Source organism: Vulpes lagopus, chromosome 4, assembly GCF_018345385.1.
Source record: "Vulpes lagopus strain Blue_001 chromosome 4, ASM1834538v1, whole genome shotgun sequence".
Classification (NCBI taxonomy): Eukaryota; Metazoa; Chordata; class Mammalia; order Carnivora; family Canidae; genus Vulpes; species Vulpes lagopus.
The window spans coordinates 60,703,894-60,764,841 of NC_054827.1; the positions used below are offsets into that span (position 1 = coordinate 60,703,894).

The 60,948-nt window shown below is 46.8% G+C and overlaps 2 protein-coding genes across 2 annotated transcripts; one reads left to right on the plus strand and one right to left on the minus strand.

The window, feature by feature from the left end:
* The first annotated feature begins 24,286 nt into the window (after positions 1–24,286).
* On the plus strand, positions 24,287–52,490 carry LOC121489526 (neuronal regeneration related protein). Its single transcript, XM_041752653.1, has 5 exons — positions 24,287–24,306; positions 24,693–24,730; positions 26,040–26,103; positions 46,808–46,885; positions 50,738–52,490. Exons 3-5 carry the CDS (start codon positions 26,101–26,103, stop codon positions 50,861–50,863), a joined length of 207 nt encoding a protein of 68 aa, XP_041608587.1. The 5' UTR covers positions 24,287–24,306; positions 24,693–24,730; positions 26,040–26,100; the 3' UTR covers positions 50,864–52,490.
* A 44-nt stretch (positions 52,491–52,534) lies between these two features.
* LOC121488779 lies at positions 52,535–60,093 on the minus strand. Its single transcript, XM_041751086.1, has 6 exons — positions 60,004–60,093; positions 59,243–59,297; positions 58,928–59,145; positions 58,555–58,769; positions 55,499–55,556; positions 52,535–52,699 (listed from the first exon to the last, which is right to left on the minus strand). The coding sequence occupies exons 1-6, from the start codon at positions 60,091–60,093 to the stop codon at positions 52,535–52,537; spliced, it is 801 nt and encodes a 266-aa protein (XP_041607020.1).
* Between the last annotated feature and the right edge of the window lie 855 nt (positions 60,094–60,948).

Sequence of the window (60,948 nt, forward strand, 5' to 3'; positions counted from 1 at the left end):
ATGAATGATCTAATTGTGTTTGTTTTACATAGTGCTCAGTAATAAGAAGGAAAGAACTAGTGATGTATCTAACAATATGTTGAATCTCAAAATCATGCAGAGTGAAGGAAGGCAGGCAGAAAAGAGCACATACTCGAGGATTCTATTTAAATGTAATTCTAAAAAGCACAAAATAATCCATAGTGACAGAAAGGAGATCTGTGGTTGTCTGTGGATAGAGACGGAGGGAGGGAAGCCTTAGAAAAGGTCCTAAGTTAGCTTTTAGGGATGATGTAAATGATTGTTATCCTGATTCTGGTGATGACTTCATGGGTCTATCCTTATGTCAAAGTTGTTCGAATTGTACACTTTATGTGCACTTTAATGTACTTCAATTATACCAGGATAAGTTGAAAAAAAAATTAAATGAGAAAAGATTGACTTGACAGTTTTCCACCTGATTCAATCTCGTGCATTTCAAAATTGATTTGTTAGGCTTTGTGAAAAATCTGTTGGAGTTTGTAAACATTGAGACATCTTTTGGGCAAAATTGATTTCACCTCCAACAGACATCTTAACTAATTCTTTGGTTGTATCTACATGGCTGGTAGAGTTAAGGTAAACAATGACAAATTGGTTTGAATATTTGAGCCAAGTAATCTCCTATGGTGTATTTTCCCCAAGTTGAAGAATATATTAAGTGATCTTGGGAAGATTTTCAACCTTTAAAGGAAATTGAAATTTCAAATTATAAAACAATAAAATAGAAATGTACACAGTACCCCTGGGTTACCTCAGGGAGTCAGTGCATTTTCTCTGTTCCATCTCTTAGGGGAACAGTAGGTATGAAGATTTAAGGTGCAGAAGTTATGACCAATTATGTAGTTGGTAAGTGTAGTGAAGCCTCACCTATAGTTTGGGGGGGTGTTTCCTGCTGATCTTATAGAACAATGAGGCCTTCCTACTGTGAGTTCACTCAGAGCCTGGAAAAGGTCTCTATTTTAAAAAAAATACCATGTGCTTCCTTGTTTTCCTACAGTCGCTTAGTTGAATTTCCCACTTATTGTGTATATTATGGAAAATTTTGGTTTTTCTCTGCTTTACTCATCAAAATGTTATTTATAGAGTTAATTTAGAACTATCAGATGCCCAGAGAAGCTATTTTCAGCTCTATTTTTACAGAGGAGTCAAAAGTTTCATATAGTTAAGTGTAAATGGAATTAACTACTCAAAATGTAAGAGTCTAATTTGAAACACAGATCCTCCAAGTTATGAATATGTTCCAAGGTTGGCACGATTTATGATCATATCTCTAAGGATTGCCACTTACACTCCAGCACATGCAGAGATGACTCAATGCCTCTTTAGGCTGGTAGCTAACGAACAAATTGCTTTAGGTTAGGACATGTTGAATGAGTTCAATTCTATCGTGAACTTACTCATCACACTGGTGTCGTACGTTCGATGTACTATGGAACTTTCTGTCCTCTTCGTCCGAAACTCCAGGGACATAGCCGTGGAGAGAGAAAGGCAGGATTTAGTGACGCGGGTGAGCGCGTTAGAATAGTATTCGGAGCTCAGTAATGATTGCGGCTGCTCTTTCTCCAGCCATTACCTGCTCTTAGATGCTGCGCTAGGCACCTTATAACAACCAGTTAGTATTCATAGACTCCTTGTTCTGCACCAGACACTATGCCAAACACTTTACAGGCATTTTCTCTAGTAATCCTCACAATTATAAACACAGATTAGCTGGATTTATAGGTGAAGAAACTGAGACCAAAAAACTAATTTTCTAGTAACGTGGGTAGTAAATAGCTGAAGCTGGGGGGATTAATTCTTTAGTGTGTCAAGCCACTTATTTTCTCCTTGACCGCCTTTGGAGTGTGCTTTTTATTCCTGAAACACCTCCCCTTGGGTCTTAGTATGTTCCAGCTGCTGTAACAAAATACCACCGGTGTGTATAGGCAACAGGAATTTACTTCTCGTGACCCCCGGGGGCTGGAAGGAGAAATCAGGACGCCCGCATGGTTGGGTGAGGGCTCCTTCTGGGTGTCAGACTTCTTGTTGCCACATAGGGCTGAAGGGGCCAGGCTTCTCTCTGGAGCCCTTTGTATGAGGCACTAGCTCCATCGTGAGGGCTCCACCCTCATGACTTTAGCACCTCCCAGTGGCCCCACCTTCTAAAACCATTACCTCTAGGAGTTAGGATTTCAATACATGAATTTTATGGGGAGTCAGACATTCAGACCATCCCTTTTTATGGCCTGATAGCCTTTACCTTTCAGGCTACAAAACTCTTGAAGTGCAAAGACTGGTACTTGAGATCTAGCAGGTGCCATGAAAGCAGATATGATCCAATTCTTTAAGCTTCGAGTAGAATTAGCCTAAATTTCATCACAAAGTTCTCTATTTCTGGGAGTGAGGATATATTATTTATCTAATATAACAAATTTCCCTAAAAGGTAGTGACTTAACACAATAATAGTAATAATTTCTTTGAGTCAGGATACAGCAGAGATGGCTTGCGTCTGCCTCATGCAATGTGTGGGCTTCCAGCTGGAAAACTTGAAGAATGAGAATGGGAATCATCAAAGGTTTGTTTGCCCACATTTTTAGGAGTTGAAGCTGAGGCCATTGGTCAGACTATACACACACGGCCTTTCCATAATGCGTGGGCTTCCTCACACATGGAGGCGTGGGTCCAAGGGCAGGATCCTGGCAGAAAGCAGGAGCCACATGGAAGCCACGTCAGCCTCACTGACCTAGCCTCCCAAGTCCTGCAGCATGACGTCTGCTGATGCATTGGGTAAGGCACTTAGGAGGACCCCCTGGGTTCAGGGAGGATCAGACTATGCTTGGTGGAGATACGTCAGTGTCACATTTTTTTTTTAAGCCTGGGGAATGGAGGAAACACTGTGTGCCTTTTTTTCCCCCAAAGAAAAGTTTCCTACAGGAAGTGACAGCGAGGAATTAAAAAGCTTTCCATCGCTGATGCCCCTGGGCTCCTGCTCTTACCAAGTTAGTTCCATTAGTGCGCTGTTTTACATGCTGCCTCCCAGTTCTCTGCCCCTCGGGAGACTTGACCTCGGCCTCCCTCCGTGGACCCCACACAGGGAAGTAGGCTCCCTGCCCCCCTGCCCCTCTGTGCACCTGTCCAGGTTGGGGCGGCGGCCGTGGGGCCTGCACCGTGGCCGGCGAGTCCCTGGGAATGCCACCCAGTGGAGATGGCTTGTTTGGCCAGCTCCGTGGGCCCTTCTGGGTCCCGGGCTCCCACCCCCCACCCCCCGTGACCCTGTTTCTTGTCGTGTCTCTTCTGTCGGGAGTAAGCACTTTAATTAAATACCTTCCACTTTCCTGTAAGAGCTGATGCGTCTTGGCTGCCCCGGGCCCCACCGCGGCGGCGCTGGGCAGAGGAGGGGGTGCCCTGGGGGCCCCTGGGGGCCCTCCTGAGCCCACCTCGGCCAGGCCCTCGTCCTGCTGCGGCGGGGCCTCTCCCCGCCCCGAGGTCGCTGCACCGGGCCGCCTGCCCTGAGCACCCAAGGCCGCCGTTGCAGGCGTCCAGGGCCTTCGGGGAGGGCTTGGGCCCCGGACGGTGTAAACAAGCTTGGAGGCGCAGGTAGAGAGCTTCCCCGAGCAGGTGCGGTGCAGCGGGAGGGGAGGGGAGCGAGCTGCCCCTCCTCCCCCCGCCCTAAGCGGGCAGATCCCGGAGGATGCTGCTCCCCCGGGGCAGCCAGGGCACAGAGTCCCTGCGCTGCCGGTGCGGCCGCAGCCGCGGTGGCGGCCCTTGCGTCCCAATGGGCCGCGAGGAGGGTGCCTGGGGAGCCCGCACCCCTCACCGCTGGGACGGCTCAGGACAGGGGGGCTCAGGTAGTCTGAGCAAAGCGCCCCAAGCCCCCAGCTGAGGCGGAAGCAGAGACAGAGGCTCAGACGCGATGTGGCCCCTCGGCCCATTTGGGCCGTGGGAGCCAGGGAAGGAAATCCAGGTCCCCGAAGCCCCCCGGGCCCTCTGGAGAGACCCCGAGCCTCGGCGGGCCCTGCGCGGCCCACGGACCCCAACATGGAGAAAAGAGCTCACCCCGCTTTGCCAACTGCTCTGCAACCAGGCAGAGGTTATTCTACATGGAAAGTGACGGGGCAACGCGGACAGGGATTCCGATTTTCACTAATTCACGAACCTCCTATTTCCTGGGCATATGTGCTGCAAGCAGTGCAGAGTCTGAAATCAGGGAGTTTCTACACCGTGAAACTGATGTTTCCCCCGATATTCTCAGGCCCTTAGAAGGATAAGACCTACTTTAACACTGAATGAGACGTCGCCACTGTGAACTTACCGTAGATAATCAAGGAGCTTTCTCAAGAAACACTCTGCCCCTGAAGTGTCTCTGAAGCTATTTTGCATTTATCAACACTTGAACAGGGAGCTTCCTGCAAGGGGGCTCCATCACAGGGCTTTGCAAAATGCTAAAGAATACGCTGCTTGTCAAAAAAATTTTTTTTCAAGAAATCTGTACCTGCTTCTTAGGATGAGCGTCACAGCAAAAGAAACAGGCAGACAAGAACCGTGTAAGGCGTTTCTAAGAAATGTGCGCCCATTTCAAGAAATGGGATCAACCACATTAGCAAACTGAGAAATGCAATGGATTGTGGAAAAAGCCTCAATCGCGATGAAATAATAAAGGTTGGCCTCCGAGTAAAGCTGTGTGTGCGACCCTCTACCCAGGGGTGCAAGGCCCGAGGATGAGCGTGTAGTCCACAGACAGGATGTGGCCCAGAGGAGAGGGAGTGTGCTCACACCCAGCTGCTTGCACGCCCAGAGACCTTTCCTCCTGCAGTAGGAGGACCCCGGCCTCACTCACTGCGGCGGGTGTGCTGAGGGTTTGGCAGTAGGGGTACCACAAGCCCTGGGCCTCGCCCCCACGTGCCCGTAAATCTCCTACCACCTCCTTTAGCCCTTACTCTTTTCTCTGTTATTACAAATGTATCTGGAAATTCTGGTGCAATTTTCCTGGTATATGAGGAGCCTGATGCACTGCCTGGAGACTGGAGCCCAGCTTGTTTCTGCTCACTGAGACCGCTCCAGACTCGGTGTGTGTGTGTGTGTGTGTGTGAGAGAGAGAGAGAGAGAGAGACAGAGACAGAGACAGAGAGAGAGAGAGAGAGATTGGTTTGTACTAAATCCTGTGGTTTCTGCCATCAGGCTTCCATTTCTTTGGCTTTATTAACTTGCCAGCAAAACAGAGAAACTATTTTGCTATCTAACCTTTAAACTTACCAGAAAAACAGATCCCGGGCCCTCCCCTCCCCAACTTACCTCCTTTGTCAGCTATTTCACGTGAGCCATCACACAGGCAATCAGATGACACTTGGGCTCAATGGGACAAAGTGACCCAACCTGCTGTCGTACTTTAATTATGCTCCTGATGAATTTCTTATTTTTCCCCCCACACCTACAACTTCTGGAACTTGGGCAGTCTTAAATCATATACTTGGCATCAAAGTTTTTATTATTTCTTTCTTAGAATTAATAGAATATCTTAGAATTAATATAAACAGCATTTTTTAGAGAGAGGAACAGAGACACAGGCAGAGGGAGAAGCAGGCTCCATGCAGGGAGCCTGACATGGGACTTGATCCCTGGTCTCCAGGATGACACCCTGGGCTGTTGGCGGCGCTAAACCGCTGAGCCCCCCAGGCTGCCCTATAAATAGCATTTTGGATTTAAAAATTGATCCCATAACATTTTTGTTGCAAAGTACTGTTAGCATACATTTCTTAGTTAACATACAACCACACCAAAACCTCACTGTGTTTGTTCCTACATGTCCCAGCTCTCTTACACTCTCGCGCCCTGTCTAGAAATTTGTTGAGTTTCCACTCACATAGTACGCAATTCAAGTTGTACAACTGGTCATCCAGTTAGAAGTGAGCTACCCAGTTCCCTCTCCAGACAATCACTATAAGTTTTTTTGTGATATATGTATTTAATATATTTATTAAATCATTTAATATATTTATTATTTATTTTTAAATAAATTTATTTTAATTTAAATTTTAATTTAATTTAAATTTTAAATAAATTTATTAATATAATTAATATATTTATTAAATTATAATATATTTTATATATTTTTTTATATATTATATATATATTAAATGCAGGAAATGTAGCACATATAAACATTCTAATACAGGATTCCTTGAGAAAGTTAAGCTCTTGTACCTGAAGGTATCCATGGCCTGTAAAAAATGAACGTTTCTACTCAGCATCAGGAACAGTTTTAAGTTACCAAACTTGGAGAATTGAGGAAATAGTTACAAATAATTCTCTGTGCGCTGTGGTTCAGATGAGGAACCCTAGCTGAGAAATGCCTTCACTTAATACTCTAGCCTGCAGGTTACACGCAGGGGTACATGCAGGTCCGCTCTCCTCCTCCTACTCATCCTCATCTTTTTCCTTTTTCTTCCTCTTTTACCTTTTTTATTTAATCAAGGTGAAACATAGTGTGTGGAGTACAACAAGCTTAAGTGTATAAGTGGGAGAATTTTGTGTATGCACATACTCATGTATCCACCATTCAGATCAATATACAGAACATTTCTATCTAGAATGTTCCCCCATGCCACCAAAGGCAACCTCTAGTCAAATGTCTGTAATTCCAGTTAGTTTTGCCTGTTTTGAGACTTTGTATACATGAAACCATATCTGTATCTCTCTTCTTTCCTTCAACGTGTCGGAGAGATTTTCCATGTTGTCGTATTTCTGTTTATTTTTGTTGCTGAATATTATACTATTATACGAATAGATCACTGTTTATTTACTCCTCCTGTCGGTGGACATCCGGATTGTTTTCAGTTTGGGGTTATTTGGGTTACAGCTGCATGGACAGGCTTAGGCATATCTTTTAGTGGGTACAGGTATTCATTTCTCTTGGGTATATATCTAAGTGCTGCCTGGGTCAAAAGAGGTCAGCTTTTGTTTTGCTTTAGGAAACGTTGCCAGTTTTCCCTAACGGTTATGCCAATTTTGCTCATTCTTTTTAACAGCTGCATAGTATTAAGTAGATTTTTCCATGATTTGTTTAACTAGCCCACTAATAATAGAAATGTAAGTTGTTTCCAGACATTTGCTATCACAAAATATGTCCCAACTACTATCCTGTTACAGAGATCGCTTTGTACATATACAAGCTTATCTTTAGGAAAGAGTATAAGAAGTGAAGTTGCTGGACGGAGGGATACGTGCATTGTTAACTTTAGCAGATATGAATAAATGGTCTCCAAAGAGTTTCAACTAGCAGGTGTACTTCCTGGCAATATTTAACACTTTTTCACATCATACCCGTGGCCGTAGGAAATAAGCAAATGTCTTGAACTTGTCTGTCCAATAGGTATAAAGCATGGTTCCTTGTAGTTTTAATTCAAAAGTCTCTTATTACAAGGGATACTGAGTATCCTCTCAAAAATTTGAAAACATTTGTATTTCTTTTTCTGAGATTTCTCTTTTATCATTATGTAATCCATTATTCCATTGAGTTGTTGGTCCTTTATTGATTTAGAGGAGCTCTTTTGATTATAAAGAAATTAGACCTTTGTGATAAGAGAGTATTTTCCCCCAGATTGTTGCTTGTCTTCTATTTCAATAGCCAAGAGAATAATTGGGGATATTTCCTTTATATCAGGTTTCCAAAGTATAGTTTACAAAGCCCTTGCCTATGCTTTCTTCCACCACCCACAAGATGTGTCTTGATCATTATTTATCAATAAAAATAATTTATCCTGTAAATTCACTCTCTGGATTATTAAAAATAATCTTGCCCTAAGGCCTGCTCCAGATAATTAAAAGGAAGCCTCCATATAAAAAAAGTGATTGACAGATACACAGAACCTGTGTATGGTTACAATCTTAGTTTTTTCAAGAAAGCAAAAGGCAAGTTGCATTCCTAGTAATATTCTGTGTTAGAACCATTTGTTCAGCTTTGAAAAGTTTTGTATGTGATAATCAGATGGCTCACACAACCCTGGGGCAGCATACAAGTCACAGAGATTGGCAGGCACCTCACACTGCTCCCAAATACATGGTCAACTTAGAGTACCCTGTAAAATGCCCTCAAAGCTAGGACTGGTATAGGGAGGGACCTAAAGTGATATCACTGATATGCTTGAAACTGTTGATCTCATTCTTCAGGATGATTTCTCCTCTTCCACTGACCTTTCCCATTAAGATCCTAATGTTATAAAATCATAAGAGACTCTTTTTTTAAGATTTATTTATTTATTTATTTATTTATTCATGATAGACACACAGAGAGAGAGGCAGAGACATAGGCAGAGGGAGAAGCAGGCTCCATGCAGGGAGCCCAACGCGGGACTCGATCCCTGGACTCCAGGATTGCGCCCAGGGCCAAAGGCAGGCGCCAAACCACTGAGCCACCCAGGGATCCCCTAAAATCATAAGAGACTCTTAACAATAGAGAACAAGGGTTGGTAAAGGGAGGTGGTGGGGGATGGAATAGATGGGTGATGGGCATTAAGGAGGGCACTTGTCATGACAAGCACTGGGTGTTGTACATAAGCGATGAACCACTGAGTTCTACTCCTAAAACCAACCAAGTAGAATTTAAATAAAGCTTTGGAAAAATTTTTTTAAATTCATAATGTATAGGCTGACATTTACTCACTTTCTCTTCCATCAGATTCTTTGCAGCCAAGGACCATGTATTACTTGTATCAGTTTTCCATTGGTGCCACAACAAATTATCACAAAATTAACAGTTAAAATGACATTTTTTTTTATCTCGAGGTTCTGCAGGTTAGAAGTCCAAGAATCACAGCTCAGCTGAATCTTCTGTGTAGAGTCTTGTAAGACAGAAGTCAGGCCTCCACAGTCTTTGTTCCTTTCTGGAAGCTCTAGGGGTGAATCCATCTGTAAGCTGTTCAGGTTGTTGGCAGATTCACTTCTCTGAGATCATAGAGTTGAGGTCCCTGTTTCCTTGATGGCTGTTACCCACAAGCTTCTCTCAGCGCCTTGAGACCACCTGCGCTCCTGTCTTACTGCCCCATCCTCTTTAAGCCCAATGCAGTGCACTGACATTTTGGATCTCACGATGCCCTGTTCTGTGGCATCTGCTGCAGCCAGAACAGGTTCTCTGCTTTAGCAGGCCCATGTGATTAGGCGGGCACAACTGAAAGATCCAGGGTAGTTGTTCTCTTTTAGGGTCTATAATTGTATCTGCAAAGTCCCTTTAACCACGAAAGGTCGTATATTCAGAGGTTGTGGGGTTAGCACAGAGATGTCCTTGGGGGAGTCATTAATCTGTCTACAGGGTTATTCTTTTCCTTTCTCCCTTTCTTCTTCCCTTCCTCTCTCTCTCTCTCTCTGTCTCTCTCTCTCTGTCTCTGTCTCTCTCTTTAAACCACAGCTCTAGCACAATACTGGACATGTAACTAACTGAATACTGGTTAGTTGATGTTTTTAGAGTTCTTCATTCTGAGGCTTCAGTCTAAATTCTGGGAATATATATTGAACCAAGAATTTGTCAGGTACTTATTAACTCCTGGAAGAACAGAGTAGAAAAAAAAAAAACACAAAAGGCTCTTCATCATCTTTTCCCCACGGCTTGGGGTGAAGGGCCTGCCTGGCCCAGGGGTGTGGTTCTGTGTCTTCTGGTCTAAGCTCACCTTTGGGGTTGCCCTACCCACTTTGAGGTTGGTGTGTATGCAGGGCTCTGTGTGGACAGAAGCCAAATTTGGACTCACAGGGGTTTTTAGAAAAACAGAAAAGAATATTAGACACTGTGGAAAGCAACATATTTTTGAACAAAGAAATATCCCATTGTGGTACAGAAAGAACTTTAGATCATTTGAAGCTTTATCTTTGGTTCTGGGTCTTCTTGGAAGAGAGTAAAGAGACATCTTGTCGTGAGAATTTTGATTACAATCTACCCAGAGGCAAATTCTAATTGATCTTTGTTGGACAACTGAATACAGGTTCTCACCCTTCCCCCCAAAATTTCACTGAATATATTCTCAGTGCTAAATATTCTCAGTGGAATAAATACTCATCTCCACATTTCCTGAGCAAAGAGCTTTTGACTAATACTTTAGCTCCCACTTCTTGATTTCACTGAAGTAAATATAATATATCATTATGAGTTTTTTTTTTTTGCTTTGGTCAAGGACTAACTTCCAAATACCATTTATTACATTTGTTTTAGAGAATTAGATATTTACTAGAGTCTTTATGTGTGTTTATAATTCTGTCTCCCCCAGTAGGCTGCATCTTCCTTGAGCAAAGGATTCATCTTCAATCCAAGAACATAGTACAGTTCTCGGCATATGGTTAGCTCCCTAAATTGTTATTGAAATAAATAAGGCTTAGAGAATCAAGTGAAAGTTATATGCACTGTAACTCGCCCGCTCTACTGTCTGTTACAACCTGCAACTGAGGACATATAGGTGATGTATGAACATAATAGTTAAAAGAAAGTGTGTTTATATATAGTGAAATTATGGAATTATCAATACTGTGTTGATTTAAGTTGCATACAGATGAACATGGAACCTAAAATAGATCATTTGAATATCATCATTCTGCTATTTAAGAGAAACTAAGCAGCAGTAACCATTAGTAACAAGGTAACATTACCTAATCTAAACTGTCATGCTATGAAATTCAGCATCATTTATGTTGTCTTTTTGATTAATAATATGTAATAAGGAAAATTCACAGAAAGGAACATTTCAGGAAAACAACATCTTTCAGGTGCTGAACCTAAGGTGATTCCAGTTATGTTCTTTATGGGAAATGTACTGCCTCCTGGTCAAAGGCTACAGATACAGTTCCCTTGAAGGACCAGGGGCTTCTGTGTTCTCGTACGAAGAGAAGTGGTGAGAAGCTGGAAGAGATGACTTGCTTGCATAATACTGCGGCTTTTCACCTTTTCCTTGATGTGGGGCCAGACTAAGTAGGCTCACCACTGACCAACTAGAGAGTGATTGAAACAATGATTTTCCAACTCAGCACAATTTGAGGGCAACTTAAAGAAATGCATTTAAGCAGGAAACTTCATATGTAAAATTTCACATAAAAATTCCATTCCAAGCTTTAAAGTCATAGGATTTTTACAATGTTAGAACCAGGAGGGATTTGGAAAACCTTCTAGGTCAACTTCCTTGCCTTATAGATCTTGGAATACCTAATAATTCCATTTTCCTCTGAAACATTTCCTAATGATGGCAGTTTACAGTGGCATTCATAACTAAGCATTCATAGCTAAGCATTTATAACTAAGCTATTGTAACAGCAGATAGATATTTTTAAATCATTCTGTAATCATGGTTTTTCATTACTCTTTGCTTCAATTATTTAACTAAAACCGAAGTCATGCAGCATGTTCTTAGGGACTTTGGTATAATTTTTGGTTTACATGAGAAGGATAAGGAAATACTAAATCTTGATGGCACAATAAAACCATGCCTCTAAATTTTCCATTGGCAGAGATTTATAAAGAACATATATGTATCCAGTTGTGTGTGTGTGTGTGTGTGTGTGTAAGAGTATGAAGCTTCTGGTCAGTTAGTCCTACTTTCAAATCTTGTCTCTGTCGTTTAGTAACTGTGTGTGAGCTCAGGCAAATTATTTACTCAGTAATCCCATATCTGTTAAAGTGTATTAAAATCTGTTAAAATGAGTTAAAGAATGTCTAACTCAAAAAATTTGGTGAAGTTTAAGGGGGATTATGCAGGTGGGTGTGCTCAACACCAGCACCCCTAAGATAGAGCTCGGTGGTTGCTCCTCTCATGACTCGTGTTCACCCCTCATGTGACTTTACCTACCCCTTATATGCAGTCTGCATCACTGCATTAATTCTAAATAAGTATCAGTGCTCTTCTCCAAACAGCTAAAGGAAAGGGGGGCGGGGGGAGGACATTAACGCAGTTGAGACTGACGAGTTTGAATAATTTTTGTTCTTAGGTGAAACAAAAATTTTTTGTATTGAAAGTTTCTTTCCTAGGAGAAAAGTGGTTCTGGGCATGAGCTTTAGAAAATGCTTTGAAAGAATTCATTCAGGTCAAGACGTAGTGCTTGTTGCTTTTGCCTGCCCAAGGAGAGGGGATTGGAGATACTTCATTATCTTTCCTTCCTGACATCCAGTCAGATTAGCATCAACTCAATTTCAACTCTGACATTAAATCAAACTTGAGTTTTGGTGTGGCTAAGGATTTAAAAAAATAATTTTAATGCCTCAAATAAATTCTAAGGTGACCTGCCTTCATAAACTGAAGAGAGAAACAATAGTTTGTATCTTTGAAATTGAATATTGATGATTTATTAAACAGTTAGTAAAACTTCACTATCTTGAACTGATTAGCCACTTTATTTTTTTTAAGATTTTATTTTATTTATTCATGACAGACAGAGACAGAGAGGCAGAGACCCAGGCAGAGGGAGAAGCAGGCTCCATGCAGGGCGCCAGACGTGGGACTCGATCCTGTGTCTCTAGGATCACACCCCGGGCTGAAGGCGCTAAACCGCTGGACCATCGGGGCTGCCCTGATTAGCCACTTTACACTCTATTTTGAACCAAAACATGTATTCTTTAATATTCCTTCATTAACCAGATGTTTTACCCACTTAGTGCCAGGCTCTGTGTCCAACATCAGGGGTCTGAAAATCCAAAGTAATGATTCCCAAAGTCTAGCGATACAACAAACACAGTGAAAGGCTTAAAATACAGCATGACATATGCTAAGCTAGAAGAATTCCTGCCTTTCTGCTCTCATCTTCATTACTCTTTTCTGCTGCTCATCACTCTCCAGCCATATTATCTTAATCACACTATTTTTATGCCTTCTTTTTTTGTTGTTCTAGTTTTTATTTAAATTCTAGTTAGTTAACATAGCATGATATTGGTTTCAGGAGATTTAGTGATTCATCACTTTATGTAACACCCAGTACTCATCACAAGTGCCTCCTTAATATCATCACCCATCTAGCCCGTCCCCCAGCCTGCTCCCCCTCCAGTAACCCTCAGTTTGTTCTCTATAGTTAAGAATCTCTTTTGGTTTGTCTCCGTCTCCTTTTTTTTTTTTAAACCCCCTCCTCCTATGTTCATCTGTTTTGTTTCTTAAATTCCACATATGAGTGAAATCATGATATTTGTCTTTCTCTGACTGACATTTCGCTTAGTATAGTACCTTCTAGTTCTATCCACATCATTGCAAATGGAAAGATTTCATTCTTCTTGATGGATGAGAAAGATTCTTGTGTGTGTGTGTGTGTGTGTGTGTGTGTGTGTGTGTGTGTGTATACATACCACATCTTTATCTATTCATCAGTCAATGGGCATCTGGGCTTTTTCCATAATTTGGCTATTGCAGATAATCCTGCTATAAACATGGGGGTGCACATGTCACTTTAAATCAGTATTTTTGCATCCTTTGGATGAATACCCAGTAGAGCAATTGCTGGGTGATGGGTAGCTCTATTTTTAACTTTTTGAGGAACTTCCATACTGTTCTCCAGAGTGGCTGCCCCACTTGCATTCTTACCAGCAGTGTAAGAGGGCTCCCCTTTTGCCACATCCTCTCCAACATCTGTTGTTTGCTGTGTTGTTAATTTTAGCCATTCTGACCTGTATGAGGTGGTATTTCATTGTGGTTTTGATCTGTATTTCCCTGATGAGTGATGATCATCTTTTCATGTGTTGTTGGCCATCTGTATGTCTTCTTTGGAAAAATGTCTATTCATGTCTTGAGCCCATTTCTTAACTGGATTATTTGGTTTTTGGGTGTTGAGTTTGGCAAATTCTTTATAGATTTTGGATACTAGCCCTTTATCAGGTAGGTCATTTGCAAATATCTTCTATTCCTTTGCCTCTCCTATGCCTTTTAGTTTTGTTGATTGTTTCCTTCACCACATAGAAGCTTTTTATCCTGATGAAGTCCCAATAATTCATCTCTGCCTTTGTTTCCTTTACCTCCAAAGACATAGTTTCTTATGCCTTCAGCACTCCATAGATTCATGCCACAGTACCTTTGCAGTTACTTTCCTCCCCTCTGATAGAATGCTTACTCCTCATATCTTTCAGTTGCTGGCTCCATCTCACTGTGCAGGTCTTAACTCAAGTGTCAGCTCAAAGAGGCCTTCACTGAATACCCTTTATACAACCCTACCCCCAGCCATTTATTGCCACATCATTTAAAACAGTTTTTTCTTTATCTTAAAATGCCTTGCTTACTAATTTATTTGTATTGTGAATTGTGATTGTAGAATTAAGTTCCATCAGGACAGTGCCAGGGTCTATCTTGTTCACTGTTCTATTTCTAGCGCTTAGGATTTTCCTCTGTGCATAATAAGCAGATGCTCAACAAATATTTAGTGGGTCAAATGAATGGTGCCATGAGTAATGGGCCATCAGGGAAGCTTCACAAAAGAAGGGATGTTTGACCTGAGGCTTGAGGATGCTGTTTAAGATACCAGATTAAAACCAACCAGAGACGATGAGAGGAGTGAGTTGAGGAGGGTTTCCACCTGATGTGAGTGAGTATGTGGAAGTGTGGCCATTTGTGTAAACAGAGAATGGAAGATATTCCCAGACTTCCAAGAAAACAATAGTTTCAGTTTGGGGTAAGATGAGTTCATGGTGCGACATTCAGGTAGGGGTGTGCCGTGGAGACTTGGTCAAAGGAGATATGTTTGTGTTGTGGTCAAAGGAGATATGTTTGTGTTGAAGACAGAGACTTTTTTCTACGTGTTACATTGCAAAGTCACCAGGAGAGTTGCCCCTGAACAACTCCCAACCATGTGCCCTTCGGGGGCTACTTTATTTAATAAATAAGCTCTTTTTTGTGTGTGATTTATAGCACTTTAAAAAAAAAAGATTTATTTATTTATTTATTTATTTATTTATTCATTTATTCTTGAGACACACAGAGAGAGGCAGAGACACAGGCAGAGGGAGAAGCAGGCTCCTTGCAGGGAGCCCGATGCGGACTCGATCCCGGGACCCTGGGGTCATGCCCTGGGCCGAAGGCAGATGTTCAGCCCCTGAGCCCCCCGGGCATCGCCTTCTAGCACATTTCATGAACGTTACTGAGAATGTACTGAAGCTAGACCCTGAAACATAAAGGTGGACTTTTGAAAGCCTTCAATCTTGTTTATCTTATTTGTCTTGTAAAGTCTTCCTTTCACACATGCTGCAAAAATATGCCCCGTCCCACCTCAGGTTAGCCTAACTCAAATTGAAGCATCAAAATCCTGAGTGCTCCGATTCCCCAGGGTGTGTTTCTGCATCACCAGCTGAGGCTTTGTTCACGTGGGTCCTTAATCCTGACGGGGCAGGGGTGGGGCGGATAAAGTAAATGGCAGTTTTTGAGAAGTGGACAAAATGAATTCAGGACAATTTAAAACTGCAAGACTGTTCATTTGTTGGCAGAAGGAATGAAAAAAGTTGTGGACTCAGAAACCAGTGAAGAATTACCAGGCAGAGGATTTATGGCAGGAAGCTCGTTCTCCCCGTCGGGCTCTTCCAGAAGGAAGTGTTTACCCTCGCCTTTCCTCCCCTTTCCTGGGCCTTTGGCCCAGATCTGCCCTGAACCGGAAGGTCCCAACTCCACAGGGTAGAGGTCAGTGGGCGCTAATTTGAGCTGAGGCTGGGAGGAGGGAGCCTGGAGCTCGGGGTTAGAGGAGGGGGAGGCAGGAAGGCCGCGGCCTTCAGGTGTGTGCCGGGGACTGGGCCGGAGGCGGCGGTAAGAGCCCTGGCCACTCGTGTTCTCGGTGGCCCGCCCGGCCTTGTCCCTCGAGGGGCTGAGGCTGTTTCCCTGCCAGCTGGGCACAGCACGGCGAGGGGCTGCAGCCAGTGCTTTGGGCTCTGACCTCCCGGTGCACAATGAGGCAAGTCCGTGCAAATGGAAACCTGGCAATTATTCTTGGAAGTGTCCGGTGTCAGCTTGTTAAGGGGCACACCTCCGGACGTCGCGTGAGCCCTCCTGGTCAGGGGTCACACTCCCACTGTTGTATCATCATGTCTCAGGATCAACAAAGACAAAACTAAGCTCTTGTGAAGATACGGTGGGGACACGGTTTCCAACCCCAACAAGGTGTCTCCTTTAGGACAAAAGGGTGACATCCGAGGCCAAGGCCCAGGTGAACCTGACCGTGAGCCGTGTGTGCGTGTAAGGAACTGCAGTGACCCGCGTGCAAACAGGCGTGGGCAGGGGAGGAGAACGGGGCTTGGGGAGGCGTTCCCCTCCGTTGCTGCCCGTTTGGTGGAGGAACTGGCACAGGGTGTCCCTCGAAACCGTTTGTAAAATAAATGGGTCCCCCGAGGCTGCAGGCTGGTTGGGGAAAGCAGCGGCGCCGTCTTCACAAACTGCCCTCTGAGGACCATCTCGCCTCCGCATCCGTCGGAATTTGTGGGGTAGAAGGACGCGGGGTGGGAGGAAGTCAGAGAAGAGTAGGGCCAGGGCCAGGGCCAGGGCCAGGGCCGGGCGAGGTCGGGGCAGGAGCGGCCTGTCCCTGGCTCTGGGTGTGTCTAGGCCTCGCCGCGGCTCCAGCGATGCCACCGTCCTGGGCGCCGGCAGGACGGGCTCTCCGTGCCCGGGGGTGGCTCAGGCCATGTGGGTGCCCGAGTGGGTGGGAGCGCTCTGTGAGCCCACAGCCTGCCCACGGGCGATGCTTGCTTCAGGCGCTGTCTTCAGGGATAAGTGCAGTGCGCTGGGCAAGAGCAGTGCAGTCTGGTCGTGATTTAGATGGTCTAAGCTGGGTTCGGGCTGAGCTGGGATCCTAAGTGGCTCCCCTGGTTTGTCTACCTGTTTCCCCATTGTAAATATATACATTTATTTATATGTGTGTGTGTGTGTGTGTGTTTAAAAAGTACAACACACGCGTGCGATAGTTAAACCCAAGCCCCTTCATTACCCTTTACATTTGTATTTCTCTGGACTCCAGGGGAAGGTGGCATCGGAAACTTCTGGCCGCGGCTGGCCTCCTTGGGCAGCCCCACAAGGAGAAGAGGGAAGTCACGCCAAATTTTGCAAAGAAGAAGCTCATCCTAAAGGTGAAGAGTCCTTGCCAGCGGCCTGTTTCCGTTCGGTCAGCCCCTCCTCCCATCCCCGGTGCTGGGGGGAAGGTGCTCCCAGCTGGGCCCCGGGCACCAGGCCTCCAGGCCGGCCTGAGGTCCGCAGAGGCTCCCAGACCGGACAGGACCTCGCTCGGCTCTCAAGGTGAGTTCACCTGAGTTACTTCCTGAGTTAACCTCCAAGTGGTGTGCACAGAGCCCCGTGACCACGACCCAGCGCAGCGGATGTTGAAAGCCCGGGACGTTTTCTGTTATTCCTCCCGCAGGTGAAGGGACAAGCGCTACCCGCGATCCACATGGTGGTGTGGAGTGTGTGCGTCTCTAGGGCACGCTTCTGCGGCTCTCTCGAGTCGTGGAGGACACCCCTGATGACTTTAGTCGACTTTAAAGTTCAGAATTTCCCGTGGAAAAAACCATTCTTTGTTAAGAGTAATTAGCTGACACACACATACACGGGTACACACACAATGGGATTTTAAAATAATTTCCTTTTACTTGTTTTGGAACAGCACTAACCACCAGCATTATTTTTAAAGTTTTGCCTCACTCTTCAGATAACTTTCAAGGCAAACAGAAGGCTAATTTTTAAATGTGTTTCATATGGTCTGTTTTGTGTGATAGAATAATCAGGATAAATCTTCCTTTGAGACATTCCTTCCATTTATCTCTTTGTTTCTGTGTTCTTCACCTCTAGGAGGGCTAACTTGACTTTTCCAGGGATTTCCAATTATTTCCAGATGTTGGACAAAATACAAGACTGAGGGCACTGTGATTTTCAAAAGTTCCTCATCTCTTCTTACATTTGTCCTTTATCTTTTTTTAAAAAAAGATTTTATTTATTTATTCATGAGAGACGCACAGAGAGAGAGAGAGAGAAAGAGACACAGAGGGAGAAGCAGGCTCCATGCAGGGAGCCTGACATGGGACTCGATCCTGGATCTCCAGGATCACGCCCTGGGCCAAAGGCAGGCTGCTGAGCCATCCAGGGATCTCCTATCCTTTATCTTTTCTTTTTTCCTTTTTTTCCCCCTTTATCTTTTTTTTTTTTTTTAATTTTATTTTATTTATGATAGTCACAGAGAGAGAGAGAGAGGCAGAGACACAGGCAGAGGGAGGAGAAGCAGGCTCCATGCACCGGGAGCCCGACATGGGATTCGATCCCGGGTCTCCAGGATCGTGCCCTGGGCCAAAGGCAGGCGCCAAACCGCTGCGCCACCCAGGGATCCCTTTCCCCCTTTATCTTTTAAATGCTGTGTTCATCATTACATTTTATAGACTGACATAGGTTATAAGTCATCCTGGATTCACCTTTACGTTCATAGTTCACATTTTGCCAAATTTACACTTATTTTTCCTCCCTTCATTGCCAATGTCCCCAACATCAGTGGCTCACTTCTCAAAGCTTTGTGTTCCTTCCTGAGATTTACTGAATTCTCACATAGGAAGGCATTTTCTGGACTTATTCTCAGTGTGTTCTAAGTGGTGAAGTGGAGAATCCTTCTCATCTGTGCTGCCTCCACCAGCTGTGTAAATACAGCTGGAAACTTGCAAGGAGATGGGGTTGAAATTGTAAATAGGTTTCTTTATGTGTCTTGGAATACCATCTGAGAACCATGGACCCGAATTTCAGATGAGCCTACACAAATGCAACTTTCATATACATATTTAACGTGACTTTCTAGATTTGGACAGAGCCTTGCCCTTGGAGAATGTATGACTTCTTTAGCTTCAAGGTTTTCCTTGGACTTTCCATTTTACAGTATCCCAAAACTCACATCAAATCAAAATACTACAAACCTTCTATCCTTTTGGGTGTTTGGTGCAAGGAAGGTGCATCAGTTTACGAGGCTGCCATAACAAAGTACTACAGCCTGCATGGCTTAAATGACATGGATTTATTTTGCCCCCGTTCTAGAGACCAAGGTGTCAGCAGGGTTGGTGTCTTTTGAGACAAAGAAACAGGTAGATGGCCATCTTCTTCTCCCTGAGTCTTCACATGGGCATCCCCATGTGTGGCTGTGTCCTAATCACTTTTTACAGGGTCACAAGTCACATTGGATTAGGATCCACTCTCACAACTTCATTTTCTCTCAGTTACCTATTTAAAGTCCCTATCTCCAAACACAGTCACATTCTGAGGTACTGGGGGTTAGGGCTTCAACATACAAATTTTGGAAGGGACACAAGTCAGCCCATCTTAGGAAGGAAGCATGAGGAAGAGGGAGGTGGTGATAAGAGACTTACACAAGTCTTGCTGTTGGAACACTGACTGTACAGCCTCTACACTCACCAGGCATGATGCTGAACTCATCATTGCTCCCTTCTCCTCCCAAATCCACTCCTCTTGCCATATTTTCTGTTTTAGGAAGGGGCATGATCACCTAAGCAGTCACAATGCCAGAAATCTGGGATCATCCTAGACTGTTCTCCAGCTAACCTCTAGTTCTCTATCAAGCCCCCAAGGACTCCTGCAATTCTAACTCCATAATGTAACTCAATTCTTTTCCTCCTTTCCTTTCCCAGGAGCCATTCATGATTCTGCGTCTGGATTACTAATAGTCTCCTAATTGATCTCATCTCTTCAGCTCTTCCCCTTCTCCTGACCCAAATACATCCTCTGAATTGCTCTAATAATAATCTTTCTAGGGGAAAAAAAAATCTGTTCATGTCACTTTCAGATCACATTTCTTCAATAGCTGTATATTGCATGGAATTTAAATTTCTTGGCTCAAGCTTGCAATATAATTCTTTCCTTTCAGTATGATTGGTTGAACATAGATCACATGCTCATCTCTAGCCCATTATTATAGCCAAACAATTTAATACACTGATGGGCTAAAATAAATGGTATCTACTCTTCGGAATCACCTTCCCTGGAATTTAGGGGTTGTTTGGGGGGAAGGATGGAGACTAGCACAAATCAGGGTTTCATTAAGAAAGAGGAGGAGGGAAGAGACAACGGGTGTTAGGCAAGTAACCAGAAATGTCTACTACAGTCTGTTCCTTTCTGGAACTTACAGTCTGGTGGTAACAACAGAAAAATCAGGCCAAAGTTACAGCAGTGTGATAAGGACAGTGATGACCCCTGAGCACAAGGACTTCAAATCAGGCCAGAAGTTCAAAGCAAGTTTCCTAAAAGAAGTGATTCATCACCTACATTATGAAAAAGGAGCAAGAAATACATTGAAGAAAGGGAAGGGACATTCTGGCAGGAAAAGCAAGGGAAAAGGTCCAAGAGTCACTTGTGGGGAGCCAACCATGCATCACTGAGGTGGAGAAGAAAGGGACTAGGGATGAGGCTCAGAGAAAAAATGCTGTACAGGTTTTGTTTTATAAAGCTACACGTATGCCTACGGTGGCCGCACGTGTCACCCAAACAGAGTATGCAGTTTCACAGGAGCCAGCTCTCCGGGCCTGTGGTATAGTCCCAGAGGAACGGTGAAGAAACCCATACTACACGGTTAAATGAGTTTTCCAGGGTCACACAGAGCTGGCTCTGACCACTTTCACATACAGCTTTCTGCCTGGAACTCAAACTCCTAGAACTTGTGACCCCAAGCCATGAATGACACAGACCACAAAGAAAATTGCAAGAGTATATATTTGAGACACATCTGAATATATGAAGATATATTTGAGAATGAAATACTTAAGGGAGGTTGAGGGAAAACTGTGTCTAAAGGATACCCTCGGGGATCAATGGTTGGCTCAGCGGCTTAGCGCCTGCCTTCAGCTGAGGGCATAATCCTAGAGTCCCAGGATCAAGCCCCGAGTCCCACATCAGGCTCCCTGCATGGAGCCTGCTTCTCCCTCTGCCTGTGTCTCTGCCTCTCTCTGTGTCTCTCATGAATAAATAAAATCTTTTTTTTTTTTTAAAGATACCTTCATTATGATCAACTCTTGGGAAGGACTATCCTTTGGCATCCATGGAGGGCCAGAACATGAGGGGCAGCCTCTGACCCAAGATTCCTATATCACCTGGCTGTCACCAGTCACCGCCCAAATTCCTTGGCTTGTGATTTATCCCTGCCTCTACCCAGAATGTCCTATTCCCCCTTCTTCAGTTTGCCAGCTTTTATTCATTCTTGAGAAATTGAGTTTAAGCATCACCTCCTTTAGAAAACCTTCTTTGAATCCCTGGTCTGATGCAGGAAGAGCCTCTGGGCTCACAGTGTGCCCTTTGCAGAGCTCTGAAATCATCCTCATTGCATGGTGCTGCGCTGTGGCTTTGGCTCTGGTGGTTTCTCCACCCCCTCAGCCCAGACTGTAGATTCCACGAAGATAAGGACAGTACCTACTTCTTTTTCTTCTTTCCTAAGAAAACCTTGCTTTTGTTCAGGTCCCCCTCCCTCCTGCACACCGACCACGTGCCTTGGGGGAGGCCCCCTCTCCCATTTCAGCAGATGGAGCGGACTGTTTAAGATAGTGGTTCTCAAGTAGGGACAACTCTGCCCCTTTGAGGAACATCTGACAATGTCCGGACAGACATTTGGTTGTCACACAACCAGGGTTTGCTACCAGCATCCAGTCAGTAGATGCCAGAGATGTCACTAAACATCCTACAAGGAACAGGACATCTACCGTCTTCCACCCCATCCCTTGGCCCCATCAAAAAGTTATTCAGTAGGATCCCTGGGTGGCGCAGCGGTTTAGCACCTGCCTTTGGCCCAGGGCGCGATCCTGGAGACCCGGGATCGAATCCCACGTCGGGCTCCCGGTGCATGGAGCCTGCTTCTCCCTCTGCCTATGTCTCTGCCTCTCTCTCTCTCTCTGTGTGACTATCATAAATAAATAAAAATTAAAAAAAAAAAAGTTATTCAGTGCCAGAAGTCAGTAGCCCCGAGGTGGAGACACTGTGTTTTAAGTCAGTGTTTACGTGACTTTGCTTCCTGAATGGTCTAGGGATACACACGTGCCCTAGGTAAGCCATCAGACTGAATCGAAGGGCTATTATTCTATGACAGGAGAAGAATCGAAGAATCCAATGATAAAGCTAGAAAGTTGGATGGTGGTCATATTGTGGTAAGATTTGTGTGTAATGATTTATCCGGTAATGGGGAGGGGGTACCATGATTAGGAAGGTATTTCAGGCCAGTGGGGCCACCATACACACTGCAGGTGTGGTAGCCAGGAGCCAGGAGCACTGTGAGACAGCTGTCACTACATTTCCCCAGTGAGCAGGTGGGGTGAGGGTTCCTTTATGACCCTAATGATTAGCACAGTCTTCTCTACCCAGGACTCAGGAAGGTTCCTTCCATAGTTGGGTTGTAACCATATTCTGGAACACAGCAAATAGACTATGCTTCTGACCTTATTCTTATTTCTTATTCTTTATTATTTCTTTGAAACAACAGCAACAACAACAAAAAGCTAGGTCACCTGGACGTTTGTGGTCCAGGGAAGAAAAATTAACATCTAATAAATCCCCAATCTCCCTGTGTTTTTAAAGGACATTTTAGGGAAGTTTTGTATAAATACTGAAGTCGGCAGGCATGCATATGTGTTCTTGTAGAAATAGCTTTTGAACACACCTTTCCGGGACAGATTTGTGATTGATGTGGTGCCTTCTTGAATTACTGAGCTTGACTCTGAGGTCAAAGGTCTCAATGTTGAGATGCCCTTCATCAGCCTGCTGGGGCTTCAGGCCTATAGAAGCAGCCCTCTCCCACCACCCAACCCACTCCCCAGACCATGTCCCTGGCAGGTGAACACTGGCCCTGAAGGCATTCAGGAAGTTAGAGGAGTTTTGTGTCTTCCCTTTGTTCCTAGTAATGGCTCCAAAGTCAGTTATTTTGCAGAAAAAATGGGATGCTTTAGATTAATTCAGGGCAGCCCCTAGCTGGTCCCTTAAACATCACATCCACTGACAGTTTTGTAAGTATTGCCGCTGTAGTGGCTTTCGTAGTGTGAAAGATCTACAGTCCTGGCAACAAGTTTACAGATAATTTATTGTTCAGAATTAAGAGTGTAAAATATTGCTTTTTAAGGTTTGCTATTTCTGAACCAAAAAAACCTTAAATGTAAAAAATCAGACCATTTATAGACGTTTTTGTCAATTCTCCCTACTGCGTAACCCCAACGTCTTTTCTGACTGTTGTGATGGCAAAATACCGCTTTCAGTAAAATGTGAATGTAAATTTAGAGGAGGTTATGATCTTTTATATCTTTCTTCTTGGCCAAGCAATTTAATTAGGAAATAATCTTCTCTAACATCTCACATTTACCATAAAATGATATCCTGTTTTGTTGGCAACAAAACCAAGTGGTAGCAAAATTTGGAGCCGTTACATTACTATGAAGACAGTCAGATTTCAAATAGGAACAATTTGGGGGAAAAAAAAATCAGACATGCAAAGCACTTTTTAAAAAAGCAATCTCCCATTTTAAAAAGTAGTAATCTCAGTAGAGCAAAGAGCAGGGTGACCGGGCTAAATCCTTCAAGGAAAAGGGAGCAAGAGGGGAGTGTGTCTCGGGCCGTTCACACCAGGGCGCAGCTCTGGCCTGTCCACGCGCGCGTGTGGCTGTGTGCCCGCGTGTGTGCACAAGCGTGTGCGCGCAGGCACGCGGCCTCCAGGGGCCTTCGGGTTCTCGGGACCCCGGGCTTCCCGCGGGCGGGGGCGCGACCCGGCGGGGCTGCGGGCTGGCCCGGGCCGTGCGCAAACGCGAGCAGCGCTGCTCTTTGTGTGTCGGTTGCTGCTCGGCGGCCGCTCCTTGCGCGTTGGTTGCTGCTCGGCGGCCGCTCTGTGTCGGTTGCAGCTCGGCGGCGGCTCTTTGCGCATCGGTTGCTGCTCGGCGGCCGCTCCTGACGTGCAGGTTGCGGCTCGGCGGCTCGGCGGCTCGGCGGCGCTGCACCTCCTCCCGCCGCGCTCGGGACGGGCTCCTGCCCGGGGAGGCGGCTGCGCCCGGCGGCCCCGTTCCCTCAGATGCCCTCCGCCGCAGGTTTATGGTTACAGTAGGGCCGCCGCCTGTCCCCGCCCGGCGGGCCGAGCAGCGCCCGGGCCGCCCTCCCGCCTGGCGCGCCCCCAAACCGCCCGCTCCGCCTCCTTATTTGTCTGCAAAGCCACCGCACGTCGAGGCGGAGAAGCCCGCGGGGGCGGGAGAGGCGGGGCCGGGGTGCGCCCGGGGCGGGGCGGGGCGGCGGTGCGGGCCCCGGGTCCCCCCGAGCGGCGGGCGCAGTGGGGGCGGCGGGGGGCGCGGGGCGCGGGGCGCGGGGGGCGGGGTGCGCGCCGCCGGTTCCCGCCGAGTAAGCAGTCTGGCCCCGCGGCCACACCGTGGCTGGAGGCTCTTGCTGGCGCCGCGCCCGCCCCACAGAATTAGCTCATTGTTCACCGGCACCCTGGCGGCGGCGGCGGAGGGAGGAGGGAGGGGGGAGGGGGGAGGGGAAGGGAGGGAGAGACTCCGAGAGGAGACACACGCTCCGGGAGAGCGCGAGGCAGGGAGACCCTCCCCCCTCCTCTTTCCACGGCCGCACTTCTTGGAAGTGGAGCCGGTTTGGGTTTTGTCTCCCTCCCCTCCCCTCGCCTCTCCCTCCGCCCCTCCCCTCCCCTCCCCGCCCCCTCCCCCTCCCCTCCCCCTCCCCCCGCCGTCTTTCTAGCATGATGCCCTTTTTCATCCACATTTGTGTTTCAGGTGTAGAGAGGAGACAGTGACCGGAGCGGGCTTTGTCTGTAAGTACGTCCTCCCCCACCGCCGGCCGGGAGCGCTGCTTTCTCTTTTGTGTCGGTTTCTTGCCGTTGCTCTTAGCTGGACCCTCCAAGCCTGCACAGTTCATGCTGCTTCCCTCTCAATTTTAAAGAGCTGAAGCGTGTGCCTTGAAGAAATTCTGGTATTTTGGTCCTGCTGCATTAAGGCTGGAATTTAACTTGGGCTTTTTTTTTTTCTTTCTTTCTTTAATGCACAAGTTTCTTAAGAGGGAGAATTCTTTGGGGAAGGGGTGGGGTTTTTTGCTTGTTGGTGTGGGTGATTTTTATTCTTCTTGCTCATAAAGCATTGTTAGGAACTGTTTTTGCTTCTTTGCATTAGATGCACTTTGGTGCATGCACCCCCCACCCCCTTTATTAAATGAATTTGTGTCCCTCCATCTGTACACTTTATTACTCTCCGCCGCGCTGCCGCCAAGGGTCTTCTCAGGCATTCGATCTTGCAACACTTTTTCTGCATTTTCTCATAAAAGCAGTGGAACTTTGGGGGAGGGCGGGCTTAAAAATAAATGACTGCCTTTTGCTCGGTGTTGATAATAATCTGATTTACATTTCTGTGTATCTATAATAACATTATAGGAAAACTCTAAGAGCTTATGGTACCCTGTTGGAGAACTTTTAGTTTCTCCATTCATCTTAATTTTTGTCATAACTTATGTTAACAAAAGAACCGCGTTCTGCTGATACACAAGCTGAGAGGGAAATCACTGCAGTGTATGCATTAGTGTTGTTTGGTATAGAGAGAAGGGCATAATGGTGTATATTCCTGACTTTTTCCCCCCCAGTGTAGTTTTTTTTTTTTTTTAAGAAAAAAAAACACGGAAGGTTATGTAATGCAGTGCCATTTCCAAAAATATCCACTCCGAGGCATTACACTACACGGTGGAAGGCTGATTCCTGCTCTGCTGTCTTGATTGCAAATATACTGCCAGTAGTATGTCTGGAAACAAAGAGCAGCCAGAAAACAATCTATTTTTATCGCGTGGTTCTACTTTTAAGTTGCTAAACCTTCTGAACTCCTTCAATTTAAAGATGAACCAACTGCTAAGAATAGCCCAGGACTCTGCAGAGCGGGTGCGGGGATTCCTTTGTCCCCAGTGGAAGCCCACAGACCCCTGGAAAGCCCTCGCAGAAGCCCCAGGGGCTACAGTAATTTGCATGTAACTTATCTTAACCACAGAAAATGATTCTTTGTCTGTAATCCCTGAACAGGCTTTTTTCATTTGCTGACCTGTGGTGAGGCCATTTGTCTACTGTATTTAAACATATTTTGCAGGTTGGTCTCCCTGGACTGAAGAGAGGGAGGGTGCAAGGCCAAGACTGTTACGATTCTCAAAATGGTAAGAATGGGTCAACAGAGGAGATTCTCAGTAGATTCTTGTCTGTCTTTATTTCTTATAAATATCAACCACCCGCCTTCATCCTGCCTCAACCCCTTATTGTTCCTACCACATTTGACCTTTAAAAGGGTCTCTCTCCGGCATGTGGAGCCTTGCAGAATAGCAGTTCCTAGGAACTGGATGTGGTGAATCCAGTCTTTTGATTTGCAGTCATTTCGAATAGAAAACTGAAATTCCTCTTCCAGAAATGAAGATTTACTTAACTTGAGCAGCAAAAACCATTCTGTTCTTTAAGGAGAGTGATGTGTTGTGACACGCACGGAAGAGGTGGCAGCAGCAGGGCTCAAACAAAGCAATGGTCCCAGCCTGGAGAGAGCTAGGATGTGGCCTCCCAGCAGGAGACTGTGTCCCACTGGCCCAGAGGCCATAGTGTCTGCCGTCCTTAAGAGCAATATATATGAAGAGCATGGGGTTTGCTATTCATGTAGTCTGTCTGTTGTATCTCAAATAATATTAGCATTGATACTTTTTGTGGATTCATCACTTCTGAGAGGCATCTGCTCAGTTTCAGAAGTCAAGCATGCTACCTGTAAAGGAAAGCGTGACTATTTTGGACAAGCCCTGCAATCCACAGAGAGGGCAGTTCCGTGTGTGATGACTGATTAAAGAGCAAAAGGGATGAAATGCACATTAGAAACCGCTGACTAAGCATATCAATCTTCCATGAAAAATTTCCTCCTTGCAAATAAGGCTGGACTGCAAAAACTAATAGAGATGCCCTGTAACTTTTCAGCTAAGAACAGCGTGTCCTACTGCAGATGTTTATACTCTCTCAGACACCTCTTTGTCGCTTAGAATGTGTGATTTCCAAATTTAGTTTTAGTTTTTTTTTTTTCAAACGAGGGTGGAATTTAGTGAATCAAAATTGAATCTGATATACTTGGTGTTTTCTTTGAGAACAACCCAAGTATAGGCTTCCAAGGAGAAGAATGAATCAGAGCAATTACATGAGTTCAGTTTGAATCCTATTAACAAGTAAGCTCTTTATTTTGTGAGTCTGCCTCACCTGTCAGTTCAACAGGTGGGTGTCAAAGCCTCAAGTAAAATAGCTCTTGCTCTACCTTAGAGCATAGTGGCCAAATTAAGGAACTTGATGTGGAAGGGCAAAAGGGATGAACAGCAAATTAAACTGCTGAGTGCATTTTGTGCAGATGGTTCCTAACTTCATAGTAAGTTTCTAACTGGCCGTTGTCATAGAGTGCTGGGATGGTAATAAAGTGAACTGCCACAACGTATTTTTGTTTCTTTTTTCTTTTTTTTTCTTTCATTTTTTTTTTTTTTAAACGGAGACTGGCCACATCAGCTTGTCTTGTAGATGTTTATCTAGAAGCTTCCCCTCTGTATCACCGTGGGTAGACCACGGAGGTTCATGCATGTTGTTATATGTCAGGTGACCAGTTTGGTTAAATGTAAATTCGACCGCTGACCCTGCCAAAACCAGCCCTATAGGTCAGGCTCGGGGAGTAAATATCATGTTTCTGTATTAGTGAGCAGAATGAGCTTCGTGAAAGGCCAGCGTGTGTGCCAAAGCCGAGAATGAAAGTTGGAATGATTTGAATGCAGAAGAGTAAATCTAAATTATTATTACATGTTGTTAATTTCTAACAGTTGTCCTTTATGTATGGTGGCAGAATGAGAAATCACAGTGTGTTGCTCTTGGAAGGATTTTTACTCATGGAAAAAATTCTTACAACTTTTTGGTGATCCTTTCATCAAGATGTCAGTCCCTTTTGGCACAAGCCCATTGCCTGAAATGAAACCACCGACAGTTATTGTCTGTGGGTGATTCCAAGTAACTTTCTAGCAATTCGCTTATTCTGGGAGGCCTGAGCTAAAAGTCTTTGCGTACGTTAGTTTTTTTTTTTTCTTTTTAGTTTCCATTTTATTCTTTACAAAACTGTTATTAGTGGCATCTTCTGTCTCCTTTTCTCCTTTTTGGCAAAATGAAGTTCTTTTCTTTTCTTGATTGAAACTGGCATTACTTTGCTGATCTTTGTAGCTAGTTTACTTAAAGACTTAGCCAATGTACTATAGAAACTTCTGCTAGGGAGGCACTAGATCTAACACCCGGCCACCTCTGGAAAATATATGGACATCACTTTTCTGTTAAATGTGTATTTCCACTTAGGTAATTTAAAACATTAAAGAGGATCTAATTTCAGTGTATTTAGACTGTTAAGGGCTAATGCCAAATACAAATTTAGGATCAGCTCATTGGAGGGTAAGAAATTGCTGGTAGACCTCAGAATTCCAAACAGAGTGATTCAATATCTAGATATTTTACATACACCAAAATGATGATGTTTCACAATAATTTGAAGAAACTCAAGAATCCTAGAGTGCCTTTGCATTATCAAAAAAATACACTTTGTTAACTCTCCCAGGCACTAATCACATTGTATTCTGTGTAGGGGACTCTCAGAGCACCATGGGGGGGGGGGGAGCACCATTTATATAGATTACAGTGTATTGTGTTGTACAACTCGGTACTGTTAAACGGTGTAATTCTGAGTATAGTTTGTGGTGTCTTCATTGCCCAGAGTCTTCTTTTCAATAACTCATTCCCAAATTTTTTAGGTTATCCAGTAAGCATGCGTTTTTCCAGTTGCCCATTTTTAATTTTAATTTTTTTTTGCAGTTAACAAGATATTGTGAATCTGAAGAGATCTTCTGTATTTAATTTATATTTGGCTTTTAGCTAAATTAGAATTTCTAGGATATATTTTATGTGGGCTTTTGGTATTTAAGTGTTTTATTTGAAAGGCACTTGCTTCAGATATGTCCATGAGAAGAAAACACTTCAGAATGAGCAGATGATCTTAATGAATAGTTTGAAAAAAAATAAATTATTTAATCTAGTGTCAAGGTTAAGTCCTGATTTTAGACATGACTACCCTCTGTGCAGTAAACTTGCCTTTGCATATGTGTGTGCATGGACTCACAGTGGCATCCACATGGACTCATTATGTTTTAATAGAGATCTAGGAATTGGAACAATTTAAGTTTCTGAGGCTGATGCTGAGCTTTTCAAAAAGATGAGTTGACTCTATTGTACCGTTCATAGAGCTCTGCTTTTTGTACAGTCTGTGAAGTGGCATTCATGGGCTTACAAGGGGACTCTTTCAATAATCTCTCCGTTAACATAAGGTTTTCTTGTTTAAAGAGAAAGACAAAGATTGAGGAGGGATGAGGTCCTATTGGTAGCTGGGCCGTTGGGCTTTGGAATGTAAATTTACAGGTTGCTCAGTTGATTGTGGAGATGCTGAAGAGTACCTAGGAGGGTAATTTTATATGGTGCTATTTTACAGGAGGCCTTCCAGCACACTGTGAGGGGGAGATTGGGATTGTTTGGGGAATTAGGACAGAAGAGATTTTCTATCCAGCTTTAACCCCAGTCCAGCTTCCTCCTGAGCTATATAGAGAATTCAGGCAGGAGAAGGCATTTGAGCAGAAATCTTGGAATTAAACAGCCACTCAGAGTGTCACTCTATTTTAATGTGATAGAATTCTTAACGATTTGTATGTGAAGCATATCATAAGTACACTAAAGGAATTCACTTTATCTTAAATCTTAAAATGCATACTTCTAAAGTAGACAAATACACTTCTGAAATGTGAATACTTGAGAAAATCATAAAATGTGAATACTTCACTAAATTAGACGAGGACTGTGTACATAACAAGCATTATACATCATCCACACTGGACTGACTGGGGAGCCTTGGGGTGAAATACTGGCTTCCTTGGTCTGGCACATTTTTTTCTTTAGTGCCATTCATGGCTGAAAAGTCTTTTAAAGTCTTATCCTCACAGCCAAAGTGAAATGGAGCATTGACGTAGTTATCAGAATAATTGTGCTTCAAACAAAACAAAAAAACTTGATTTCATCTGATTCATCTTGGTTATTCAAAATGTTGCTGGAGTGATAGAAGAGTGGGCAGGATTTGCCTGAATGATCTGTGTAATTTCTTTGTTGTACAGGAAAAGACTAGGGATAAGGAAATCTTATCAGCAAATCCAATTTGAATATGCCAGAGGAAAACATATTGAATGTACTTGGACTATGTCATCTTGGTTGATCAAGGTATATTAAAAGATTCCAATTTTAAACTGTGCCTTTGCTTTGAACTGGAAAACAGATTAACCATAAATCTTAGCCCACATCTGTAGAAATCATGGTTGCTAAAAATACTATTCTGGGGTCCTAAATTTATCTGAAATGGATGTTTTGAGACATATTTTGCAGGTAGGGACAGCTTCAGGGATTTCGGTCTCAGTGGTTTAAAAAATAGCAGTGACCCTGAAATTGATCTGCTAGTGCATGACGAGTATTAGCAGCTCTAATGGTTTGGGATTTAAGCATTAACATGGCTCTCAACTAAATTCTAAATATCAATTCAGTTATTAGTAGCAATGACATGGTATTAACCTGGGAGTATCACTAGATTATACTGTCCTGCATTATTTGTTGGTTGGATCATATTCCTTTCTTCCATTGGCCAAATAAATCACAGGCTCCCAAAGGGTTTATAAACTTCATAGGCAGTGCTTAATAAAGTTTTAAATATCCGTTAGAGGCTCAATAAATATGGGGTTGGACTTTTAAAAAAATTCATCCTTAATGGCTTAATCACGTTTAGTTTTGGTGATCTGGAAGTAATTGGTATCCTTACCTTCTTCTAAAGAACTAGGAAGTTGAAGGTAGTATAATTTCAGTTTTCACAGTAAATTATTTTCCATTATTTATTAATAAGAGACAGAATTTGTGGTTAGGCCATAAAGCCACTTGCCAAAAGAGATTGGCTTGCAATTTCTCACATTTACCAGCTTTTAGAGCCACACTGATCAACCTGGTGATATGCTAGGTTGGGCCCAGCTGTGGTACTCAAAGCTCACAGCAACTTTCCCCACAGCCATTAGAATCCCCTCTGGGATCCAGGAGGAGCTTTGATCCCAGTACTGGAACTTTAAAGCCCTCACTTATTTCTAGTACGGTCTGATTCTGTAATATTATGAAAATGACCCTGAGGACACAAAGGTGCCAGGACTGAAAATACTGAAGAGAACGACAAGAGTTGCCGGTGGGATCATGCGTCTGCTCCCATGCCAGTGGAACAAGGGTTTTTGGAGCATTTTATTTGTGCTTAGCTCTTCTGCATGCCCGAGGATGCACACTTGGCCTATGCTCTCGTCAGCTCATACATTAGTTGTGGAAGGAAGACTAACGTGTGACAAACTTAACGTCATGCAATATACCTTAGTTGTGAGTTGTAAGGTGCAGGAGGATGAGATCACTGAGCACTGGAGAAACGGCTATGTTAGGGGGAACATTGTTTTTAAGGGGGTAGAAATTAAGCTAGACCCGAAGATGGCAGGTAGGCATGCCACCGCTCCCTCCTGCGACACTTGTGGCAGACATTGCTAATCATGCTTGATACTCATTATTTATTCAGCCTGGGTTCAACTAATCAGTGACTGGAGTTGGCGCTACGTTTGAAACGTAGAAGTGCACTGTTTGCTCCTTGAGAGCAGGTCCCATACCTTCTTAAGCGTTTCCTCCCCAGGGCTTAACCCTGGTCCTTAATGATTATTAAGTGAATGAAGAATTCAGAGTATTTGGATAGATTTAGATGAGAGAGAAGTGAATTCCAGATAAAGGGAAAGGTTTGCTGGCGGGAGTCAGAACGATGCATTTTTATACAGTAGGGACTGTCCTTCCTATTTAGGGCCTCGGTGCCGTCAAGGACAGACCTCAAGAACTGGAACTAGAAGTCAAGGACTCGATGTGCTAAGCCATAGGAAGCCACCAAGCAGGCATCGCAGAGGTGGCCTGTGGCCCAAGGCTATCACTTGGGTTCCAACCTCCAGGTTCTTTGCCTTTTGTTCATGCCCAACAGAAAAGATCACACAAACTTCCATGTACTTTGGGTTAGATGTAAGCTTATTTTGTCACTGCCCCTCACTGTCCTCGGGCTGGCGTGGAGTGCTGGAGAGGAGGCAGGCCCCTCGCTTTGAGGACTCGGGAAGGAGGAAGCGAGCATGGTTACCCTCTTTCCCTCGAGAAGGTGGCAGCACTTCTTCTGGGAAATTCCAGCAGCTTCATCAGTGCCCATGTGGCCGAAGAGGGCGTTGCTGCTGTGACAGCTGCCTGAAAGGAGCCACACACTTCCCTTCTGGGAGGCTGACTAGTGTAGCCACGTGCTAATCAGTTGCAACCACATGGCCCCCGTGGGTTCCCTCTCTCCACTTCTTCCTGGGTAGCCAGGAAGTGTGTCTGAGCAGTGTGTCTACACTTGCTCAGAATTGAAGCCAACGCTGACATCATCATCATCATCATGACATTTTTATAGTTTGAGGCCTACAGGCTGTTACTAAGTTAGTCAATAGTCTAATGACCATTTGAAGGGAACCTCATCACACGGTAACACAAAAGTGGGGGAGAGCCAAGACTGAGAAGGACTTTTCTGGAATTTCTTCGTCTTCACAGATGCCTAGTCTAGAACACATCTGCTTCAAGCTTTTCAATGTGGAATGATTTCACCAGCCCTTTTAGTCCCTTCCAATGTGGTTGGATTTCCCCGATTCCCTTGGTAAAAGTAACATAGGTAAGCATCGGTAAGCATAAGCATAGGTAGCATAGGTAAGCAAACCTCCTCTCACCTCACACTTCAAAATAATTTATTTTTAAATTTCTGCATGTGGACCTTTATAAATGTAATCTCTGAGACTGGGCAGCCATGCCAAGAACCATGTCGACGCATAAGGTAGATATTTTCCTCGAGGGCCCAGCCACTCGGTTCTCTGAGCATACCCCAGGAGCCCCTCCCGTGTCTTCATGGACTCAGGCCTGGAAAGAATGCTCCTTCTGACAAAGCCATTCTTCCTTTGAAACTGAGCGTAAATGGCAGCTTCTGCAGGAAACCCAGGCGTGCACAGCCAGCGGGGATCTTCTCCTGCTCTCCAGACAGCACCTCGCTTACAACACGCTCCTTGTCGCTGGCTTATTTCAGCCCTCTGTGGCCGTAGACGTGAAACAAGAACACCGGCCCCTGGTAAATGGGGATTGCAGTGCAGGCTGTGATGCCTTGCTGGTTTTTTTCTTCTTCTTTTCCTCTATGGTCAGGATGATGAATTCAGATGTGGAGAAGTTCATCCCAGAGAGGGAACCCTAGAACAGCTGGTGGAGTTGATTGGGTTCTCTTCCCACAAGGTGGCGGGAAGGCCTCGCCTGTGCTGACTGTTCTGATGGGACCTGGAAGGGATCCCACAACGTCTCTGAGCCCATCTGGTGGCTCCTTGGGTTCCTGTCCCGGAGCTGGCACATCCTTAGTGATCAATGAATGTGCGTGAGATAAATGAATGAGTCCATAGTGGTGGACACGTGAAGATCTGTTACTCCTGGGCAGAACCAGGTGACCCACCTTGAGATTTCGAGCCGGTGACAGCCCAGAGCTTCGCAGAAGTGTGACAGCTCAGGTTGTAAGATTTACGCTCGAAAGTGAGAGGAGCAGGACAGATGTGGGATGTCCTGGCGGGGAGCAGCCCCGCGCTAGCTCCACCCAGGAGGCCCTCCGAGCCCCAAGGCTCCCATGGGAGGGTCCCCTTGCTCAGGAAACCCCAGCTGTGGATGGTCCTGGTAAAGTGCGGGCTGCGGGGCTCAGGCTGTCGGTGCTGCCCCCGACCCCCCGCCCGGCTGCAGCCATGTCACCGGCTCTGGTTCCACGAGGTGACGGGACGCACAAGCGAATCCAGTGCCCGCCGCCGCCTGCCAGCGATGTCCGTCCTGAGCGTCGTGCCTGGACAGGCGCCAGGGTGTCCTAGCTGGGGGTTCCCCTGACTCCTGGCCACGAGACCCGTCCTTGCTGGGCCCCGACTCACAGATGCGCACCTGCAGAGGGGAGGTGGCCGGGGTGAGTGGGGTGGGGGGGAAGGGGGGGAGCTGAGCTGAGCAGGGCGAGAGCGGCTGCGGGACAGAGAGCGCTGGGGCTGCCCTCCGGCCCCGCCCGGCCGCTCAGGTCACCATCGAGCGGCCTCCGATTACTGGGGCAGGTGACAGGCTTCCTGTCCGACTTGTGTTGATCCGACTCCAGCAGGGAAAAGTACTGCGGCCCGAGCCTGACGGGGAGGACGCTGCAGGCGCTTGTGCTTGAGGCGGGTCCAGGCCTCAGGAGGACACTCTGCTTGGCTCAAGTCCACACAGGTACAGGACCTGGGGTTGGACGGGAAGGAGGAGAAAGGAGGAGACCCCGCGTGTTGGCAGCCACCGATCACTACTGTCAAGGAAAAGCTAGGACGAGAAGTTAGATGGAGGCCAGGTATGAAGATCCTGACAAACACGACTGAGGGAGTGCTGCTAAGTACTCTTCCAAGAAGTACGGTTACGTGTCCTTCATTAGGTGACCCTAGTGAAAGTTCCCCAGAAGCTTCCCGGGACCGCCCTCCGCAGGTCTGTTCTTATTTTGCAAGGCAGGTGCTGAGTCTTGGTGGGTCAGGGTGCAGGTGGGGCCTCGGTGATCACTGCGATCGCGGCCGGGAGGTTGCAGCCGGAAGGATGAGGGTGCGCAGGGGGTGGAACCACTCTCCGAAACATGGGCTCACAGGGCCTTGCAGTGGTGTGTGCTGCAGAGAACTCAAATTTGAAAAGATGACTTAATTATGAGCCCCCTCCGTTTCTGGATAGACAGCCCAGGATTTGGTGACTTAGTTGTTTAAAAAAAAAAACCAAAAAAAACTTTCTTGAAAAAAACGTTTTTGCTGCTTTGGCACTTCCAGCCTGAACTAACGGGATGTGCTCTTGATAGGACGCTCATTCTATAGGACTGAAGGCTGCTACCAGCTACTCAGGACCTCACAGAAAGTAGGTTCGTGGTACATATTTTTTAATTGGTTGGATAATTGAGATTCTACACCCAACCAATTGAGTTACTCCAGCCTCGGAAGTTCCGCCCAACATCTTCTCTGAGTCCTGCTCCTGTACATGAGTTTGATCCTTAATTACCTGGATTTGACTGTTGGCAAAGCCTCTGCGCCCTGGACCATAACCGGGTCTGCATCTCCTGCTGCCCTGTGGAGACTCGGGTCTAATGGTACATCACGAAATGCCCCCGGCCTTTGGATATTTTGCTCACTTCTTGATAATAGAATCTTAAATTGTTCTGATCTTGTTATCAAGGTCTGGGAGCCAAGTCTCCACATCTTTTTATCTTTATTAAGCATATTCCTTTTCCTTTTTTTTTTAAAATGAAGACTGCTTTTTAAGCTTTAATTTTATTATATGAAGCTTAACCATCTACACTGTCACAATCAATTCAATCAGAAATTCAATTAAGTTCTTTGGCATCACAAAAACAACTCATTTGATTATTAATGTGAATTTTTACTAAATTGATCAGCTACTTTTACATTGTTTAGAGGAAGCCAGAGGAACGCCATATCTTTGAGTGTCGTTGAGCACAGCATTCCGAATGCAATCAGAGGATCAAGTGCTACATACCTTGTTATTTATTATTTAGTACCTTTGTGATGGTAATAACTAATGGTTTGTTAGCCCATCTCTGTCTTCCCTTTTTTGTTGTTGTTCTTTTGTCTTAGAACTATCTGCATTCCTACTACGTTAATTACAAAGTCTCCAAATGGGGTCTGGTTAAATTTGTTTTTCTTTCTGAGTTACCATTCTTGGTAGTTTATACACTGTCTCTCTGGGCTAATGAGTATTTTCTTCCTCACTTAGGGTCACTTTATATTTTTTATGTAGGAGAATTGACCCTTGAACAACACAGGTTTGACCCTCACTGGTCCACTTACATGCAGATTTTTTTTCTGACAAATATAATACTGTCAGTGTATTTTCTTAATAAATTTCCTTCTCTCTAGCGTACTTTACTGTGGGAATACAGCAAACAATACACATGGGTGTGAAGTTTGTGTTAATTGACTATGTTACTGGTAAGGCTTCTGGTCAACCTAGACTATTCTAGTTAAGTGTCGGGGCCGTCAGAAGAAATCATACACAAATTTTTCACTGTTCGGGGCATCGGGGCCCCTAACTCCTGTGTCGTTAAAGGGTCAACTATGTATGGTTTTATACTTGAAGATCATTGATAAAGATAAAACTTTAATTCCTCACTAAGGAGTTTTTTTTTTTTCTTTTTTTTTTTACTAAGGAGTTTTTGAATTGAAATGTTGAAAGGCGGAGCTGTAGTGCCCGTGAGGGTAAACCCATGCGGGAAGGCGAGCGCTTCTGCGTGGGCCTGGCGAGGCGTGGAGGGCGCTGGGGGCTCAGCGGCGGGTCCCACGGAGCAGTTCGCGTTCTCGGCAAATGCGCTTCTAACTGGCTGCGGCGATTGTAGACGTTTGTTTGGTTCTAAATATTTCCTCCCGGGGAAGACGCGAGGAAGACAAGAGGGCGATGACCAGCGTGGCGGGTGTAATGCACGCGAGGTGTCGAGGGAGCCGCGGGGCGCGGTCACGGTGGTGCTCGGGGGCGGCCACGCGGGCGCCGTGTCCCCGTCCCGGGAAGGCCGCAGCCGTCGCCAGGCCGGTGGGGGTGGCACGTCGCCCCGCGTGGGCTCCGCGCGGAGGCGGTGAGGACCACGGCCGCGGCCCGGGGTGTGTGTGCCGGACGGGAGACGGGACGGGATGGGGACGGGACGGGGACGGGACGGGGACGGGAGGGCGATGGGTGCGGGAAGGATGGGGACGGGGACAGGTGCGGGCGAGGGACAGGGACGGGTGCGAGAAGGACGGGGACGGGTGCGAGAGAGAGAGATGGGTGAGGGAGAGAGACAGGGACGGGGATGGGTGCGAGGAACGGACGCTGGGGACGGGGACGGGTGCAGGAGGGACGGGGGTTAGGGACGGGGACGGGTGTGGGAAGGACGGACGCTGGGGACAGCCCGGGAGCTGCGCGGGACCCCGCCGCCTGCCCCGAGGACGGCCCCGCCCTGGCGCCCACGAGAGTCGGGGCGGGCCTCCGCGCTGCCGGCCGTGGACACGCACTGACTCACGCCGGTTCCTCGGTCCCCGCCCGCGACGCTGCGTGAGCTGCGGCCCCTTCCCACAGCCCGCCCGCCTGGCCCCACCACAGAGAAGCTTCCAGAAGCCGAGCGTGCACCGCGCTCCAGGCCCCTGCAGGGCGGCTGGAAATCCAGGCGGTGCACAGGGGCTCATCCATCCTGATCGTAGTCTGTCCCTTTAGTTTTCTGCCAATTTTCATAAAGGGCGGCAGCGCAGGCCCCTTAGTGGCCTCTGTGGGACCCAGGCACTTGGAGCATGTGGGTACAGATCTGGCTATGTTTTTCCTTTTTTTGAAGCCAGGCTTCTCATAAGATACTCAACTAGCACCTGGTTTAAGCCAATTTGATTAGGGTCCCTTGCAGCAGATAGGACCCTCCCTCCGAGTCCCGGATCTGTTACGCGGCTTGTTGTTGAGGACAGAGCGGGCGTTAGGTGATCCAGCAGACTGGTCCAGGCCTGGGGCCCGTAAAATGGTTTCTGCTCAAAGCTCGGCCAGGGGTTTGCGGTGCCCGCAGAGGAGGGCACACCGGTGGAAAGACTGAATGATGTCTTTGGGAATGAGCCCTTTGGGACAAAGCGCGCACCTTCTGGAAAGCTCGGTCTTGAACATGTCAGCATGAGGAATGCTTGGATATGTCCACAGACTCCTCAAAAGCAACCGGCTATTTCATTCTCCCCCAACCAAGAAAAATCCCAAATCCTTACGTCTAGATACAACAAAACACCTTACTATGTGTACACCCCTTTGATTCAGGGGCTTTAACAAAAGAAATTGATATTTGAGGACTTTTTCTTCTATGTTGAAATTTTTCCTAAGCTCTTAATGAGTAGCACATGCTTGTAGGACAAGAGGAAAGAAACAATGGCATTCTGGGTGAGTAGCAATCAGACTTAACAGTTATTTGAAGGTGAAACCTCGCATACCTAAAATTACTTAAACCAGCTAATAAAAGCAAGTCTCTATGTTTCCCATTAACCTTGGAATGTGCTTGGAAGCCGTCCCGCTGACCCCCATGCCGGTGCTAGGGAGCCGGCGGCAGCATGGCCCTGGTCTGTGGGAGACACTGGTTCAGAAGCTCCCAAGCCCGTTGCCGCCAGATGGCTGCCTCCCTTTCTCCCCCTTCCCTTCTCTCACCTCAAGCACAGGAGAAGCCATGGAGAGGTGGTGTTTTAGTTCCTTAATTACAAGTGAAAACCGATCTCTATAAGGGAAGGTGGTCCAGACTTAGAAACGCAACGTGTTAAGTAAATATTTACTCTGGTCCCACTCCGGGGAGGTAAGAGATTTTATTAACATATTTGTTGAGGTCATGGGGGCTAGGAGAAGCTTATGCTGTGCTTAAATGCCTGAGGGGCCTTTTTTTTTTTTTTTTTTTTTTGCTGCTAGTTAACAAAGGCCAGTATTTTTTTTTCTGCTGAAAAGAGCAAGTATCTTGTTTTGTGGCCTTTACTTTCTTATTGTTCATTCACAAACTGCTTAATCTCAAACCAGAGCTTTAAAAAGCCGCTTTATTTTTTTTTCCTCTTTGTTTGGAAAATCTCTTCTTAGATATCCCTTAGGAGATTTGTTTCCAAGCTTTGTTCTTGTACTTTTTCTTCTAGTTTACTTTGGGCTGTTATCAGCCGTTTGTACTTTGTCTCCATCGCCGAAAAGAAAAAATCGTCCGTTAAAAGTCCAGATTTGAAGTGTTCGGCTTAATTCCTTGAGTCCAGTCCACGATTTGGCTCTGCTTCCCGTACCAGGCTGACCTCCAGCCCAGGGGAGGGTGTCTTGGCAGAAATCTGAGAATTCCTCGATCAGTAACTCCCTTTTTTGGATTTATGGAGCCTTTAGGTGGACTGCTGGGCGCTGAGCTAGGCCCTGCTGGCCGCGGGGGCCGGGAGGGGTCCAGAGCCACGGCCCCCCCTCGGGCTGCCGGGCCTGCTCCCCCCAGCTCCACCAAGCCCTGACCACTCCCCCAGCCGTGGCAGGCCAGGGTGAAAGCAAAGGCGGGGACCGGGACGAGGTGAGCCTTTTGTGGCTTGCTCCTGACCCGATTCCTTGCTCCTCTTGAAAGTCTTTGCTATTATTCTTAGAAATCAAATTTTTAAAGGGCGAGCAGCTAAACAAGCGGCGGGTTACCCTGTGGAGCAGCGACTGCGAAAGCTCTTGGTGCTGACGATTAATTTCACATGTAAACACTTTCGTTCTGTTGCCAGCAAGGAGATTTCCTTTTCCTTTCTCTGCCTCCTTGAAATCTAGAAATAAAATCGCACAGCTGTCAGGTTCCCACATACTTCTCAGCGGCCTCTCAACATGGCTTCGCCACCAGCCCAGCGAATTTAAAAGATTCTACTCTTAGAGTCTACGCAGCTTGTTTCAGACACCCCGACTCAGGAAGTCAAGAATGACCATGTTCCCCCCGCCTGGCAGGAAACGTCGGCGGTAGGATGTTCTCTGTGCCCGGAGTGGACGCCAAGGCCAGCCTGTGGGACCTCCCTTGCTGTGCGGCAGAAGGGCGCGTCCCTGGCAGGCCGCGGGGACCTGTGTAGTGGGAGGGCGCATCCCTGGCAGGCCGCGGGGACCTGTGTAGTGGGAGGGCGCGTCCCTGGCAGGCCGCGGGGACCTGTGTAATGGGAGGGCGCGTCCCTGGCAGGCCGCGGGGACCTGTGTAGTGGGAGGGCGCGTCCCTGGAAGGCCGCGGGGACCTGTGTAGTGGGAGGGCGCGTCCCTGGAAGGCCGCGGGGACCTGTGTAGTGGGAGGGCGCGTCCCTAGAAGGCCGCGGGGTCCTGTGCGGCAGAAGGGTGCGTCCCTGGAAGGCCGCGGGGACCTGTATAGTGGGAGGGTGCGTCCCTGGCAGGCTGCGGGGTCCTGTGTAGTGGGAGGGCACATCCCTGGAAGGCCGCGGGGTCCTTGCGGTGGTAGGGCACATCCCTGGAAGGCCACCAACCTCTATCACAGGCGGGCACGTCCCTGGAAGGCCACGGCCTGTCCGTCAGTTGGGCCCGTACAGCTGAGAGCCTTGGTCAGTTGTGGCTAACGTGTCCTCCGTAATCACCCACTGTCGTGGCAGCCGGCTCCTGCATGCGTCTGTGTATTTAAGTGGCTGCATGTTTCACCGAGTTCCCAAGCCAGCGTGTTTGCCAGCTTAGGCACCGACACTCTGCCCTCCAGAATGTGCAGAGGCTACATGCGTTATCCGAATGGCCCGGGGTTCTGTATTTTTATCTTTCTGTCTTCTGGTGGCAGTGCGTTTCCTCCACACTGTGCTCATCTGCAAACACCACTCGCAGGGTTAGGCAGATTGCTAAGACCAGGCCTCCAGAGAGCTCGCTCAGTGCATCATCTTTTGGCACCATCTAATCTTTGATGTAATGCTGTTCAGAGAAAATGATCCTCGTAACTCATTTATGGTTTCAGTTTACATCCTGCCCTCTCACATGGCCAGCAACACCTGGGAGCAGAATAGCTCTTGAGGGAGACTCTTAATGGCACCACTTGAAAGGGTGTTTGCAGAAACGAAGTACACGTATACGCATATAAATTCTCCTTCTAATACGGTACCAGCCCACGTGACCTCCCAGCCAATTAGGCAGAGTAGAACATGTACACACGCAGATACACACACACTGTTTAATTGGCAGAGAGATTATGAAATATGCTCCTTTTCTGTTCGAAGAATTAATTATGCAGGTTGGACACCTGCTGCCCTGCTCTGTTTTCCTAATTGCAGGGGGGTGGGCACCTGTCCCTGTTAAGTCATAAAAGGGCCATGTGTGTGCATTCCTTAAGCACACAGAACTCCACCAAGGATAGAAAATAATAATTGCGGTCATTAACAACCAAGCCATGCAGCATCTTTACGGCAGGATTCTAAGACGGCATGTTAACCAATTAGGTAAGCAGCACAGACCTATGTGACATGTGTAGCTCTGAATAAAGCCATGGCCCTGCCTTTGAGGGTCATTCTCCTCTAACAGTCTCTTCAAAGAGCTATTGATGGGGCACCTGGGTGGTTCAGTCGGTTGAGCTTCTGCCTTCAGCTCAGGTCCTGATCCTGGGATTCTAGGATTGAGCCTGAATCTGGGCTCCTTACTCAGCAGGCAGCCTTTTTCTTCCTCCCTCTGCCTGCAGTTCCCTCTGCTTGTGCTGTCAAGTAAATAAAATCTTTAAAGAAAAAAAAAAAAAAACCAGAGCTATTGATAAAGACAGTAAACAGAGAAAAATACCAATTCATTTCCTGTAGGTCCCAAACCAGAATGTTTGCCAACTTAGGCACCAATTGACACTTAACTCTGCTTTCTGGACAGAAATACGGGTAGAAACCCGTAATAAATAGATACAATTCAAATTTTACATGCACCATAAAAGTGATAGGAGACATGTCCATTGTTTGATTCTGTGTGTGGACCATACTATTGGAAAACATTCTGCAAGTTTTTAAATGAAAAGCTTAGGAGAGGGACACCTGGGAGGCTCAGTGGTTGAGCATCTGCCCTTGACTCAGGGTGTGACCCTGGGGTCCTGGGATTGAGTCCCGCTTTGGGCTCCCTGAATGAAGCCTGCTTCTCCCTCTGCCTGTGTCTCTGCCTCTCACTGTGTCTCTCATAAATAAATAAAAATCTTTAAAAAATGAAAAGCTTAGAGATTTATTTAAGATTTTTTTTTATTTATATATTCGTGATAGACGGGGGGTTGGGGGGTGGTGCAGAGACACAGGCAGAGGGAGAAGCAGGCTCCATGCCAGGAGCCTGACATGGGACTTGATCCTGGGACTCCAGGATCACTCCCTGGGCCAAAGGCAGGCGCTAAACCGCTGAGCCACCTGGGGGTCTCAAAAAGCTTAGAGATTTAAAAACAAAACAATTTAAATGATAATCTAGTTTGCATGGTTTTAGGACCTTGCTGGAGTGGCCTCTGATTTCCCTCATGTTTTATTTTTCTAATTTGGATGCCAAGTAATGATTACTGGCAAGCTAATTACCTTATGGGCTTGAAAAGAATGAAGTTATTTTTCAAAATGCATTATCCAGAGAGTAAAATAAGCCAAGAAAGAAAGAGATATTTAAAAAGCGAAACCATCAACATGGTTTCTTCTTCTCAACTTGTAAGACAGACCATTGAAACTTAAATACCCAACTATCAAATACAAGGAAGAGAATCAGTAAGAAATAGCACATTTTCAGCATAACACTGTATTTAAGTATATAGTGGGTTTAAATATATTTAATCAGAGAAAATTGGTTTTACCTGAGAGCTGCTCATGGGTATCTAAATACACATGTATCATGATTAGTGTGCTTAAGCCAGTGTGGTTCATTATGTCAGTTCTGTTGTTTTTAAACCTGGTTGTCAGTGAAATAATGCAGTACTATAAAAAAAAAAAAAAAGATACATTAACTAATATAGTCAGTGAGAAGCGTAAACCCTCAGCCTTTCCCAGAATTCAAGCACAGCCTTTGCATGTTCTCCAATCTAAAACACTGTAAGGCTTCCCTTCCCTCTGTATTTTCTCAAACACTCATGTTTTCTTAATTGTTGAGGATATAGCTTGTTTCTGTGATTCCTGACATCTGGAAGAACAGTACTCTACAGGGTTTTGACGATTTTACTTGAGCAAGAGCAAACAATTATTTTATACATGGCAGTTTCAAAAGGATATGTATCTCTTTGTGAAAAGAACACAATCTTCTATTGTGAAGATTAAGGCAAACTTTGGTTTACTTGTTTAATAAAACAGTAGTGTTTAGGTATTGCCAGGTAGTTTTAGGTATTATCCAGAATGCTCACATTTCTGAGATGCACATCGCTCCCACCAATAGAGAACTCAATGAATTTTAAAAAAGAAAAAGTCAGTTGGTCTTTGTGGAAAACAGAAATTTGAATCCAGGAAACTGAATGAATGGAGTAAGTTTAAGCCGTGTATCCACCTCTGGGGCATCAATCGACTGGTACCAGAAGAACGGGTAAGTTTAGAGTCCATCTTGCAAACAGATGGATTTTAGGAAGATAGATCAACTCACCCCTGTTTTCTGACCCATATATGATCAGTGCTCAAAGAATTCTGATTGTGGGGCCACTGGCAGCTCCTGCTACTCTGAACTTAGGCAAAAGGGTACAGCAGTCTGTGGGGCTGTGTTTGTGTTGTTGCTATGATGGCCCCTGAGAGCGGCAGCGAGACCTCCTGGCCAGAGGTGCTTTCCTGCGTGGAGCTCATCACACCCACTGGCTTTCTTGGCTTGCATCTGGTCGCCATCCGATGCCCTTCCAGATCTGCTCACAACCACCCCCATTTGCTCTCTTGGCAGCACTGCTGGATCGTTTGCTGAATGTTGGTTTTGGGGTTTTTTTTTAATTCTGTTGATACATTTTTCAACAGCAGTTATATTTAACATAACCTATACATTTTTTCTTTAATTGCACTTAAATCACATTATTAATTTGCTAGGGCTGTCAAAACAAAGTACCACTGATTAGGTGGCTTAAACAACAGAACTTTGTTTTCCCACAATTCTGGAGTCTGGAACTCTGAAGTCAAGGTGTCAGCAGGGTTGGTTTCTTCTGAGGCTCTGGCCATGGCTTGTGGACGGTCGTCTTCTCCCTGTGTCCTCGCATGGCCTCTCCTCTGTGTCTGTGTCCTCATTTCCTCCTTATAAAGACACCAGTCGTACTGGGTTAGGTCCAACCCCAATGACCTCATTTTAACTTAATTACCTCTTTAAAGACTCTATCTCCAAATATATGCACATTCTAAGGGAGGGAAAAGATTCTGACATATGCATTTTAAATGTGGGGAATGTACAATTCAGCCACTAAGAACACACTTTTATAAGATGATCTTCTTAGAAGGTCTCTCACCCAGCCCACCCCGACCCACCACCATGAGATTTGGCTCCTAGAAGGCAGGGACTGTATTTCGCTTCTTGTAATCCCTAGGACCCAGCAGCGTCCAGCACACCCAGGTGCCTCCCAAACTTGAGGGGAATGCATGCAGGGACAAAGGCATTCTGAACTACTTGAGATCAAGGGTAATGGTTATCATGGGTCTTTCTTTACTCTTACGTACTTTCGTGTAGCGCCCAAAACACCACAGGAATGAGAAAGAACAAAGCTGTAATGGAGGTAGTCTCTATTTCCAACAATCTACCAACTTTTTCCAAATACAAAAGAAGAAGTTGAAATATCCCCTTTAGATGCTATATCCGGGGATATGCGGAGTCCTTAGAGACCAGCCAAGCAAGTTTTAACAATGTAACCAAAACCCCTCTCTCCCTGCCATTTTTGGCTTAAAGTTCTGACTCTGAAGGAGACTGGGAAGAATTTACCAAAAGGCCAAAGTCACATTTTTCCCAAAGTCTGCAATGATTATCTTATGATCAAACACTAAAAACTGCCTAATTAGAAGTCCCCTTGGTCAATTTGGCTAAATTAATATATTTCAAAAGAACAAATTTGGGTTAGGGGAAGAAGTTTCTTTAGTTGTGGGTTTTGCTATCAGGTACCCATGTTCCTGAGTTCTTTGGCAAAAAAAATCATTGACTGTTTTTCTTATTTTTTTTTTTTAAAAAAGGAAAGTTCTTGGAAAAACAAATTGTAAGAATAGTAAATGTAATGATTTCTGAGGCTAGCTATTTTTCTCTGCAGATTGCACTTGGGTGGCTTTTATAAATGATGCTTTGAACCTGGAAGCTCAACACTAAAGCAGTGTCATTTTGTTAAAAGAGACTATCACAGAAAAGTTCAAGAACACAGATATAATGTTTATTTGATGTTACTTCTCACTGTGTCCATGTGCCTACTGAGGTTTTACATGTATTTTTATCATTTCTGCTTACAATAGAATTTTATTTCTTTCTAATATGTATAATATTTGAAATTTGCACTTAAAGCATGCTTTTAGAGGTAATGTAGAAATGTATATTAAGTGAACTTTATCTCTCTTTATATTAAGTGAATCTATAGTTGATCCCAATTGGGATCTCCTTAAATTATGTACAAAGTGGGGTTCTGAATGCTGTGGACTTGTTTTAAGCTTTAAAAAAGAGCTTGTATATTTTAGATGGCAGTTTTCTGGTTAAAGAGAATGTCAAGGGGACGTTGTTTGTCCCAAACAAGGCAGGTGGTGGAATTCTTCCAGAAGGATCTGGACAGAGGAGCGGGAGAGCTGAAGGAGGTTCTGGGGCAACCCCACAGCCCAGAAAGCAGACCCAGTCTGAAGTCAGACTTCAGCTCTTGCAGATATTTAAGATACAAACGTGTGTGGTGTCTGTGGAATGGCGTAATTCTGACAGAGGTGGTAGGCAGTTTGCATTCTAGGGTGATTTGAGGGCGTCAGGAATTTAGAATCTGGAAGTCTGCTTTGAGTTCAAATCCTACCCGACAAGCAGGTGGCCTTTTTGAGTCTCTGTTTTCTTGTCTCAGAAATGGTAAGATCTATTTGCAGGTTTAATGTCAGGATGTATTAGGGTAACCTGGGATGTTCCATAATGTCACTGGAGTAAAGCAAAGCTAGTCCCTGTTAGATCATCCCGAAGGCTCGACACAGCCTCCCATGTTTCCTACCTGGAGTCCCCTGACTGGGTGGATGGACGGGGACACTGAAAACACCACAGTTAGCTTGATGACTAGGCCACTCCGTCTACCGCTTCCAAAAACAAAAACGACCTTAAGCCTGGTGGTTAATCTATTAATAAGAAGTGATTCTTACTATCACTTATTGGATGTGATGCTTATTTAGAGCTTATTTAGTGAATCAGATCTGGAGGGAATCTTACCTAATTTCCTCCCCTCCTCTCAAGCAGGCCTATATCAAATGTGAATTAACTACGGCAGATGGTTGTTAGATTCTGTTTCTAAATTTCTTAAAGGAGATTTCACAGTTTTCCTCTCTAAATTCTTTTAGCAATTTAACAATTCTTTTGCCAAGTACTTCCTTATAGCTGACCTAAATCCATGTTGCCATTTAACTCCTAACCCCCTACTCCCAGCCTTTCCTGGAGATGGAGAACAGCTGGTCAGCAACCTTCTTATGCTAATAGCCCTTTGTACATTTAAAGAAGAGTTACTTAAAAAAAAAAAAATTAAAGAAGAGTTACCCAATTCAACTCAGGTTCCCTGCCTTGTCTCACATGCCCCCACCCCCACATTCATCAGCTGGCACATGGGCAACCCATCCCCCTGCCTCTCTGACACCCTGCTACTTCCAGGTACCAGGCAGAGTGTTGCCAGTGGCCACATAGACCCTGCTTGTCACTGCCCCCCTTATGCTTTGTGCATACTGCTGAGCCTTCTGGCCAATTCCTGGGATAACCCCTACGAGAATTTTATGGGTACGTGGCACCTCCATCTCAGAAACAGAGTCATCATGCGTTGCTTGGGGAGTTAGGTCCCCCCAGTGCCTCAGTTTGCTCAGCTGGTCGCCTCAAGAGGCTGTCACCTAGTGTGCTGCAGATGACGCTGATTGAGCTCTTTGCTCCACTGGACCTAGTCTTAGAAGACACTGAGCCAGAACTCTCCTAACAGTCTGAAAGAGGTGGCGGGCTTTTCCAGTGACATTGAGGAGGCCTGAGCTCATGAAGTTGACCCCGTATGGTTCCACAGTGGATGCTGTGTTTAATCTGAATGTGTATGCTTTTGTGTCTCTGTAGGTGTGTTACCCAGAGCTCTCTGTCTGGGTCAGTCAAGAACCATTTCCAAATACGGAAATGGAGGGAAGGCTTCCTAAGGTAAGATCCCTAGCTGCCATTTTGTTAAAAATGTTTTTCAATTTAGAGGCAACATCAAAAAAATCAGTTCTTTTTAATTTTAATATGCATTTAGTCTACAATAAGAATTTATTAACGTGAGACTGTTCCGACCTTGGAAATAAGATATGCTAAAATAGATACATATGTATGTATCCTGAAGTCCTGTGACTCTTACAGTTCACATTGTCTTCCTTTCTTGACAAGTCCAAAGTGCAAAGCAGATTTTAAGAATCATGGAATCAATTTATCAAATGTACACTTTACAGGTTTTTAATTTGTTCCATTCTTGGTTAGTAAACTCAAGTATGATGATTAAACTACAAGATATCTTAAAAGTATAAGATGACACTTTTGTCTGGTAACAGTGCCCAGATATCTGATGCAATTACCCAAGAAACAAAACAGAAAGAACAGAAACAATTATTTTTCTTTCTTCTAATTTTTAGGCCTAAAAGTATTTCCTACAAACATGCTTTCCTTGTCCTGACATCTCAGGTGTGGTAATTGTCTGCCTGAAGAAAATTTGTCAAATTTACATTTTAGATTTTAGCATCATTTTCAACAACATTTACCAGTTTTGGGGGGTTGGGGGTAGATATCTTTGGATTCTCCTGTTAAGGTAAATACCAATTTGACCTTAAGGAGGAGGATTGTACTTTTTACCGATGACCTGTTGATTTTGCAATTAAGAAAGAAAAATAAAGTGCCCTAAAATAAAAATAAAATTTCCATTCAGAAGTTTCATAAGTACAACTGCCACATGGTGAGGCTTTCCCAGCTCTTTCTGACATTTTAATGTCTGAGAGATTCTTACACTAAAGGGAGTTGGCTGTTCCCCATCCTTTACTGACAGGCACAACTCGAAGAGACAGTGTCCGTGGGCAGTTTGCACTAAGAGAAAACAATTCTAAATCGCTTTTATCTTCTAGAGAATTTCTGAAGGCCCAGTTGAAAACCAGGGTTAGAAACATAGGCCTGCAGAGCTACACTTGTACTGTCTTACAAGGGTGGGGTGGGAGGGAGCTTTATACTGGGCTTAAGACCCGTATACCCCACCACCAGGCCACCACCACCCCACCACCCACCAACCTACCCCAATCCTTTACTATCCCACCACTACCCTACCAGCCATCACTGCGCACCCCTCCACCACCCCAGTCTTTACTGGGAATCTCAGGGCATAATTCATCTCAGCAGCTGAGGGTAAGACATGATAATGGAAGGCATAAGGGTGAGTATAGTGTTTTCATTATTTCTGCCCCATCCAGAAATCCTCTCTTTGATACTGGTGACACCAGCCAGAGTGGCAAGAATAGGCAAGTTCTTGAGGGAGGTTAGCAGTCACTCCCTTTTTCTTAGAAGTCCAATCCAGGCCCGAGACCATGCCTCCAATGAAGCAGGGGGGACGGGGAAGGTGGTTGGCACAGTGGATCCTGAGATTCAGGTCTTATACTAATTTCTTTCCTCAATCCATATGTGAGTAATACTTTAGGCTTAATGGGTCTGTCCTTCCCAGCAGTCTCCTAGTGGAAAAGCACAGCTTTGCATAATCAAAAAAGAGAATCTTGACTTACTTGGTCCAAGGCATATTACTGAGTAACTGGGGGATTCGTACATGAACAGTCCTCAGGAGAGAGGTCACGCAGCCTGGGGTAGATCAGCTATGGGACCCTCCAGGAGCGCTGGCCTGTGGGGCACTGGATGCCTATGTCCCTGCTGCCCCGCCTTCTAGATAGCTCAAGATCCCCAGTGCTCTAGGAGCCGTTATCTGCTGGATGATGGAGGAAGATAGGGTTTTTTTTTTTTTTTTCTGGAATACCTCTCCCCAAATTACCCAGAATCCCACCCAATCTTCATCTGGTTTTGTTGTGGATTTTTCCACAGAGGTAATGGGTTAGTAAGATGGAGACTTACACAGAGACTGACTATATATTCATTTCTGGGCAAAAGAGAAGTGAGCAGCTTTAAGGGCAGCCATGTCCAGAGTGCAGTTGGGTGGAATCACACTTAAGAACTTTTGATTTTCCTTCCTGGCCTGTGGTAATCAGCAGCACTGAATCCTTCATTTGTCCAAAACCTAAGTTTTTCATGTTGTGACCTGGGCTGACTGGCCAAGGGGAGAAGAGGGACAGTTAAAAAGCACCCGGATTACAGTGGATTTCTTTTATTAAATCCTGGGGTTGCATGCCAAAATTTCAAGATTAAAATTAGACTGAAAAAGACTGCTCAATATAATGCTTCTGAAACTCTATTAAATCCTTCATCGTGTGTGAGTGATGAGTTATATTTTAATTCAGTTTCCTGATTAGGTCCTGTTGCTATTTACTTACACCAAAAGAAATTATAAATCTCAATCTAAGACTGGAGCATGAAAATATATACTGAATGGATTTTCTATACATCCTGAAGATGCTGTATGCTTTGAGAGTTTGAGATTTTTAGACATAAAACTTAGGCATATAAGATGTTTAACATAAAAAAAATATGTACTGGAAATAAGACCTTTTGGGGATCCCTGGGTGGCGCAGCGGTTTGGCGCCTGCCTTTGGCCCGGGGCGCGATCCTGCAGACCCGGGATCAAATCCCATGTCGGGCTCCCTGCATGGAGCCTGCTTCTCCCTCTGCCTGTGTCTCTGCCTCTCTCTCTCTCTCTGTGACTATTATGAATAAATAAATAAAATATTTAAAAAAAAGACCTTTTAAAGTTGAGTTACCTGTTACATTTAGTTCATCCCGGGGCTGCTGAAAACATTTATTCAGGTTTCAGGTGGTTTTAAAGTTCCTAGCCACTGAATTCTTAGAAATTCAAATGTGATAATTTACAGATCTCAATGCAAGATTATTTTAATCCAAGTATTCATATCCAAGTCAAAATAGCTTATTGTAAATGTCCTATTAGAACATGTGATCTGAGTAAAAAGGAGGGAAGAAAAAAAAATCTTTTCAAATCATACTGGATAATGTTTCTGAGAAAACCCCAGCAATTAATGGCTTGGCTGACAGACTGTTGTCAACTGCTGTTTTCATACCTGATCGGGATACACAGGGATCTGTGGTCAAGTTAAGCCTGATCATCCCTGGAGCAAAAGGGCTTCACTGTCCTGTCCTCCTGCTAGTTGGTTATGATGGAGAGCTTCTCCGCATGGGTGCCTGATGGAGCAGCAGTCACGCTGCGGCTGGATTACTGCAGACACAAACACCACCTCCCCAGGGTGTGCGGCTAGACTTAGAATAGCTCCAGTCCAAACTCGGGGGATCTCACTACCTTCTAGCCTGGGTGGGAGTCGCACTATCCTCCTCTTTCCTTTGGTAGCCACTTGTGGTTCTGATTAGCGGGCCCATGTGGCCTGGGCCAGGTGCTCAGAGAATAAACCATACAACAAGTTACCTTTGTACAAGCGGGACTCTGCTTTTAAATATTGTTCTTATATACTGGAAGGCAGGCAGTTACCCACCTCCACTGCATAAATGCCTTAAAGAAAATGTGCTAACATGCTCACAAGCCCCTTATGCAGCCTCACACTGGGCCCTGTCCTCAGAAACCTGACTCTGGGGAATGCTGCCTCCCACATGGCCGGGAACGGCCGTTAGAGAAGCACTTGATCCTACTGAAGCCAAGGCAGCCAGTGTTTAATCACTTCATGCCCCCACAGACCTAATATTTACATTCAGGTGAACTGTGTTTAATATGTAAACTCTGTTTGCTAAACACGGGGAGTTCAAGGATAAAAGGCGGGAGGGAGAAGCAAAAGATCTCAGATGGTTTCAGAAGCATGACTAAGTGTCTTGTGTGTATGTGTGTGTGTGCACACGGGTCCGCCTGCCTTGCAGGGAAGACTTCCGATCCCAAAGGAAGTGAACCGCAAGAAGGATGACCAGATGAAGGCGGCCTTCCTGACTCCACCTGGCAGCAGTGAACTCCATGCCGCAGGCACCGGTTACCTCCACTCTTTTTAATCGTCACTCCTCCATTTGTATTACATATGGTGTATGGGTATTGATGAGGTCATGGTATCATATATGGGATTTTTTTCTGTGTAAATCATCAAGTATAAGAAGAAACTATGGGACTCTGAGCCTTGCTTTAGAGAATTTACAGTGGACAAATAGGTATCATCAAACCAGTTTTTACTCATTCTGACTCAAGTGAAACGCTCAGAATTTCACACTGTGAATCCACGTTTACAACCCTTCCAGGTGGGCCTTCAGGCCTGGTTCTCGACAACGATGTCTTCCACAACTCAAACTCCCTCTGCTCTCACACAACCGGTCCACTCCTGCCTTCTCACTCACACTGCTCCAGAATGCTTCTCGCAGAGGCTGAGAGTCCCCATTTTTTTTTTCATTTAGATGTAACAAGCCTAGTAGTTTATGTTCATCGATTGTCTGTATATCTCTATATTTTATCCATGTACTCTTTTGATGTATAGAAGTAGTTTGAAACTCATTGTTTCCTTGTGGTAAGTGACCGAGATGCTGCCACAGGACCTGAGACACTGATGAATGGTGCTATTTTGGACTTTCAACATGCTCCTTGGCGAGGTAGCTCTGATGGAGTTATATTTTATTTCCATGTTCTAAGAAGGTGTTGGTACTCTGTTTCCCTGAATGTTGTTCTCTAGACTGGATTGATTTGTTCTCCTTGTGTCTTCAGTGTGGCTTTCTTCTTCAGCACTGTAGGTTGAGTGAATGCTACCAGAGAGAGTAAGAGACTCGCGTCTCATCGGCGGGCACTCACAGACGTGCAGTCCCTGTCGCGGGAGCAATCACAAAACTGTAATTTACTTACCAAATCTCTTCTTTTTGGTAGCCTCGCCTGCCTAGCTTAGAGAAAGAAAAGCAATAATTTGACAGGCGTTTTTAGGTGTCTCTTTTGGTTCTTTTTGTTTGAAAGGATATTCGGGGGGAAAAAGAGGGCCAACTTTTAAAATAAACGCCCTCTGGAAAAAAAATCCAAAAAACTGGCATCTGAGTAGGAATATGCAAATTCGCACCTTTCCCGAAAATCAAGTTGGAAAAAAAGTCTTTATAAAATTTAAAAAAAAAAAAAAAAAGGCAGAGCACTTCTTTTCTGGCAGTTTTGGATAAGCAAGGTGTAGACTTTACATTTTTGTCCTTGCTCCCAATGAAATGGATCAACAAAAAGAAAACCAGACAATACCATCTACTCATGGATTGTTGTTGTGTTAGCCAGTCTGAAAGCCCACCTTAATTTTTATATAATCGTCTTTGGCTCTTCCCGTCGGGGCAGGCTTGGTCCCGTGCTGTGCCCTCCTGACTGTTAACCCCAAGATGCATGCGCCGCCCTTCTTCCTACTCTTCTTGCTCCCCCCTTGACCTGAGTCTCTTGTGCATCTTCCCGCTCCCTCCTTGGTTAGAATAGGTCTATCAGCTGTGTAAATAGAGCAAGAAAACCGTATTCTGCATCTGTGGCATTTACGTAGAGTTGCGGTTGTACGCTGCTGACAACGCAGGCTTTTGTAAAAAAACAATGTGATCTTGACTGATGCACTCACAACAAGTACCCAGTGTATTTCAGCTATTTTAGTAGTATTTGTTCAATAAACATGCAAGCTGTAAGGTACCCGGTGTGGCTTGTCATTGGAGAGGCCTGCTGTGCGAATGCGCTCACCCATCCGTGTCAATTTGTGTGTTCGCAGAGCCCCCGGAGTAGATGGAGGGGCAGCTATGGAAATGGCATGTGCACCGCCCTCTGCGCGTGTTCCCTTCTGCAGGCTTTACCAGCTTGGGGACGAGGCACTGGCTTGTCCGGGTGGCCTTGCAGGGCTGCCTCTGAATACAAAAGGGAGTCAGCTGAGACCCCGCTCAGGCCTACACCGTTTTCCCTTTTCAGGGCAGTCGCACACCCCTCAAAACCTGGTCTTCCTTGCTCCCTGCCACCAAGACCTACTCTGGGGCATTCTCTAGCCACAAGGCACCAGGCCTCACTTGCCCTTGTACACAGATAAAAAGGCTTACGCTTGTAGGAAGATAAAGATCTGAGACAGGACTTCAAGACATTAATTCATGTGGACCCAGCTACCTGGGATATAGCACACGATGCCATGGCATCACCAGAACCTTCCGGAGGGCTCCTCTGACCCTGGAGCCAAGGGAGTTCATCCTCTCCCTGTGTATGACACGTGAAACATCACCCGGCTCACCCCAAGCTGCTGAGGGGCTGGCTGGGTCCACTAGTTCGATTTCATGTGAGCAGAGGCTAAGGCACTGGCCTTGGAGGTAAGAGCAGAAGGTGGCACTGCTCCAAAGTGGCCACTCAGCTTCTGGACAGTGGGGGTCAGATGCTCCCTCTGGGAAACCTTGAGTCTTGGGCCTTATGTGTCCAGAGGGCCATGTCTACTGGGCCATTGCTTCTGACATTAAGGCACATCTCAGATTTTGGTTAAATTTCCTGTTTTCCCTCAACTTTTATCAAGAGAAAGGAGCCCTAAGGCAGAACTAAGTACCCCTGCCTGCCACAGATTCAGAATTTGTTCAAGCTGAAAGGAAATTCATAAAATGGAGCCCTCACTACCTTTTTTGGTGATCCCATCCAGAGGTCAGCATGTCCCAATGTGAGACAAGTCCTCCCTAAACTGAGTCGCCTTTCATCTTGTAAATAAATGCCATTTTCCTACCTTGAAGCCTCCCGTCACCTGTGTATTTTCACAGCAGGAAAGGGATCTATCCTGTCCTGCCACAGTAGCCGAGCGGGGACGAGGCCGGGCCACACGGGTGGCCCAGCCCTGGTGGCTTCATGCCCACCCGTGTTGGCCAGCTGTTACCACCCAGCACGTCACAGCCACAGCACACATCCTGAACCCATGACCTTCTCTCAGCTCCCAGATTCTGCTCTACTCGTGAGTCTGGCTGGTGCCTCTGGCTCCAGCTTGTGCGAGCTTGCTGTCAAGGAGTCAGTGAGCTGGACTCATCTGAAGGCTTGATAAGGGCCAGAGAATCCGCTTTTGGCAGGAGAAGGCCGTTCCTCCATTTGGGGGCCAGTCCAAAGGGCTACTCGAGGGTCCTTGTGACCTCTGGCTTCCCCTGCAGCCAGTCAGTGGAGAGCTAGGACTGAGGCCGCAGCGCCTGTGACCTCTCCTCAGAGGCCCCCGCCTCCGTCAGCTCCGTTCCTTAGGAGCAAGTCACTATAGCCCACAGGCCACACTCATGGAGGGGACCCGGCGCCCCTCCCCAGGGGAGAAGGGTGCAGAACTCTCGGCCCCACTTTCAGCAAGCACTCCATGGGAAGTCAGGGCCTCGGGGACTATAAGCCAGGGCTGGACCAGAGCGACACCCCTGGCTGCACAGGCATCAGCCTGTGGGCTTCCAGAACCCGGGGCCAGTTCTCCGTGGGGAAGGCTGCGTGGAGGGCACTGGGGCCTGTAACCCCGGGGCTGCCCCGCCAGAGGGAAATGCAGAGGATGCATCAGGAACCATAGGAGCAGGAGTGCCAGGATAGGGCCCTAAAGCCCCACGGGGCCCAGGGGCTTGGGTTTGCTGAGGACCGTTCCCTCAGGCCCCACCGCCCTCGAAGGAAGTGGCACGTCTCACACCTGTGGACATGGCCAACAAGCTAGGTGCGACTCAGGCTGCTGAGGCAGGGGCAGCAGGGACAGCGGGGGTGGGCAGGTCCACGTGGGGACACCACCCCCGGGAGCTGCACTCTCCTCTGGAGGCAAGAGTAACAGGTGTGCCCTCCAGGGAAGAGGCCGCTCACCATCTCCGGGCACACGCACGGCCTGTGCGCTTGTCAGGCGACCGAGTGTCTAATAGAAACCTTGACCTGGTGGCCAACGTGTACGACCGGGAAGGCTTCAGGGAACAGGCAGGGAAAACTGGGACATGTGGCCATGGGGGGCCGGAGTGCAGTGGACTCCCGGTCCCTGTCCCCACTGGCCGGTGCTGCAGCACTTGCCCCCAGTTCCGGCATCACCAGCAAAGGGCCGGGGCACCGGCAGGCCGGTGATAGCAGCCTGGGACCAGGTTTCATCACTGCTCCCCACGAGGGGCTGCTGCAGGCCATGAGCACCCCAGGCATCTTGCACACCTGGAGTGACCCTCCCCCAGTGACACGTCCCTGGGGTAAAAAATCCCGTCCTGGGGCGGCCCAGGCTATAGAGGGGCCTGAGGAATCATGATTTTTAATCGAGGGACGTGTGCCTCGCGGCATGTGAAGCCTTTCAAGGGTACACGCTCATGGACAGTTTCACAGAGCTCATTTTCAGATCCCCTACCCATCATCCTACTCTTTCCCAAACGGATCTCCTGAGAACGAGTCTGAATTCACACATGGGAACAAAGCTGAGTCTCATCTATTCCAAATCTCAATAGGACACGCTGCCCTCACGACGACCCCAGACTCCCAGGTGTGGCAAATAGAGGGGAAATGTCCTTTAATGGAACCTTTATGGCCCTTTCAAGATACCTTTAACCAGAAATCCACAAGACTTTGGACTTTCCCTTCTTAAACACACATTGAAAGTGACATGTTGGAAGACACGGAAATAAGGTATTTAGACTCATACATGGCTTTTCAGAATTCAGATATGGTAAAGCGGAGTGGCAGAAATAATGACAATTTTAATTAAATACCTTTTCCTCTTCCATCTCCTTCCACTCCTCAAAGAACATGTGGCTCTCACGGGACAGCCTGTGAGAATGAAGCACAGAGAAAAATCAGAGACCACGAATACCAAAAATGGCCTCCTTGCATACATGCCTTCCACACGGCTCCGAACTCCTCTCTAGAAAGTATCTTACCTGGGAAGAGATGCAACCCAGAGCGGCTGCAGCAGCACAGGGCTGCCGAGCTGACTAGATGCATCGAGAGCGCCTTCGGGGAACACGAAACTTTCACAGGACAAGATGATAAAACCCAAGGATACACTTTGCTGTGCATTTTCAGGTTTGCTGCACATTACTTAACACAGTCTTCAAACTCCGTTGTATGAAACCAGAGCATGAAATACTTATTTCAGTTATAGTCAATTCTCCTCACATTCTCTTATTAAACATATACTATCTTTTTCATAATAAAAAAAAATTGTGTGCTGCCACCCTGATTAGCAGCCGAGGACCTTTCCATTTTATTAGTGGTATTTCTGATTTTTTACGCTAGTTCTTATCCTCCACAGCCAGTTACGATCTTATTTTATGTGAAGAGAATCTATTGATTATCTTGTTTTTACAACTTAACCATGGAATTAATCATGTTACATCTATATCATTTTAATTTTTTATCCTTTCAGTGGTTGGTTTCACAAGGTATGCTTTTAATCTTCATTGATTTTTATAATCTTCAAAATAGCTAACTGAACTGAAAAAGTTTTTTTCTGACAGAAGGTGCATCTAATTTGGCCACGTGGTTTGACAGCAAAGACTGGCTCTGTCAACGAGGCTTGTGATAGACACTTTCTGTAAATGAGCTGGATCTGCAAGCTCTGAAGTAACAGTAAGGTATTTAAAGCAAAAATAAGGTCAAAGCATTTTATCAAAAGGCACGGTTTTGGCAGAACTAATGAAATTAATAATGTATCTGTTTCTCTAATCATTTCTGAAAACAGAATTTTAAAAGGTGAGCGTGTGAAAGTGTTACAGCACAAAAACAGTGATTTAATAAATCTCAGCAGAGCTCTTTTGGTGTACGTCCCATAAATGGACAAGGTGAATCATGCTAATGATGAGAACAAAGCTCTCCACAAGTCACGTGCTTTCCAAGTCACTGCTTCTAAGAAAAAGGTAGAAGAACCTAACCAAGTTGTCAGGTGACAGAAGATGAAAAATATTTTTTGACAACAGCTCATTATATGAACTTCGGCATATAACCTAGAAATTCAAATAATTGAATTACGTTGCTATAATAAAACTTTCAATCCTGTAGCTTACACCTATAAAAATCAAACAGAAATAGAATTGAAGTGGAGCCTCTCATTCTAGCCACACATAATGTTCCTCTACAGATACAGGGACTGACAAAAAGTCCATCTCATTAAGAGATGCATTTATAAAGTAATTTCACTTTTTGTATTTAATAATTACTATAATGTACTTGTGATGTTTTAATTGGTAAGTGTATTACCAATAATGATTATTAAAATAGTTAATTTTAATTTAGATATATTTTTATTAAAAATAAATGTGATAGGGTGATTAGTGAGGTCTTTTAAATATAAATTATACTAAGGTAAAATTTGTGGGGGAATGAAATGAAGCTTTGATTTGAAGGAGAAAAACAAAAAAAGTTCATTGTGTTTAAACACTGACTGACCTAGAGGGCTCCTGGGTGGCTCAGTGGGTTCAGCACCCGACTCGGGTCATGTTCTCAGCGCCCTGGGATCCAGCCCCATGGCGCGCTCCCTGCTCTCTCCCCTGCTTGTCTCCCTCCACCCCCACCTCTCCCCTCCCCGCCTCGTGCTTGCTCTCTCTCAAATAAATAAAATCTTAAAAAAAAAAAGGAATAATGGATTATGAACCACCAGTGTTCAGATTTGATTGTACACGTTCACAAAAGAAATTCAACTTTCATTTTGAAATGTTAACACATTTACACTATGCTCCAAATTGGATCCTTTGAAAGTATTTAAACTTACGACAAAAACCTTCAGGACCTTAAAAACCGCGTGAGGACGGTCCCTCTTTACAGTTCCTTCAGAGGGCGTGAGAACCGAGGTGTCCGGGAGCCTCTGCGCCAGGTGGCGGCCCGCGCAGGGCACTCATGTGGGCCCGGCGACAGGGTGAGCGGGCCGCCCCGCGCGGTCTCCTGAGGCGCCAGCTGCCCCACAGGCCGCGCCGCTGAGCCCAGGCACAGCGAGTGCCCTTCACCCGCCCGCCGGGGCGGGCAGCTCGCCACTCCGCACCCTCTCCTCCGCGGCGCCCGGCAGGTCGGCCCCGCCCAAGGCCATGGGGCGGCAGGCCTCCCTCTCCCCTCCCCCCACCCCCGCCGTCTCCCCACACGGTACGGCCTCCCCCTCCCCCCGTCTCCCCACACGGTACGGCCTCCCCCCAGCCCCCCCCCATCTCCCCACACGGTACGGCCTCCCCCCAGCCCCCCCCGTCTCCCCACACGGTACGGCCTCCCCCCAGCCCCCCCCCCGTCTCCCCACACGGTACGGCCTCCCCCTCCCCCCCGTCTCCCCACACGGTACGGCCTCCCCCCAGCCCCCCCCCCGTCTCCCCACACGGTACGGCCTCCCCCCAGCCCCCCCCCGTCTCCCCACACGGTACGGCCTCCCCCCAGCCCCCCCCCCCCGTCTCCCCACACGGTACGGCCTCCCCCTCCCCCCGTCTCCCCACACGGTACGGCCTCCCCCCAGCCCCCCCCCGTCTCCCCACACGGTACGGCCTCCCCCCAGCCCCCCCCGTCTCCCCCCCCGTCTCCCCACACGGTACGGCCTCCCCCCGGCCCCCCCCCCCCCCCGTCTCCCCACACGGTACGGCCTCCCCCTCCCCCTCTCCCCCCAGCCCCCCCCCCCCGTCTCCCCTACACGGTACGGCCTCCCCCTCCCCGCCCCCGTCTCCCCACACAGTACGGCCTCCCCCTCCTTCCCCCCCCCCCCGTCTCCCCACACGGTACGGCCTCCCCCCCCTCCCCCCAGCCCTCCCCCCCCCGTCTCCCCCACACAGCACACAGTAGGTCCTCCCTGCCTCACCGAGGGCTACGCGAGAGCGTCAGGGAAGAGGACGAGCGGGTGCGTGGGTCCGCTGGTTCTCGCCCGTCCGGCGCGGTTACACCAGCAGGTACCCCCCACCCGCCCCGGGCCGGGCACCGCCCTGACCTCCACCCCGTCGGGCTGAGCTCCGGGAGCCGCTCAGTCCGCGGGCCCCCTGCCCCGCCCCCCCACCACGTCACCTCTGCCCAGTGGCCCTGGGACCCTCCGACCGGAAGTGCGTGGCGCCCACGTGGCCCGGGCGCGCGACCGGAAGGACGGACGGACGGCAAGGCCTCCGCGGGGGGCGCGGCGGGGCCGGTGAGGCGGCAGAGCTGAGGGGCCCTGGGGCCGCGGGGCGAGCACGGACACGGACAGCGTCGTCGGCCTCAGCCGAGCCGCCACCCAGCAGCCTGCGGCCCTGAGGCGCAGGCGCAGCCCCGAGGCGCAGGCGCAGGAAGGCGGCCCCAGGGCGCAGACGAGGGCGCAGGCGGTGGCGGGGTGGGGGTGGGGGTACCCCAGGGCGCAGGCGCGGGCGCAGGACAGCGGCCCCTGGGAGCAGCGCGGGGCACACGGGGCCGCACAGGGCCGCGGCTGCAGGACCCCTCGGCCCTCAGTGTCCGGGAGCGCACGCGCAGAGGTGGGAAGCGTCCCGGGAGCTGTGACCGCGGACGGAGAGAACGACCCTGACCGCGAACGGTACGGGCTCTGCGGCGGGCGGAGGAGCCTGCTCTGGGCGTGCGAAGCTGCGACGGCCACACAGCCGTTGGCGTCCCCTGGACAGCTTATGGAACGCTCGGAGTTTCAGGCCTTAAAAGGATGAGCTTCACAGGTGAACGGATCTCCGCGTTTACAAGATTCGACAATGAAGAAAGGATCCGATTAGACAGCGGCACAAGGCACGAAGAGACGGGGCATCGTGGATAACGCGGGGCGGCGGGTGGAGACGCAGAGCCAGGCCGCGAGGGAGCGCCCCGCCCCCACCACGACGGGGCTTCCCTGGACCCCTGCGGGCGACGGCAAACCCCGCTGCTGGGGAAGGGGAAGAGGAGGAGGAGCCGGCCGCTGTGCCCGCTGCTGGGAATGTGGGACGGGACCGCGCTCCGGAGGAGCCTGGCAGGGTCGCAGAAAACGAAGCCTGCAACTCCCCTGTGACCCCAACGGCCTTGCCGGGAAGTCCCGTCCACGGCAGAGCCGGTGTGGGGCGTGGATGGCAGCCTCGTTCAGGATGGGCACAGGCGACCCGGGCGTCCGTCAAGGAGCTGCCTCAGCAGACTGTGGCCACTTCCCGGAGTAGCGCCTTGCCGTGAAAACACGGGAATTACTGAGCTGTGCGGCACCCTGCAGGAACCTCCCGAGAATGACGCTCCGTGGGGAAAAAATGCCAGTCCCAGAAGCTTACGTACTATGTAATTCCACGTATATGACTCTTTAGAAACGACCAAGGTGTACAGGGGACAGCTGAGTGGTTGTTGGGGGCTGCAGCGGGGAGGGGAGAAAGGTCAACGCGAGGATGCGCGCGGTGATGGCGATGTCCTGCATCCTGGCCACCCCAGGGCCGATATCCCGACTGGGAGGTTGTGCTGTGACGTCACAAGGTACCGCTGGAAGGACTGGGTGACGTGTGCATGGGATCCCTCTGCCTTACTTCTTATAATTGCATGTGAATCTACGATTATCTCAAAATAGAACGTCTAATTTGAGAAAGAGGAAGAGAAAAACATCGACTGTCTGCAAACTATTCAATTATAGGAGACCTTATCTATTACCTACCCTGGACATTTACGTTGTTTCTTATTTTTCATACTCTACATGATGCTCCAAAAGCTCTTTATCTGTTGTGGGTTTTTTTAAAATTTTTATTTATTCATTCCTGAGAGACACAGAGACAGGTAGAGACACAGGCAGAGGGAGAAGGAGGCTCCCTGTGGGGAGCCCGATGGGAGACTGGATTCTAGAACTCTGGGGTCACGCCCTGTGAGTGAAGGCAGACGCTCAACAGCTGAGCCACCCAGGTGTCCCTCGGGTTTCCTTTCATATTTTGCCAAAGTGCTTTTCCAAGAGTTTGTGCCAAATTACACTCGTCAACACAGTAGTGTATCTGCCCTACGACACCGCCATCAGGCTTGCAGTGCCCACCTGGTTTCCAACCTCTGCTAATTTTGCAGCTTAAAAATAGTACCTCGTTGCCTCTATTTTCTCTGTTGTATTACTGAGGGTGAACATTTTTAATGTTTATAAATCATTTATATCATTTTATGATTAGTCTATTCATCAAGACCAAGGGATTCCTCTGCCCCTTCATGCATGAAGCAATGGGCACAGGAAGCATTACAAGCTGGTTAAAAATTGATTGTAATTTCTCAAAAGTTACAGCACAAGTGACAGCCAGCTTTG

Excerpts from the sequence above, each read along its gene's own strand:
- LOC121489526 (XM_041752653.1), top strand. Across the intron at positions 46,886-50,737 it reads TGGAGGGAAGGCTTCCTAAG|GGAAGACTTCCGATCCCAAA; the intron begins GTAAGATCCCTA and ends CCTGCCTTGCAG.
- LOC121488779 (XM_041751086.1), bottom strand. The coding sequence starts at position 60,093 with ATGCAGGACATCGCCATCACCGCGCGCATCCTCGCGTTGACCTTTCTC. Across the intron at positions 59,298-60,003 it reads CAACCACTCAGCTGTCCCCT|CTTCGCACGCCCAGAGCAGG; the intron begins GTACACCTTGGT and ends TGGCCGTCGCAG. Across the intron at positions 58,770-58,927 it reads CGGCTGAGGCCGACGACGCT|GGCCACTGGGCAGAGGTGAC; the intron begins GTCCGTGTCCGT and ends GGAGGGTCCCAG.